At 42.2% G+C, this 72,089-nt stretch overlaps 1 protein-coding gene and 2 non-coding genes across 3 annotated transcripts; 2 read left to right on the top strand and 1 right to left on the bottom strand.

Annotated features, from left to right (window-relative positions):
• The first annotated feature begins 18,765 nt into the window (after positions 1 to 18,765).
• LOC146607096 (uncharacterized) lies at positions 18,766 to 21,102 on the top strand. The gene has a single exon (XM_085349160.1). It carries the CDS (start codon positions 18,766 to 18,768, stop codon positions 21,100 to 21,102), a length of 2,337 nt encoding a protein of 778 aa, XP_085205286.1.
• A 2,072-nt stretch (positions 21,103 to 23,174) lies between these two features.
• On the bottom strand, positions 23,175 to 23,293 carry LOC146607097 (5S ribosomal RNA). Its single transcript, XR_014905359.1, has one exon. It is a non-coding gene; the product is annotated as a 5S ribosomal RNA (ribosomal RNA).
• Positions 23,294 to 23,647: 354 nt separating this feature from the next.
• LOC146607098 (5S ribosomal RNA) lies at positions 23,648 to 23,766 on the top strand. Its single transcript, XR_014905366.1, has one exon. It is a non-coding gene; the product is annotated as a 5S ribosomal RNA (ribosomal RNA).
• The last annotated feature ends 48,323 nt before the right edge of the window (positions 23,767 to 72,089 follow it).

The raw sequence follows: 72,089 nt of genomic DNA on the forward strand, positions 1-72,089 counted from the left end.
ACTTTGTTGTACTGATTTTCACAGGTTGATCGTGGCCACCTCAAAAGCGGTGAATATCACCATCAGTCCCTCGTGATGCTTCAGTGCAAAAATTGTGACTTTAAACTGAACGGCGCACCCTGGTGGCAACGCGGTTCATCATGAAAGATGAAGTGGCTTTTGAGGGGCTTGGAAAGTTTATAGAGGCTTGAAATTTGGCACACACCTCCAAATGGATGAAGGCATTGTTGTTATGTAACCATTTTCCTTGAATAGCGCAAAATGGCTCCACAGCGCCCCCTACAATATTTCAAAACATCAGCCCCTGCTCTGTGTTTCATCTATGAGTCTGACACTTGGTAAGCTTGTGTAAGATATCAAGATGTACAAAAAAGTCTCTTGGAGCAATATCCCAAATCCAACAGGAAGTCAGCCATTTTAAAATTAATGTGCAATTTTGGCAACATTTTCCCCTCTTTTCAGGCACCGTGCTTTGACGTACTCCTGCAAGGGATTTCATCAGATTGATGCAATCTCCTGTGTGTGGAATCTAAAGACCTTTGTGATGTTAAATTGCGAAGGTTTTTACATTCAGGGAAACGGGGTGGTTATGGCGGCACTTAGAGTTTGAATCACTCGCCAAAAAGCAGTAATCTGCTGTCACTCAAAAACACAATGTCCAATCTCTCCCAAAGCTCATAGGCGTGATGAGACTCGAGCTCGGAAATGTTTGTTATGCCATTTGTCAGTAATGGTTAGAGCACCACCTAGTGGGACAACTATAATCATGATTGAATGAGATGAATTGTTAGCTGGTGGTTAAATGCATGAATTCCATCAATGTGACATCAGATCGGAGGTGCTGGTTTTAGGTGTTGGGCGTGGTTCGACGCGCCGGGGGTGCGAGGGCCCTCATAACGCTGCTTGCAGCTTTAATTATTATTATTATTATTATTATTATTATTCACCCCAAACAAGGGCCTTTTTGAGGGCCTAAACATGCTCAAAAACTCATGAAATTTTGCAGACATGCCAGGTCTGGTGAAAAATTTTGTATTTTAATGGTTTTACATATGAGCACTGGGAAATGGCTCTACAGCGCCACCTATGCCTTGTTAAATGCAGCCCTACGACCACATCGTTTCAGCTACATGTATGAAATTTGGCACACATGTGTATCATGCCAAGACGAACAAAAAAGTCTGTGGGCCCATTGACGCAAACCCAACAGGAAGTCCGCCATTTGGAAGTGAAGGTGACATTTTGGCTCTAATTTTGCCATTTCCATGCCTCGAACTTTTGCGAACTCCTCCTTGGGATTTGGTTGTATAAGCTTCATCTTTGGTCAGTGTCAACTACACACCTGGGCCATGTTAAATTGCGGAGCTTTTGAGTTTTCACAATACTATGAGGCCGTGGCGCCATGGCGAATTTTGATGACTCGCCATGAAAATCTTATTGCCTCTCATTTTGTCATACATTTTCTGACTTTGACCAAAGTGAACACATATGATAAGGCTCCACCCCTGAACATATTTCAACTGCCATATTTGACACCAGGGACAGCGCCACCTAGTGGGAACAGGAAATGTCATGTTTTACACTTTGGGGTACAGTATAGTGATGGGTGACACCTGCAGCCTCAAATTTCTCCAGGAAAGCCTTAAGGAGTTGGTCTTGGGTTACAGTGAAAACTGTGACTTTTCGCAAAAGGGTGTGACCCCAGCAGCATGGCGAACTTTGATGTCACGCCATGAAGAAACAAATTAGTATAACTCAATGAAATCCAGTCTGTTCAGTACCAGACTTTACAGGCATGATGTCAGACCCGCCCTGAACAGATTGATGTGCCCATTGTCGGGAATACGTACAGCGCCACCTAGTGGCAACAGGAAATGTCATGGCTTTAATTTTGTTGTACTGATTTTCACAGGTTCATCGTGGCCACCTCAAAAGCGGTGAATATCAACATCAGTCCCTCGTGATGCTTCAGTGCAAAAATTGTGACTTTAAACTGAACGGCGCACCCTGGTGGCAACGCTGTTCAACATGAAAGATGAAGTGGCTTTTGAGGGGCTTGCAAGTTTATAGAGGCTTGAAATTTGGCCCACACCTCCAAATGGATGAAGGCTTTGTTGTCATGTGATCATTTTCATTGAATAGCGCGAAATTGCTCCACAGCGCCCCCTACAAAATTTCAAAACAACAGCCCCTGCTCTGTGTTTCATCTATGAGTCTGAAACCTGGTAAGCTTATGGAAAATATCAAGATGTACAAAAAAGTCTCTTGGAGCAATATCCCAAATCCAACAGGAAGTCAGCCATTTTAAAATTAATGTGCAATTTTGGCGACATTTTCCCCTCTTTTCAGGCTTCATACTTTGACGAACTCCTCCAAGGGATTTCATCATATTGAAGCATTCTTCAGTGTGTGGAATCTAAAGACCTTTGTGATGTTAAATTGCGAAGCTTTTTACGTTCAAGGAAACGGGGTGGTCATGGCGGCACGTGGAGTTTCAATCACTGGCCAAAAAGCAGTAATATGCTGTCACTCAAAGACACAAAGTCCAATCTCTCCCAAAGGTCGCAGGCGTGATGAGACTCGAGCTCGGAAATGTTTGTTATGCCCTTTGTCTATAATGGTTAGAGCGCCACCTAGTGGGACGACTATACTCATGGTTGAACCAAATGAAATGTTAGCTGGTGGTTAAATGCATGAATTCCATCAATGTGACATCAGATCGGACGTGCTGGTTTTAGGTGTTGGGCGTGGCTCGACGCGCCGGGGGTGCTCGGGCCCTCATAACGCTGCTTGCAGCTTTAATTATTATTAGGGCCCGAGCACTGACAGTGCGAAGGCCCTATTGTAATTGCTCTGTTTATTATTATTATTATTATTATTATTATTATTATTATTATTATTATTATTATTATTATTTCGGCAAATGAATTGGCCGTTTGAGGGCCTAAACATGCTCGAAAACTCATGAAATTTTGCACACGCGTCAGGTCTGGTGAAAATTTACGTATTTTAATGTTCTCAGACATGGCCAGGGAAAATTAGCTCAGTAGCGCCACCTAGAAAAATGAAAAACGCGAGCCCCCGATATGGGTATGACCTACATGTTTGAAAGTCGGTACACCTATATAACGTTCAGAGTCGAACAAAAAAGTCTATTATGGCAATGTCCTAAACCCAACAGGAAGTCCGCCATTTTGGATTGAAGGTGACATTTTGGCTCTGATTTTACCGTTTCCATGCCTCGAACTTTAACGAACTCCTCCTTGGGGTTTGATTTCATAACCTTCATATTTGGTCAGTGCCAACTACACCCTTGTGCCATGTTAAATTGCGGAGCTTTTGAGTTTTCACAATACCATGAGGCCGTGGCGCCACGGCGAATTTCGATGACTCGCCATGAAAATCTTATTGCCTCTCATTTTGTCATACATTTTCTGACCTTGACCAAAGTGAACACATATGATAAGGCTCCACCCCTGAACATATTTCAACTGCCATATTTGACATCAAGGACAGCGCCACCTAGTGGGAACAGGAAATGTCATGTTTTACACTTTGGGGTACAGTATAGTGATGGGTGACATCTGCAGCCTCAAATTTCTCCAGGAAAGCCTTAAGGAGTTGGTCTTGGGGTACAGTGAAAACTGTGGCTTTTCACGAAAGGGTGTGACCTCAGCAGCATGGCGAACTTTGATATCTCGCAATGAAGAAACAAATTAGTATAACTCCATGAAATCCAGTCTGATTAGTACCAGACTTTACAGGCATGATGTCACACCCGACCTGAACAGATTGATGTGCCCATTGTCAGGAATATGAAGAGCGCCACCTAGTGGGAACAGGAAATGTCATGTCTTACACTTTGTTGTACTGATTTTCACAGGTTCATCGTGGCCACCTCAAAAGCGGTGAATATCACCATCAGTCCTTGATGATGCTTTAGTGCAAAAATTGTGACTTTAAACTGAACGGCGCACCCTGGTGGCAACGCTGTTCACCATGAAAAATGAAGTGGCTTTTGAGGGTCTTGGAAAGTTTATAGAGGCTTGAAATTTGGCGCACACCTCCATTGTGCTTAAGGCTTTGTTGTTATGTGATCATTTTCATTGAATAGCGCAAAATGGCTCCACAGCGCCCCCTACAAAATTTCAAAACATCAGCCCCAGCTCTGTGTTTTATGTATGAGTCTGAAACCTGGTAAGCTTATAGGAGATATCAAGATGTACAAAAAAGTCTCTTGGAGCAATATCCCAAATCCAACAGGAAGTCAGCCATTTTAAAATTAATGTGTAATTTTTGTGACATTTTCCCCTCTTTCCAGGCACCGTTCTTTGACGAACTCCTCCAAGGGATTTCATCATATTGAACCAATCTCCAGTGTGTGGAATCTAAAGACCTTTGTGATGTTAAATTGCGAAGGTTTTTACGTTCAGGGAAACGGGGTGGTCATGGCGGCATGTGGAGTTTTAGTCACTCGCCAAAAAGCAGTAATCTGCTGTCACTCAAAATCAAAATGTCCAATATGTCCCAAAGGTCGCAGGCGTGATGAGACTCGAGCTCGGAAATGTTTGTTATGCCATTTGTCAGTAATGGTTAGAGCGCCACCTAGTGGGATGACTATAATGATGATTGAATGAGATGAAATGTTAGCTGGTGGTTAAATGCATGAATTCCATCAATGTGACATCAGATCAGAGGTGCTGGTTGTAGGTGTTGGGCGTGGCTCGACGCGCCAGGGTGCGAGGGCCCTCATAACGCTGCTTGCAGCTTTAATTATTATTATTATTATTATTTCGGCAAATGAATTGGCCGTTTGAGGGCCTAAACATGCTCGAAAACTCATGAAATTTTGCACACGCGTCAGGTCTGGTGAAAATTTACGTATTTTAATGTTCCCAGACATGGCCAGGGAAAATTAGCTCAGTAGCGCCACCTAGAAAAATGAAAAACGCGAGCCCCCGGTATGGGTATGACCTACACGTTTGAAAGTCGGTACACCTATATAACGTTCAGAGTCGAACAAAAAAGTCTATTATGGCAATGTCCTAAACCCAAAAGGAAGTCCGCCATTTTGGATTGAAGGTGACATTTTGGCTCTGATTTTACCGTTTCCATGCCTTGTACTTTAACGAACTCCTCCTTGGGATTTGGTCCTATAAACTTCAAATTTGGACAGTGTCAACTACACCCTTGTGCCATGTTAAATTGCGGAGCTTTTGAGTTTTCACAATACTATGAGGCCGTGGCGCCATGGCGAATTTCGATGACTCGCCATGAAAATCTTATTGCCTCTCATTCTGTCATACATGTTCCGATCTGGACCAAAGAGCACACATATGATAAGGCTCCACCCCTGAACATATTTCAACTGCCATATTTGACCTCAAGGACAGCGCCACCTAGTGGGAACAGGAAATGTCATGTTTTACACTTTGGGGTACAGTATAGTGATGGGTGACATCTGCAGCCTCAAATTTCTCCAGGAAAGCCTTAAGGAGTTGGTCTTGGGTTACAGTGAAAACTGTGACTTTTCGTGAAAGGGTGTGACCCCAGCAGCATGGCGAACTTTGATGTCACGCCATGAAGAAACAAATTAGTATAACTCAATGAAATCCAGTCTGATCAGTACCAGACTTTACAGGCATGATGTCAGACCCGCCCTGAACAGATTGATGTGCCCATTGTCGGAAATACGGACAGCGCCACCTAGTGGCAACAGGAAATGTCATGGCTTTAATTTTGTTGTACTGATTTTCACAGGTTCATCGTGGCCACCTCAAAAGCGGTGAATATCACCATCAGTCCCTCGTGATGCTTCAGTGCAAAAATTGTGACTTTAAACTGAACGGCGCACCCTGGTGGCAACGCTGTTCAACATGAAAGATGAAGTGGCTTTTGAGGGGCTTGGCAAGTTTATAGAGGCTTGAAATTTGGCACACACCTCCAAATGGATGAACGCTTTGTTGGCATGTGATCATTTTCATTGAATAGCGCGAAGTGGCTCCACAGCGCCCCCTACAAAATTTCAAAACCACAGCCCCTGCTCTGTGTTCTATGTATGATTCTGAAACCTGGTAAGCTTATAGGAGATATCAAGATGTACAAAAAAGTCTCTTGGTGCAATATCCCAAATCCAACAGGAAGTCAGCCATTTTAAAATTAATGTGTAATTTTGGCAACATTTTCCCCTCTTTCCAGGCACCGTTCTTTGACGAACTCCTCCAAGGGATTTCATCATATTGAACCAATCTCCAGTGTGTGGAATCTAAAGACCTTTGTGATGTTAAATTGCGAAGCTTTTTACGTTCAGTGAAACGGGGTGGTTATGGTGGCACTTAGAGTTTGAATCACTCGCCAAAAAGCAGTAATCTGCTGTCACTCAAAAACACAATGTCCAATCTCTCCCAAACGTCTAAGGTGTGATGAGACTCGAGCTCGGAAGTGTTTGTTATGCCATTTGTACATAATGGTTAGAGCGCCACCTAGTGGAACGACTAACTAATCATGAATGAATGAGTTGAAATGTTAGCTGGTGGTTAAATGCATGAATTCCATCAATGTGACATCAGATCGGACGTGCTGGTTGTAGGTGTTGGGCGTGGCTCGACGCGCCGGGGGTGCGAGGGCCCTCATAACGCTGCTTGCAGCTTTAATTATTAGGGCCCGAGCACTGAGAGTGCGAAGGCCCTATTGTATCTGCTCCGTTTCTTATTATTATTATTATTATTATTATTCACCCCAAACAAGGGCCTTTTTGAGGGCCTAAACATGCTCAAAAACTCATGAAATTTTGCACACATGCCAGGTCTGGTGAAAAATTTTGTATTTTAATGGTTTTACATATGAGCACTGGGAAATGGCTCTACAGCGCCACCTATGCCTTGTTAAATGCAGCCCTACGACCACATCGTTTGAGCTACACGTATGAAATTTGGCACACATGTGTATCATGCCAAGACGAACAAAAAAGTCTATGGGCCCATTGACGCAAACCCAACAGGAAGTCCGCCATTTGGAAGAGAAGGTGACATTTTGGCTCTAATTTTGCCATTTCCATGCCTCGAACTTTTGCGAACTCCTCCTTGGGGTTTGATTTCATAACCTTCATATTTGGTCAGTGTCAACTACACCCTTGTGCCATGTTAAATTGCGGAGCTTTTGAGTTTTCACAATACGGTGACGCCGTGGCGCCATGGCGAATTTCGATGACTCGCCATGAAAATCTTATTGCCTCTCATTTTGTCATACATTTTCTGACCTTGACCAAAGTGAACACATATGATAAGGCTCCACCCCTGAACATATTTCAACTGCCATATTTGACATCAAGGACAGCGCCACCTAGTGGGAACAGGAAATGTCATGTTTTACACTTTGGGGTACAGTATAGTGATGGGTGACATCTGCAGCCTCAAATTTCTCCAGGAAAGCCTTAAGGAGTTGGTCTTGGGTTACAGTGAAAACTGTGACTTTTCGCAAAAGGGTGTGACCCCAGCAGCATGGCGAACTTTGATGTCACGCCATGAAGAAACAAATTAGTATAACTCAATGAAATCCAGTCTGTTCAGTACCAGACTTTACAGGCATGATGTCAGACCCACCCTGAACAGATTGATGTGCCCATTGTCGGGAATACGTACAGCGCCACCTAGTGGCAACAGGAAATGTCATGGCTTTAATTTTGTTGTACTGATTTTCACAGGTTCATCGTGGCCACCTCAAAAGCGGTGAATATCACCATCTGTCCCTCGTAATGCTTCAGTGCAAAAATTGTGACTTTAAACTGAACGGCGCACCCTGGTGGCAACGCTGTTCAACATGAAAGATGAAGTGGCTTTTGAGGGGCTTGGCAAGTTTATAGAGGCTTGAAATTTGGCACACACCTCCAAATGGATGAAGGCTTTGTTGGCATGTGATCATTTTCCTTGAATAGCGCAAAATGGCTCCACAGCGCCCCCTACAAAATTTCAAAACATCAGCCCCAGCTCTGTGTTTTATGTATGAGTCTGAAACCTGGTAAGCTTATAGGAGATATCAAGATGTACAAAAAAGTCTCTTGGAGCAATATCCAAAATCCAACAGGAAGTCAGCCATTTTAAAATTAATGTGTAATTTTGGCGACATTTTCCCCTCTTTTCAGGCTTCATACTTTGGCGAACTCCTCCAAGGGATTTCATCAGATTGGACCGATCTGAAGTTTGTGGAATCTAAAGACCTTTGTGATGTTAAATTGCGAAGCTTTGTACATTCAGGGAAACGGGGTGGTCATGGCGGCACTTAGAGTTTCAATCACTCGCCAAAAAGCAGTAATCTGCTGTCACTCAAAAACACAATATCCAATCTCTCCCAAACGTCGCAGGTGTGATGAGACTCGAGCTCGGAAATGTTTGTTATGCCATTTGTCAGTAATAGTTAGAGCGCCACCTAGTGGGACGACTATAATCATGATTGAATGAGATGAAATGTTAGCTGGTGGTTAAATGCATGAATTCCATCAATGTGACATCAGATCGGACGTGCTGGTTTTAGTTGTTGGGCGTGGCTCGACACGCCAGGGTGCGAGGGCCCTCATAACGCTGCTTGCAGCTTTAATTAGGGCCCGAGCACTGAGAGTGCGAAGGCCCTATTGTATCTGCTCCGTTTCTTATTATTATTATTATTATTATTATTATTCAGGCGAAACAAGGGCCTTTTTGAGGGCCTAAACATGCTCAAAAACTCATGAAATTTTGCACACATGCCAGGTCTGGTGAAAAATTTTGTATTTTAATGGTTTTACATATGAGCACTGGGAAATGGCTCTAGAGCGCCACCTATGCCTTGTTAAATGCAGCCCTACGACCACATCGTTTGAGCTACATGTATGAAATTTGGCACACATGTGTATCATGCCAAGACGAACAAAAAAGTCTGTGGGCCCATTGACGCAAACCCAACAGGAAGTCCGCCATTTGGAAGAGAAGGTGACATTTTGGCTCTAATTTTGCCATTTCCATGCCTCGAACTTTTGCGAACTCCTCCTTGGGATTTGGTCGTATAAGCTTCATCTTTGGTCAGTGTCAACTACACACCTGGGCCATGTTAAATTGCGGAGCTTTTGAGTTTTCACAATACCATGAGGCCGTGGCGCCATTTTAAAATTCATGTGTAATTTTGGCGACATTTTCCCCTCTTTTCAGGCTTCATACTTTGACGAACTCCTCCAAGGGATTTCATCAGATTGGACCGATCTGAAGTTTGTGGAATCTAAAGACCTTTGTGATGTTAAATTGCGAAGCTTTTTACGTTCAGGGAAACGGGGTGGTCATGGCGGCACTTAGAATTGAATCACTCGCCAAAAAGCAGTAATCTGCTGTCACTCAAAAACACAATATCCAATCTCTCCCAAACGTCGCAGGTGTGATGAGACTCGAGCTCGGAAATGTTTGTTATGCCATTTGTCAGTAATAGTTAGAGCGCCACCTAGTGGGACGACTATAATCATGGTTCAATGAGATGAAATGTTAGCTGGTGGTTAAATGCATGAATTCCATCAATGTGACATCACATTGGACGTGCTGGTTTTAGGTGTTGGGCGTGGCTCGACACGCCAGGGTGCGAGGGCCCTCATAACGCTGCTTTCAGCTTTAATTATTATTATTATTCACCCCAAACAAGGGCCTTTTTGAGGGCCTAAACATGCTCAAAAACTCATGAAATTTTGCACACATGCCAGGTCTGGTGAAAAATTTTGTATTTTAATGGTTTTACTTATGAGCACTGGGAAATGGCTCTAGAGCGCCACCTATGCCTTGTTAAATGCAGCCCTACGACCACATGGTTTGAGCTACATGTATGAAATTTGGCACACATGTGTATCATTCCAAGACGAACAAAAAAGTCTGTGGGCCCATTGACGCAAACCCAACAGGAAGTCCGCCATTTGGAAGAGAAGGTGACATTTTGGCTCTAATTTTGCCATTTCCATGCCTCGAACTTTAACGAACTCCTCCTTGGGATTTGGTCCTATAAACTTCAAATTTGGACAGTGTCAACTACACCCTTGTGCCATGTTAAATTGCGGAGCTTTTGAGTTTTCACAATACCATGAGGCCGTGGCGCCATGGTGAATTTCGATGACTCGCCAGGAAAATCTTATTGCCTCTCATTTTGTCATACATTTTCTGACCTTGACCAAAGAGCACACATATGATAAGGCTCCACCCCTGAACATATTTCAAGTGCCATATTTGACATAAGGGCCAGCGCCACCTAGTGGGAACAGGAAATGTCATGTTTTACACTTTGGGGTACAGTATTGTGATGGGTGACTTCTGCAGCCTCATATTTCTCCAGGAAAGCCTTAAGGAGTTGGTCTTAGGGTACAGTGAAAACTGTGAGTTTTCGCGAAAGGGTGTGACCCCAGCAGCATGGCGAACTTTGATGTCTCGCCATGAAGAAACAAATTAGTATAACTCAATGAAATCCAGTCTGATCAGTACCAGACTTTACAGGCATGATGTCAGACCCGCCCTGAACAGATTGATGTGCCCATTGTCGGGAATACGGACAGCGCCACCTAGTGGCAACAGGAAATGTCATGGCTTTAATTTTGTTGTACTGGTTTTCACAGGTTCATCGTGGCCACCTCAAAAGCGGTGAATATCACCATCAGTCCCTCGTGATGCTTCAGTGCAAAAATTGTGACTTTAAACTGAACGGCGCACCCTGGTGGCAACGCTGTTCACCATGAAAAATGAAGTGGCTTTTGAGGGGCTTGGAAAGTTTATAGAGGCTTGAAATTTGGCGCACACCTCCATTGTGCTTAAGGCTTTGTTGTTATGTGATCATTTTCATTGAATAGCGCAAAATGGCTCCACAGCGCCCCCTACAAAATTTCAAAACATCAGCCCCAGCTCTGTGTTTTATGTATGAGTCTGAAACCTGGTAAGCTTATGGAAGATATTAATATGTACAAAAAAGTCTCTTGGAGCAATATCCCAAATCCAACAGGAAGTCAGCCATTTTAAAGTTAATGTGTAATTTTGGCGACATTTTCCCATCTTTTCAGGCACCGTACTTTGACGAACTCCTCCAAGGGATTTCATCAGATTGGACCGATCTGCAGTGTGTGGAATCTAAAGACCTTTGTGATGTTAAATTGCGAAGCTTTTTACGTCCAGGGAAACGGGGTGGTTATGGCGGCACTTAGAGTTTGAATCACTCGCCAAAAAGCAGTAATCTGCTGTCACTCAAAAACACAATGTCCAATCTCTCCCAAACGTCTCAGGTGTGATGAGACTCGAGCTTGGAAGTGTTTGTTATGCCATTTGTACATAATGGTTAGAGCGCCATCTAGTGGAACGACTAACTAATCATGAATGAATGAGTTGAAATGTTAGCTGGTGGTTAAATGCATGAATTCCATCAATGTGACATCAGATCGGACGTGCTGGTTTTAGGTGTTGGGCGTGGCTCGACGCGCCGGGGGTGCGAGGGCCCTCATAACGCTGCTTGCAGCTTTAATTTAGTTTGTTTTTTGTTTTCTTTTTGGCTCCTGATATTAGTCAACTACTATTTGTCAATGTTGAACTAATAATGAATCTAAGAACAGCTATTTGTCACGGTTGGCCAGCGTCAACCGTGGGGATGTGAGGAAGGAGGAGCCAGGCACGGAGCTCTGAATGCAAGCAGTGCGTTTATTTACAGTGAATGGAAAATAACAATAAATCCGCAGTGCGTTCCCGACTCCCGTGAAATGTCCTCTTCCCACTGCTAGTGTTCCTTGTCTCCGCTCCTCAGTGTCTGAGCACCCCGTGCTCGCTGCCCTCTCGTCTCCACGCTTCTCCTGGGGAGATAACAAACAGGCAGCCGTAAGACACATACAATGCGGCAGACTATCCGTACTGACTGGCCGAGAGACTAACGTGAAGTCACGCAATGATCCAGCGTCAGAGAGAGCGCCGCCGCATTCTTAAGTAGCTCCTCCGACAAGGCTTGATCAGCTGTGTGATGGTCTTCAGGTGTGGCCAACCACCTGGCAGGGCCACACCTAGTGCTGGGCGATATGACCCAAAATTCATATCTCGATATTTTTTAGCTGGATGGCGATATAAGATATATATCTCAATACTTTTTTTAAAGCCATAAAGTAAGAACAAAAAGAGAGTTCTTAGTCACACTGTGTCCCAGATGTCACACAGGCACTTTTATTTACATACAGCATAGATGTACATGAAAAAAACTACTCAAAAATAAATTATGAGCATTTATTAAATAATAATGCTCCATAAATAAAAGAAAACTATGTTGTTTTTGTGCATAACAAAGAGCTCACAATTGTGCAGTCAAAATGTAAACTAAAAGACGCTGATCATAATAATATGACAGATTTCACAGCTGCTCTGTTCCCAACTTCTACTGTGTGACTGACAGCCTGGAGTTTGAAATCCGCTTCGTAACCGTGTCTCTTACAGGTGCCATTTATGGTCCTTATACACACACACAATACGGTAATATTACGTTGAAGTACAGTACGTATCACTCCGCCAGGCTACAGACTAGGGCTGGGCGATATATCGAGTTTTTAAAAAATATCGATATATTTTTATACGAGATATAAGACGTGACCATATCTTTTATATCGATATATACGTTATAACTATAGCTATAAGTTTGCCTCTCTTTCGTCCACTTTTGTCTCTACACAACGTTACTCCGCCTCGCCTCTCCTTCACTGAACACAACCCCCCCTCCTCCCCCATAGCTTCACCTGCAGGCAGCGACAAGATGAAGACAGCAAATCTCCGTTAACGAGTTACTGCGCATCGCTCCGTGCGTGGGGCTGGACGGCGTCAACGTGTTAGCGAGCTAACCACGCTAACGCCATGCACAGCCTAAAATCCTTTCATTTTCTCAAAAGTTGACAGCGCGCCTTATGTATGAATTCTGGTTGTGCTTGATGACCGCAAACCGATTTTATGTGGAACACGGCGCTCAGCAATCTGTCAAAAAATGTTTTAGTACGACTTTGGTAAGCTACGGAGCTGCACCGCTTGATGGATTGTAGGAGCATTACGGCTACCGAGGAGCCTCGCGGAGTGATACGTACTGTGCTTCAACGTAATAAAACCGTATTGTGTGTGTAAAAGGACCATAAAAACCACCTGAAGCGGATTTCAAACTCCAGGCTGTCAGTCACGCAGTAGAAGTTGGGAACAGAGCAGCTTTGAAATCTGTCTATGTTATTATGCTCAGCGTCTTTTAGTTTACATTTTGACTGCACAATTGTGAGCTTTTTGTTATGGACAAAAACAACATAGTTTTCTTTTATTTATGGAGCATTATTATTTAATAAATGCTCATAATTTATTTTTGAGTAGTTTTTTTCATGTACATCTATGCTCTATGTTATAAAAGTGCCTGTGTGACATCTGGGACACAGCTTTGACTAAGAACTCTCTTTTTGTTCTTACTTTATGGCTTTAAAAAAATATCAACATATGAATTTTGGGTCATATCGCCCAGCCCTACTCCGGACTACGGTAGCCGTAATGCTCCGACAATACATCAAGCGGTGCAGCTCCGTAGCTTACCAAAGTCGAACTAAAACATTTTTGGACAGATTGCTGAGCGCCGTGTTCCACATAAAATCGGTTTGCGGTCATCAAACCGATTTTCTCAAACAACTTTTGAGAAAATGAAAGGATTTTAGGCTGTGCATGGCGTTAGCGTGTTTAGCTCATTAGCGTGGTTAGCTCGTTAGCACGTTGACGCCGTCCAGCCCCACGCACGGGGCGATGCGCAGTAACTCGTTAACGGAGATTTGCCATGTCCATCTTGTCGCTGCCTGCAGGTGAAGCGATGGGGAAGGAGGGGGAGTTATAATCAGTGAAGGAGAGGCGAGGCGGAGGAACGTTGCGCAAAGACAAAAGTGGATGAAAGAGAGGCAAACTTGTGGCTCCACAACTATAATTATAACGTAACATAGACTATATCGATATAAAAGATATTGTCACATCTTATATCTCGTATAAAAATATATCGATATTTTTAAAAAACTGATATGTGTGATTGTTTTGTGCATTTTATGTTCAATATAGGTATTTGTTGTGCCTGAAAATGAACAAATAAATGAAATGAATGAAAATGAAATATATCGCCCAGCCCTAGCCACACCCACCAGGCCTGAAAACAGGTGCTCTCAGAAACACCGGCACACACACACACACACACACACCTGCAAGCAGGGAGAACGAGGGACAGCACACCAAAAACACACATGTCCATAACTGCTGGGTCGTTTAGACTCCTGAGCTGTGCACGAGGGGTCGACCACCCACTGGAAGGCCGGGCACTTGTTTTCAACCGTAATATACCTGATGTGCTCAGGTAACCTGTAGCGCCATGAAACCTCTGTCACACCAGGGCGCATAAAAAATGATGCTTTAAGAGACTGATGGGATCGGGCAGCAGGGAAAACATCCACAAAATGCTACTTTCAGTTTTTAAGTAGAGTCATTACATGCTTGTTAAAAGCAAACTCTCATATAGTTTTTAATGTGCTTCTTTCATTACAATGACTAGATAAAGAATGTGGCACTGTCTCTATTTAACACTGGCTACCCCAAAATGTTTCCAAACCTACAACCGTAACTTTCACTGAGAGATTTTTAGATACGGTTATTGAAGCTGTGGGGTTAATTTTTTAAGTAACACGAGACGAGAGGCAGCAGCATACATACAGAGCATCAGTGATAGAAAGCTAGGCTAACATAGGGTAGCTACCTGTTCAAGGAGAAACATGTATAGGCCCATCTCAAGTGCCAGTGAACATCTAAATGATTCAGGGAAGACTTTGGAGAAAGTGCTGTGGGGAGATGAAACCAAATTATGTGGCTTTAACTGACCTTTTGAAATAGGAGTGTGATGCAAAAAATAGCATCCCCGCAGTCAAGCAGAGAGATGGAAACATTATGATGTGAGCTACAGGACGACTTAGTCGGGGTTCCAAGCAGTCAGGAAATGTGACATCGTCAGACTGCAGGCCACGGATTGGCTTGTCAGTCGCGGCACTCAATGAGTCATGAGACGGTGTCTTTCACTAAAATCAAAACTGCAGTTTTTTTAAAACCCTGCAACAAGGCAAATAGCTGCACAACACCGTGGTTTCCAAGTGTGACAAAAAGCCACAGATACATCATCGCTGCGACGTCTTCCTTTGTTGTGGCATTCGTGTTGCTCATAAATGACAACATGGACATCGGGCCGCTTTGCTGTAATGACCCCACGCACATTAGGGCCCTGTTTCAGGAAGCCGGTTTAGTGGAAAAACTGAGTAAGTATACCCTGAGTTAACGAAAACTCTGGGTTTTCGGTTTCACAAAGCGAGTTTAGATTAATTCTGAGCGAGTTACTATGACGACACACTCCGTGAAGCTAACCTGCCCCCTAGCAGGTTTACTTCAACTAACCCTGACTGTCCCCGCCTCTTTGTCGGAAACCTGACTGTAGGAAGTGTCGGACATGGCGTGCTCCTTCCTTGAAGAGCCAGTAGATGTTGAAGCCCAAATTCTCCGCAGAGCTCTCCGCCGGGAGAGAGTGATTAGAGCGCGTTTGGACATTTTATCATTTCCTGATGATTTCCTGTGTGAACGTTACCGTTTTTCAGCACAATCTATAATTTATTTGAATAACATCCTCAGGCCTAATATTGCTCATGTGACACATCGCGGACATCCTCTCAGTTCTGTACATATTATTTGTATTGCACTTCGGTTTTTTGCAAACGGGAGCTTTCTGTATAATATTGGTGACGCTGAGCACGTTTCCAAGGCTACCGTCTGTCGGGCAGTCAGGAATGTTACAGTTGCACTGAAACGTCTCCTGTACTCGTTTGTGGTGTTCCCCGGTCATGGACCCACAAGATTTATCAAAGAGGGATGCCACAAAATTGCAGGTAGCAGGATGAACAAAACTTAATTCATGATGTGGTGATATTTGAACTACTACTTAAATTTTACATTTATTCTCACGGTTCCCAGGCGTGATTGGCTGTACAGATGGCACTCACATTCCAATCATTGCTCCTTCAGTAAATGAAGGAGACTATGTGAACAGGAAGTCTTTCCACAGCATTAATGTACAGGTACATAGTTCCCTGTAGCATGTCAAACTAACAAATTATTTCATTATAGTAATGGATGCTAATTTGTGTTCTCTGCACTGTGAAGATCATATGTGATGCTGCCAACATTATCACAAATGTGGAAGCCAAGTGGCCAGGCTCTGTGAGTGGTGGTGGTGGAGGACCTCCACCTGTTTTTCGGGCCTCCGCTTTTTTTTCTAGTGGCCATAACGGGTCACATTTGAGCATACAGAGTAAGCAAATATGTACTTGTAATGCTCAGATAATTTCAATAAGTGCTCACAGAGGGGAAATTAATGTAGCCTCTAACTGCAATTGATTTACATGGGACAAACAGACCAAGCACTATGGCTCATAATACAATTACACCTTACCTGTTTGGACTATATTTTTATATTTCATTTTTACTTGCTGCCAGGAACGTTTGGGGCCTGTTGGGTTGCACCTGCGCTCACATCACATCACAAAATAAAATGTATGAAATAAAAAATAAAATAATATATAATAAAATAACGTGTTAAATGGGTGGAAATCCCTAGATCAATATTTAAATTAACACTCACGCATTGACTCTGTTGGCTATGTTTTGCCATGCATGCTCCCTTTCTTTTGCAGCTGAGGCTGTGTTACTTTTTTTCCGCGGAATTTGCATGTTATCGGCATATGCTGCCATCGGCCTCAAGCGCTGTAAGATACATTGACCGCGCCTTCTTTCCCTCCGTCTCCATGGTGACTCGCTTAATCTGTGCTCCACTAATCAGGGCTTTATGTATCCTCGTGCGCGCGCTTAATTTGGGGTTAAAGCAACTCCGCGTTGACTGAACTAATTGTTATCAGCCTTTCTGAAACAGAATATTCCGAGTTGGACAGTTCGGGGTTACTCAACCCTGAGTATCGTTTTTCACTCTGAGTTTTCTAAACTGGCTTCCTGAAATAGGGCCCAGCACTGACTGGGAGAGGCTTTGAACAGATGACATACTCAGATCAATTCAACACTTTAGACTTTAAAAATGCACAAGCGTCTTTCAAAAACCCATTTATTTAATCTATCATCATTGATATTATTATGTACAGTTAGAATGTACTGTTCATCTCCCTTAAATAAACAGGCAGCCTTAAAGTGTGAAATAGTCACTTGTCTACTGTCTCAGTGGCTGATAGTGCCCCACAGGCCTCAATGTCAGCTCGAAGCCATTATGTTTCAATTGTTTAATGATAAACAGATTTTGAATGAAAGCCAGGAAACTTCGCTAGCACAAAAAAGTGCCTATTCTTTCTTCCCATATGGTTCAGTCATATTACCGTCATTTCCCCCTAAGCTGTTCCCAAAGACACCAGGTTAATACTTGAAAAGGCTGCAGCGATACACAAAAATATCATCAATATTCTGTTTACTTGGTGACAACGTCGCTTTTAGCCTTCAATCAGAAAGCCTGACGTTGGCTAGTTAAGCATCGGGCTAACGTTTAACGCTTTCACTTGAGGGAAGTAACTCGTATTACTGCTACTGCTGTGTAATCTTGGTTCAATTCACAGCATATTCTACAAGTTACCCTGCAATAACTAACTGTTAGAATAGCGCCACCGTATTGTATCGCACTGAGTGCACTTCAATCCTTTATCCCGCGAGTTTGCTAGCTAGCAAAATAATAATACCAATTTTAAACAAATAACATGTGTAACGTACACACTCGAGAAAATTATTTACTAGTACTTACGCAAACTCCCCCGTTGTGAAAACGTACAAATCCTTCTTGTATTTTTCGTTTTCCAGCAAACACTCATTAAAACGGCCTCCAGGCACATTAGCGCACTCACCCCCGACTGATCAGGGAGGGGGTGGGGGGTCACACACTGAAACAGACTAACGTGCAGAGGTACAGCCCAGGCAGACAAATGTTGCTTTTAGACTTTGCGACTCGTTTTATTTCTCTATCTGATAAGAAAACTATTCAATCAGATAGTTCTTTGTGGTGAATGAAATACGGTTACAGTTTCAAGAAGTTTTAAGCACCAAATCCGAAATCCAAGCACTGCAATATTAAAATCCAATTCAATTTCTTGTTTGCTCCGAAATCTACGACATGACTATATACAGAAAAGCTTGACATGGTATGCAAAAAAAAAATCCCGAAGACAATACAAATACAAATACATGAACAAAAAATGTTTTAACTGTCAGTTATGTCATTTTAAAATTTTCCAAAACTAACATTTTCTTTGATTGACTGATATTGAATTGATTAGGGTCAAGTTTAGTGTGAACAATATTACACAAACAAGCACGTGTGTGCGCATGCGCACATATTAGAATCCCTTCGATCGCTTCTCATATGTGCGCATGCACACATATTAGAATCGCTTCGATCGCTTCTCATATGTGCGCATGCGCACATATTAGAATCGCTTCGATCGCTTGTGACGTGATAACTTTGCTTTGATCCTTTCTGACGTCATAACTTTGCTTTGATCCAAAACCTATAAATAGAAGCGCTCACCTGTTACTTTATGCTTAACGGACGTTGACCTGCAGCAACTAAAACCCTTTTGAGAAGTTTTGAGAGCAATTTATGAGAGAAACCAAAACAAGTTCAGTTTTGTTTCTCACCAATTCACAGCGCAAACAGACACATTACACCATGTCAGCCAACCCATCCTTCGGCTCAGATGAGCTTGGAATATCTAAAGGGACCATTTTGGGAGATCACCACATGGTGGAGGCTTTCCTTGGAGAAGGAAGCTTTGGTGTTGTAACCAGATGTCGCGATACAAAAAACAACAAAACTGTTGCTGTTAAAGTCAACAAGAGCGACCCTGAAATTCTGCTCCAGGCAAAACTGGAAATTTTCATCCTGGAGCAGCTACGACGCTTGGATCCAGACAGGTGCAACATTGTGGAATGGAACGGCTATTTCCTCGATGGAGAGCGCATTTGCTTGAATTTCGAACTCCTCGACCAAAGCCTGTCAGACTACATAGGGGACCGGAATAACCGAGGTCTCCCAATGAGAGAAATCAGGCCAATTTTGCATCAGCTCGTAAATGCTCTATTCCACCTGGGTTCTGTGGGAATAGTGCATGCTGACCTCAAACCTGTCAACATCATGGTTGTGAACCGCAGTGAGTCTCAAGTCAGAGTCAAACTTATAGACTTTGGCATCGCATGTAACACCTCTGCAGTGATTCCTGGTGACTGTGTGGGGACAATTGGTTATTGTGCACCTGAGATTATGCTTGGCACTCCATATGATGAAGCAATTGACATGTGGTCTCTAGGGCTGGTAGCTGTGGAGCTTGCTACAGGGGTGCCTCTCTATCCTGGGGAAGACGATTATGACGTTTTGAAATTCATAATTGAAACCCAGGGTCAGCTACCAGATAATCTCCTAGAGTCTGGCTTGTACACTGACAGCTATTTCATCGAGGATAACCACAAGGAACAGCGCTGGACATTTAAGACCCCAGAACAATTTCAATACGAGACAGATTATCGATCCAAGGAAACTCGATCGATAAAACTTAAGTGTCTCGATGACCTCGAACAACTGCTGAAAGTTAGGCGAGGACCGGAAAATGGCCAAACATTATTTGTAAGGCTAATCAAAGAAATGTTGGCCTTGGATGCAAATCAGCGCATAACACCCTCGGAGGTTCTGAAGCATCCCTTTTTCCACCCTGGCCTCTCAAGGACAACCCCCTGCACTGACATGAATAGTACAGGGGGAGAACTCCTTGTGCTCTCTCAGCAGCCTTCAAGCTGGAAAAGTCATGGATCACAAAAATTCAGCTGCAGTTTCCAAAACTCAGTTGAATTTCCTCAAAAAGGAGACATCAACACCTCAGCCAACCCATCTGCCTCTGAAGATGATCTTCAAATAACGGAAGGGACCATTTTAGGAGATCACCACGTGGTAGAGGCCTTCCTTGGAGAAGGAGGCTTTGGTTTGGTAACCAGATGTCGCGATACAAAAAATAACAAAACTGTTGCTATTAAAGTCAACAAGAGCGACCCTGAAATTCTGCTCCAGGCAAAACTGGAAATTTTCATCCTGGAGCAGCTACGATGCTTGGATCCAGACAGGTGCAACATTGTGGAATGGAACGGCTATTTCCTCGATGGAGAGCGCATTTGCTTGAATTTCGAACTCCTCGACCAAAGCCTGTGGGACTACATTGGGGACCGGAATAACCGAGGTCTCCCAATGAGAGAACTCAGGCCAATTTTGCATCAGCTTGCAAATGCTCTGTTCCACCTGGGTTCTGTGGGAATAGTGCATGCTGACCTCAAACCTGGAAACATCATGGTTGTGAACCACAGTGAGTCTCCCGTCAAAGTCAAACTCATAGACTTTGGCCTCGCATGTCCTGCTTCTGCAGTGATTCCTGGTGACCGTGTGGGGACAATTGGTTATTGTGCACCTGAGCTTATGCTTGGCATTCCATACCACGAAGCAATCGACATGTGGTCTCTGGGGCTGGTAGCTGTGGAGCTTGCTACAGGGGTGCCTCTCTATCCTGGGGAAGACGATTATGATGTTTTAAAATTCATAATTGAAACCCAGGGTCAGCTACCAGATCATCTCCTAGAGTCTGGCCTGTACACTGACTGCTACTTCATCGAGGATAACTACAACAAACAGCGCTGGACATTTAAGACCCAAGAACAATTTCAATACGAGACACATTATCGATCTAAAGAAACTCGATATATAAAACTTAAGTGTCTCGATGACCTCGAACAACTGCTAAAGGTTAGGCGAGGACCAGAAAATGGCCAAACATTATTTGTAAGGCTAATCAAAGAAATGTTGGCCTTGGATGCAAATCAGCGCATAACACCCTTGGAGGTTCTGAAGCATCCCTTTTTCCACCCTGGCCTCTCAAGGAGAACCCCCTGCACTGACATGAATAGTACAGGGGGAGAACTCCTTGTGCTCTCTCAGCAGCAATCATCGTTTGGGTGGCCAGAATTCTAGGGGAGCTAGAAATTCTTGTGGAAAAAAAGCCCAAAACAATAACATCAACAAAAAAAAGCAATGAATGTGGTCTTAAACTTGGGCACAATTTGGCTTGAAATCCATCAACTAATCTCTCAATATTCAAAGCGGAGCAGCAGACAACTTACCATCACATCAGTCCTTCAATCAGACCTACAACAAACGTCTTCCTTCTCTCACCCCAACCGGTCGCAGCAGATGGCCGCCCCGACCTGAGCCTGGTTCTGCCGGAGGTTTCTTCCTGTAAAAAGGGAGTTTTTCCTTCCCACTGTCGCCAAAGTGCTTGCTCATAGGGGGTCATATGATTGTTGGGTTCTCTGTATGTATTATTGTAGGGTCTACCTTACAATAATACATACAGCCTTGAAGTGACTGGTGATGTGATTTGCTGCTGAATCAATTCGGAACTAATTGGAAATCTGGATATTAATTAAATAAACCTGCTTTGAGCATCAATTAATTGTTCTTTGAAATTCTTTATAAATATATAAATATAGTGCCACTCTTCTACTGTTTAAATTGCAACTGTTTAAAACTGACTAATTTATTCATACACTTGAGCATAAACACACGCACAGTAAATGGCCTGTATTTGTACAGCGCTTTACTTAGTGCCCAAGGACCCCAAAGAGCTTTACACTACATTCAGTCATTCACACATTCACACACACATTCACACACTGGTGATGGCAGCTACATTGTAGCCACAGCTGCCCTGGGGCGCACTGACAGAACATTGCAGAACCTTCAGCACCTCGTATGAAAAATATTTGACTGTGTGTATGCTTTTAGCGCTGTTTGGATTTGAGAAAATCTAAAATAAATTGAAATTTGTCTTTAGAAGTTGTTTTATACATTTCAGTGCTATATTATGCATACAATAGGACATCTATTTAGATTTACATCTTCCACAGAAAAAACTGCACATTACTGAAACTTAGTATACTGGACTTTGTTGTTGTCCCACACAGGTTCAATTTCGAGTGGTAGATGGCTCAGTGCTCAGTCAACCAAGATTTTATGATAGTGGGCACAATGAGATAGATAAGCTGCTTGTAAACAGTACTTTTATGCTCTCTTTTTCCATTTGGATAAGAAAGAAAGAACCAGGAAACAAAGGCAAACAAATAATCTCTGCCTTTATCCCAGATTCACATTATAGGAACAGCTGCTCAATGACCACTGTAGTCTTTGCTTACTGCACTTTTATCTACATCTATGCAAAGTGATCCACTACACCTACTTTTACAGTTAAATCGTTTTATGAGCACTCATGCCATTTTAATCTGAGTTTCTACTCAAATACAATCAGTAAAGAAAAACACAGTCTGTGACGTTTGTTTTGAAGGAAAAGGTATTCCCTGCAAATGTTTATCTGTGTGAGACTATTCAGAAAACAGTAATTTTCAGCTACTGTATAGCTCTGTGTAAATAATCATTCTGTACATTCGATAATCTTTAATCCTACAACTGTTTACAACTTGCATAGTTCCCATTTCTGTATAGCTGTATATCCCAGATTCTGTAAAGTTATTTATTTCATATTCTGTATACTTTTTCATATTTATATCCTGTTCATATCCTGTACATAGCTTGTACTCACTACAGCCTGTACATACTTATAGTTATAGAATATTCACAACATACTTCATACCGTGTACATTATAACATACCATAATAGACCCATTTCTGTAATATACTCACATATCTATATTATTGCTAATATATATTGTAATATATCTATATCACTAAAGAACTTCTGGATGGATGCAAACTGCATTTCGTTGCCCTGTACCTGTGCATGTGCAATGACAATAAAGTTGAATTCTATTCTATTCTATTCTATTTTGTTTTATAGGTGAGACACTTGGCCTCTTTTTTCCTTGTTCTACGTTTGTCTTTTGTCCGATTACTCTGGAACACAAGATGGAAAACTGATATTCTCATGTTAAAAATATAGAAAAAGGATTTTATCACCCATAAATGTTAACTTCTCATGCCTCTTAGCACAAGCAGAAGCGCCCTCTGCAGTTTGTGTGTGGAAGTGCAAAAGCTTACAGCACCTGGTATTCCCAGGCGGTCTCCCATCCAAGTACTGACCAGGCCCGACCCTGCTTAGCTTCCGAGATCAGACGAGATCGGGCGTGTTCAGGGTGGTATGGCCGTAAGCGAAAGCAAAGCTGTGAAAAAGACCTTTTATTGGTGGCAAATGTCTCACAGTTTGATCTATATTATTGTGCTAAACTTCATATGTTACAGCGACAACATGCAAACCTTCGTTATTAACTGCAGCTTCAAATTGAGCTGCAAATGCTTTTCCCGCAGTAACATCACGATAAGAAGACATGTTCGTTGATTACAGCACAGTGTTAAAGTGACAGAGAGCACACGGTGTGTTGGGTCGATTTGGAAGTCCAACATTTTTGTCGTTTGGACATTTTAACTTAAATATAGAAAACAAAAACGTAAGCGTGTATGTGTCATTACAGCATGTATAAAAACGCCGTTTCTGAGCTGACCTTTCGCTTGCGGCCATACCACCCTGAACGCCCCCGATCTCGTCTGATCTCGGAAGCTAAGCAGGGTCGGGCCTGGTCAGTACTTGGATGGGAGACCGCCTGGGAATACCAGGTGCCGTAAGCTTTTGCACTTCCACACACAAACTGCAGAGGGCGCTACTGTTTAGTAAGAAACTTCATGACCTCTCTTCTAATTTTTTGCTTGTGTACCGTTAAAAAATTAAAACAACAATCATCTCTGCAGCTTATTGGAGACACCTTTGTGATTCTGTTGTAGAGCAGAGCAGAGGCAGACATTTGATACACCCGGGGCTTAGCCCTAAAGGGTAGTATGCATCTGGGACTTGGGGGGTGGGGTGGGGTGGGGTGGGGGGGGGGAAGAAATGACTGAAAGATTAATTGGCTCTGTTTTGAGTTCATATTCATATAGGGAAAAATATATCACATGTGCAGGACACCTTAAAGTAGTTTTTTAATTAAGCAGCAAGGCAGAACAAAGTCGGGGCTGTATCAAGACACAGGGACTAAACCCCAATTCAACCAGACCCAGAACTGATCCGGAATTAAAACAGGACTACAACAGTTCAGAAGCAGGACTACTTAGGATTTAACCAAGACAGAACCAGAATCAGAGCTAGATGATAGTAGCACTAAAAATCATCATAGACCTGCACTACACTTATTTTTTAATTCTACCAAAGTCCACTATTTAGATTGAGAAAAGTTTAGATAATTATTCAGCCTTGTTGTGCAAACAAGCCTGCAAAACGTAATAAATATAGAATTTGAAAAATAACAAACCTAAAAAGAAACACTAGGTACGAGATACATGAGGACCTATGATACGCTGATACTTTTGGTAAACAACCATTTGACTAACATGTGTGTCTCACCTGCTCTTGTTCATCTCTGTTCTGTCCTCTCTCTCTCCCTCTTTGTGCTGACAATCAAACCAAACACCAACATCATCAAATATACAGTTGAAACCAGATATTTACAAACTCTTCAGATAAAAACAAAAACACTTTTTTAATTGTAACATCAAATCAGACTAAATGTTTATTTTTTATGTTGATAAATATAAAAAACATATTTGTTAACTTTAAGAGTAAAGAGAGAAACTGTCTGTATTTCTTAATTGTAAATGGCACCAAATTGTATTCAAACTGAGCCACACTTATGGAGCTCCACAGTTCTTTTCCAGGTGTTTTGGTTGACATCTCTTGATTTTCCCATGTCAAAGAAACAGGCTCTGTGTTTTGCCTTATATGCATCCACAGGTGTGCCACCAACCTATCAGAAGCTTCTTCAGCTCAGAATGGAATCGTCTGGAGTTTTCTTATTAATTAACAATAAACTTAGTGTATATGTGCTCCTAAATTTGGTGAAAGTGATAAAAAAAGAGACAGCTCTCTCTCTTTAACTAATTCAAAAGATATTTCAATATTTATTTATGCAAAACAAAACAAGTTTACTCTAAATTGATGTTGTACAGTAAAAAAATGTTCTTGTGTTTTCCATAAAGTGTATGTAAATATCTGGTTTCAACTGTGAATATACTGCTGTGTATTGAAATTCCTTTTGTTTTGCATAGAAATATACTGAACAACATACAAAGCATAATATATAAAATAACATCTACCAGAGTTTTTCTTTGAAAGAAGCTCCTTATGTCCAGTCTTGTATATCAGTGCATAACTGAAACCGATTTATTTAGCCGTGGAGGGAAACAACTGAAAATATGAAATAAACACACATGTAAGCTGAGACTCTCTAAAGAAACAGCATTGTTGTTGTTCGGCTTTTCATTTCACCTTTTGTTGATTCACTTGAAGAGCAAGTAACGTAATATGGGTCAAGTGATCAGTTTGATATCAATCTTTTGTGATGCACCGTCATATTTACATTATTTGTACAGTACGAATGATTTCCTTTGGAACCTGGTCAAACTTCAGTTCTCTGTCTGCCTCGCTGCGCTTCTCCAACAGCGCACTCGCAGGCAGCAGCTGCCCCGCCCCCTCGCTCAGTGCCTGAGCTGGGATCATACCAATATTAAGGGGAAAAGTTCACAGCAAATGTCTTTAGTGGCAGGAAGGATCGATTCTTCACCAATAGTGAATGACTTTTTAGCCTTAGCAATACGGTTAGCCACCAAGTATGATGCTCTCAGTGCACTTGTATTTGTTGTTGTGGAGGCCCTCAGTAATGGCTTCTGTCCCTGTTGTTCCTGCTTTTTTCTTTTAAACTAGTCCAAAGGCTTGTTTTTTAATGTCGGGTGCTTGGTCTCCAAGTGACGAAGCAGTTTTGAAGGCTTCATTGCCTCATTGGAGAGCTGGTCTCCACATATATTATGCAGAGCGGGCTTGGTGCATGGGAATCACTTGTTGCAATATATCCACTTGTTGTCTGTTAAATGCAGCTTTCTTTTTCTTAGTAGTTGTCATAGACTCTTCTTCTGTCTCCTCACTGGGCCTTTTTTCCTTTGCAAAGAAACCCTCCAAAGACATCTGTTTTTTACTAATTTTGCTAGTTTGTGGGTTTAATATTAACTAATGTATCTTGACATGCGTCAAGAGTCAGTCATAGACTGAAGTAACTGAGAGAATTCAGTCTTTTTCCAAATAAAACACTGTTCAGAGTCGGATAATAAATAAAACGGACATAATGTAAGTTATTTATTTTTTCTGTGCGGTACGAGCTTCAACTCTCTTGACCCGGTACCAAACGACTCAAGGCCTGGTACCGGTCCGTGGCCCGGGGGTTGGGGACCGCTGCTATAGACTACAGTGTACGCTCTACACCTACTTACTGGTTTTTGTTGCACCAGTCTGCATCTCCCAATTACTTTGTGTGTTTCGCTTACAGCTCCGCACCACCCAGGCGGCAAAAAATGTGCATGTTCTTTGTGATCTCGTAACCAATGCCCTCTGCCGTCAAAGTCGAGAATTAGTTAATGGGCATCATGTGACTAGTGGAAGCCAGATCCTTTTATTTAGCAAAATTGGGGTTATTAGTTAAATGTTATTGTTGAGGGGCACAGACAGCACATGTACACAGATTAAAAAATAGTAATGCCTCAAGAACAGGGCTCTTGGGACGTCCAAGAGGAAAGGGGCAAATGCTCAAGCCCCCTCCGTTATGGCAACGACGTTTAGACGTTTAGAAAAGTCTTAGAAATGAATCGCATGCCAAAATGAAAACAAAAAAATTGGATGACATTAAAAACAAAAGAAACAAGAGACAGGGCGCTGAATAAGAACTTGTCAGCTTGTGAGTCTTGTAACTGGTGATGCTCCAAATGTTAAAAAATAAATATATAAAAACCAACAAACACCAAAAAGTGACTTTTATTATATGCTTATTCTGTGATCAGATAAAAAATATTTTATTAGAAGCAAGCTGGATCTAAGAGATTATTTCTACACAGCATCCTACAGTCAGTACAATTAATATGTCGGTATTGGTGGGATGAATATAAAATTCCCTCATCAGAAGGAAATAATAGTTTTATGTTATTTCATGTAACGTGTGAAGAAATACAGGTTGATCACATGTTAAAAAATGTATATACGTATTGCTAAGACAGACTCAAATAAAAACTTATAATGAAGAAGACGTTTCCAGCGACGTTTAGTTAGAGCTGATGATAAATGTTGCTCTTTTGTTATCTCAGAAATGTATATTTGTGGGTACAGAAGTAGATCGCATGGGGATTTTTCCTATAGTTGCATTATTGGATTCAAAGGTCATTTCATCACCACAATAGTGCACAGGTAACTTTCCTTCACATTTGACCACAACTATTCTGTTAGTGAGAAGTGTGCCTTTATACTGACACTTGGGTTTCGTGGCTCCATTGTTCTTTAGGTCACATCTAACAATGCGAAACTTTGCTACACTCTTTGTCGTGCCATTCGTCTGATCATATCTTCCTTGACCGTTACAAATGGCTTTGACCTGTTTGTAATCACTGAGGATGAATGTGTTAACATCCTTACATTTGTTTCGATCAGCATATATTTTCTTTTTTTTTCATTTCTGTATCACATTTTTTCACGCTCATCTTGGCATCTACATGCTGTCGTCTAAACTTTTCATAATTTGTTTCATTCAGTCGCTTCTCAATTCGGTTGGGTTGAAGATTGGCTGGTTTTGAGAGTCCAGTAACAAAGGGCAGCACAAGCAGCAAACAGGTAAACATGATCCTCATTGTTTCCTGGAGAGAGAAAAACAGGAACATTTTCCAGATCAAGAATTTAATGCAACAAAAGCGTCATCACTGTAGTGGCAGAAGTAAGTATTTGATCCCCTGCTGAATTTGTAAATTTGTTCCCTTATGAAGAAATGAACAGTCTCTATTTTTTGTGGATGTTTTATTTTACTGGAGAGAGACATGAACACCAACAGAAAAAAAACACAATACATGATTTCTTTTCACTGATTTGCATATAATTGAGTGAAGTAAGTTTTTGATCCTCGACAACCCAACAAGCGTTCTGTGGCATGAACTGAGCCCACTTTGTTTGGAGGAAGAGAAATGCTGAGTGTAACCCACAGAACATCATCCCCACTGTCAAGCACAGAAGTGGAAACATTATACTGTGGGGCTGTTTTTCTGCCAAGGATACAAGACGACTTCACCACACTGAGGCGGCCAGTAGATGGAGCCATGTACTGCAAAATCTTGGACAAGAACCACTTTCTCTCAGGCAGAAGACTGAAGATGTGTCATCGATGGGTCTTCCAGCATGACAATGGCCTAAAACATACCACTGATGCAACAAAGGTGTGGCTAAAGAAGAAGCACAAGGACATGGAGTGGAGCTAAGGCAGTCTCCAAACCTCAGTCCTGAAGAAAATCTGTGGAGGGAGCTGAAGCTTAAAGTTACCAAACAGCAGCAAAGAAATCTAAAGAATTTAGAGAGTTTGTGGAAGGAGGAGTGGAAAAAAATCCCTCCTGAGATGTGAGCAAACCCAGTGACCAACTACAAGAAACATATTACCGCAGTGCTAGGCAATAAAGGTTTCTCCACCAAGTACTAAGTTGTGTTTGAGATCAAATACTTACTTCACTCAGTGACATATAAATCAATTCATTTATTTTAGCAAATACATTTTTTATTCAATTTTGGTTGATATTCTGTCTCATTACATCAAAATGAAAATACTTAAAAAAAAAAATTAGAGACTGATTATTTAATATAAGTGAACAAACTTACAAACTCAGCAGAGGATCAAATGATTATTTCCCCCCAGATAATAGCTTCTTTTTATGACCAGCTTTTCTCTTTTTTGTCTTTTTGAAAAGTTGCTGGCCAACAAAGTTTTATTCATTTATTCAAAATAAAAAATAAAAATAATAATAATTAAAAAAAGTTTTATTCATAGATGTTTTTTGCATTAGATAAATTTGCAAACTGAACTCCACGCTTCCAGAACCTCTCAGTTTGTTCTTGTTTCTTTATTGACTTATATAGAAACCCACATAAGTTTGTTTAACTTATGTAACAAATGAATAAAGCAACTAAATTTAAGTAAAAGGATAATTTTAGTATTTCTGATCCATTCTTTACAGAATTTTTTCAAATCATTTTCAAACATTCAGATTTGTCTTTTATTTTCTTGTTAAACCTCGTAAACGGTGAACTAAAAACCCTGGAATATGGTTTGAAACGTTGATATTTTAGTCTGAAAAGGAGCATGTTTCGCTTTCTGGAAGCGTTTATGTTGAAACTGGAGCACTAATCAGTACTTCTCCACACCTGTGGTGCACGCGCTGCGCAGACCCCGTCGGGTATGCGCTGCAGAGCATGCGCGCCAGAGGAGGGGGCTGACTTACTTGAGCAGGAAGCGCGGACTGAGAGACAAGTCGAAAAGAAAAGACGGAAGATCGCTGATGAGGAAAAGCAGAAAGAAATAATTTAACTGAGCTTGAAATGAAACAAGAGCTAGCGAATCTCTGCTGGACAGGTAATTACCGCTGTTTGGTTTAATATTCTATTTTAAACAGTGTAACTATGAACTAAGACGAATACGGATCATATATTTTCATACAGTTATGTTCCAGGTTGATGTTTGCGTGTCTTCACTGTAAAGACCGCAGGTTATTGGAGAGTGCCTGAAAGGAATATATGCGCCAAGGATCATTTAAAAAATAATAATTAAAGTAAATGAAACTAACTAAAAACATGTGTCATTACTTTCTTATTCCTTTTAATGATGACTTTTAAAATCATTAAATGATAAAATAAAATAAAAATAAAAAATCAATATCAATATAACAGCTTCCAAAAATTCAATATCAAAACCAGTCTAATTTTTACTTTAGTAAATATTTTGAAACTTTTCAGAGAGCCACGGAGGACATGTTGAACAATAATATTGTGTAATTTTTAAAAGTATTACTTGATTTTTTTAAAACAGGAAATTGTAATCATTTACATACATTTGGTAGCATGTAGACATTATGAAGGGGCTGCTTTACCTAATAATTTTTTACATTCACAAGATTAAACTTGACTTTTTTCACGAAGACACAAATAAAATTGTGGAGTTTGCTGGTAAGACCTTATAATCTTAGAAATATTTGAATATGCCTGCATAGCAGCTCATTTGTGGTGATCGTGGCTCAAGAGTTGGGAGTTCGCCTTGTAATCTGAAAGTTGGCGGTTCGAGCCCCGGCTCGGACAGTCTCGGTTGTTGTGTCCTTGGGCAAGACACTTCACCTACTGGTGTTGGCTAGAAGGGTCGATGGCGCGATATGGCAGCCTCGCTTCTGTCAGTCTGCCCCAAGGCAGCTGTGGCTACAACTGTAGCTGCCTCCACCAGTGTGTGAATGACTGGGTGTATAAAGCGCTTTGGGGTCCCTAGGGGGGACTAGTAAAAGCGCTATACAAATACAGGCCATTTACCATGTGACAGAAGTTTTTATGTAAAGTAGTGGAAATTAACAACAAGTCATTTAAATAAATTTGATGATTTTTTTAACTCTCAGTTGATGAGTTCATGAGTAGGGCAGGGTATCGTCACTGATTTCTAGAATCGATTCGCTTCCAATTCACAAGGTACCGAATCAGTTCGATCCACGATTCGATTCGATTTGAATCTGGGAAATTTGGACAGTCAGAAATATTATAATTCAGATCAGTACAGTACATTTTATTGTATCTATAAAAAGGAAGCTGACACACACAAGACGTTATCAGAGGTGTGAGCGTCACAGCAGATGCCTTTGTGTCAAAGTAGCTGAAGATAAAACACAGAAAAACATGAAGGTGGTTTTACTGTTCTGGGATTTTATAAAAATATTCTGCAGTACATCAAAAATGAAAGAAAACCATTAATCAACATATGAACGTTACCTCTGACATTACCGCGGTTTTATTAGAGACACGGCTAAGCGTTTTGCATTTTGCATAATTTTAAAAAGTTTACATTTGTTTAGTATTGAACGGCAGAAATTGGGTTTTCTTTTCGGAAGTAAGTAAAACAGCAGCTGACAGCCTGTAAACAACGGTAGACTTCTGTGTAACAAGCAAGACAACAGACAGACAGAGAGAGAGAGCTGTGCATCGTGGTGGAAGCAAAACAGCAAAAGTCAGAGTGAATTCATGACGATGTTTATGTGAAGCGTAGTTTGCTGCTTCGTTTGCTGCTGGTTCAGTCAATGTTGTTTGGAGAGAGATAAAACTAACAGCTTTATGATCAGCGCAAAAAGGGCGTGAACACAAAGCGCGGACCCGCCGACAAATCAGAATCAGCGAGCTGTCGGCTTTCAGCCCCGACTGTGAGAAAGGCGACATCTAACTGATTCTGATCCGCGCTGTGTGTTTACATCTTTGTGCAGAATCCGTGTTCCTGCTCTCATTTACTGTCTTAGCTGTTTGGTGGTTGTTGAAAGTTTGTGATCTTTCACCAGAGATTCTGGCATTTTGGGCAAAATAAATTTATATTAAAAAAAATCAATTCAGGATTTTAATGGATTGATTTCACGTTATCCAAGCCAGAATCGATTTTAATCGATAAATCGATTATAAAAACCCACCCCTATTCATGAGGTGTATCTAAAGACAACTTCTCTACTTGCATCCACACATTGAACCTTACAGAGGGAAACGGTCATTGCACTCAGTCATGACAACATTCTTGCTAAATATAATTATTTATATTATAAAGATATGAAACTTTTAAGCAAACTTTTCCAAATGAGGACACTTACCGTACTTTTTGCTTTACTGATCAGTGGTTGGTAGATTAACCTGCAGGAGTTCAGGCACGAGTCAGTCGTCTGGAACAGCGGATGGTGAAGATGTCTTCAGTAAATGAAATGCTCTAAAGGGGGAATTAAAATTGAACATTATTTGAACATAAATAAAAAAAGATAGGCCTCTGCCTGTGCATGCACATTTCTTATGCACGATATTCATGGTCACAGAACCCAGATGATGCATGTTTTAAAGCCTATATCTGGTTAGTGAATGTGAGTATAAGTGTGGCAGGAGATCGAGTTATTCAAAATAAACATGCTGTCTATAAAAGATTTTAAATATACAAATAAAAAGTTCTTACCAAACGAGGAGTCAAGATGAGCAGAGACCAGGTCTAGTGCAGCTCAGCTGTTATTAAATTCTACCTGAGCAGGTTGGAGCTCATTTGTGTCACAGACAAGTAAAACTTTGGGGGCTTCAGCTTTTAAACATTTCAGCAGCCCCACCTTAAATGAACTAGCCTCAGTGTCTACATCACCAGCCCACCAGTTAGCACTGCTCTGTTTGTGGTTCAGAACATGCTGCAAACATGATGTGAGGACCAGTGACCACAGCTGCAGATGCAGGTTGTCTTTCATAGCTCGCGTTACAACAATTGCAGCTATTTTTTTTTTCAATTCAATAAACCACATGTTTTAAAAATAAGTAAATTAAAAAAATATTGACATTTGTGAAAAAAGTGCAGAAACGGCCTTTTGGCTTAGTTTTTGTTAAGTAAATAATGGCACGGTGTAATATATCACGTGTTGTTATTCCCCTGATGTTGTATACACCTAATTTTAAAGTGGGCACTAAGACTCTATTGTAGAGTCTGACAGCAGCTGGAAAGATATCTGAAATTTCTCCTCGCACACTGTTGTTGCAGCAGCGTGTCACTGTAGGAGCTGCTCAGTGCTGCTAGGATGACCTGCATGTGGTGGGAGGTGGGTTTTTGTTTTATTTTTAATATCCTGTCCTATCTGCCAGCTTTTGCAATCAGAATTGTGACCTGAATGCATTGTGGTGCAGAACACATTTTGCTTTTGCAAGATCAGCTACTTAGAATCTCTATAGGCTCCTCTTGTTCATGTGACTATGTTATCTGTTTATTTATTCATTTCTATTTCAGTTATTACACTGGTATAGTATGACTATGTCACCTGCAGCCTCCATCAGTACCAGTTACCTGAGACCACACATCTCAGCGACGTGTGCGTGCCCATCCCAGCAGGGGAAAGAGGGAAGCCCCAGCTGTCCCAGCAGAACACACCATAAAAGATGATTGATGTCACCCCAGAGTCATAGACGGTCTTCAGAAACTCCAAAACAATTGAATCTAGGCTTCTAGGTGTCCATCAGGTGTGATGTCAGAGCCACCAGCCTGCAGCTGTTGTTCATTTACATCTGCCTAATTGATCATTTATCCTCAGCACACTTTTCAGTTCCCTTGCCTGAAACTGGACAACATGTAAAGTCTAAATTCAAACAAAGGTTGGGGAAACCTGCACTGAGCTGAGACAGAAGAAGTCTGAAGTCGAACTCGGATGAGTGACAGAGCGTTCCTGCTACTGAAAACTCTACGTCCAGATGAACAAAATGAACTTTTCGGGACAGGTCCCCAGATGTTTTCTCTTCTCAGAATCCTCTTCACAGATCGTATCTCTTTTATCTGACACACAGTCATGTGGAAAAGAGTGTTTTCATAGGAATCTATAGAGTATTCTGAAAAACTAAGCACTGTACATGAGTGAGTAGCTTGCAGAGCCACCTTTTAGCAGCAGTAGTGTCACCAAATTGTTTCTGTATGACTCTTAGTCTGTCACACGGTTGTGCAGGACTTTTGGCTGACGTTTCTTTACATTGTTTCGTCAGTTCATTGAGGTTTGTGGTATTGTTTATGTAAAGCCCTCTTAAGTTCCCAGCACTGTTTTTCAGGTTGAGGTGTGGACTGTGACCTGGTCATTGCAACACCTTGATTCTGTTGTAGCTCTGCTAATTTGCTTGGGATCTTTGTCCTGCTGCATTACCAAAACTCAGTTTTGACTGTAGACTACTTGGTATACAAGGGAATTCATGGAAAACTCAATGACTGCAAGGGCCCAGGTTCTGTAGCTGCAAGACAAGCTCAAATCATCACCCCTTCACCACCATGCTAACAGCTGGTATGCGGTGTTTGTGCTGTTATGCTTTGCAAATTTGCTACTAAACTTGCAGCCATGCTGTCATGCTGTTTTTAGAGAGCAGAGACTGTCTCCTTGCAACCCTTCCAAACAAGCCACACTTATTCAAACTTTTTCTAATTGTCATGGCCTTTAACATTTAACTTGCTAACTGAGGCCTGTAGAGTCTGAGATGTAGCTTGTGGATTTTTGAGCTTTTTCTGAGAACTGCACAGTTTGACCCTGGGGTGAATTTTCTGGGTCATCCGTTCCTGGGAACATTATGACATTGTGTTAACAAACACCTGAATACTCCAGACCAGCAAACTGACAAAATGTTTGCTTTTATAGAGCTGCTCACATATGCTGATGAGCAATTATTCAAATGCAGTGGATTAGCAGCATCTGGCTGTTAATCACCTTCTAATTTGCATTGAAGCAATAAAGGTGCTTTCTGAATAATATGAGCTGTCTGGTGTGGTATTCATATTTAAAGTGAATAATCAGAATCAGATTACTTTAATAATCCCTAAGGAAATTATGTGGATTACAGTTGCTCCAAGTGTGTGTGTCTGTCTGTCTGTCTGTCTGTCTGTCTGTCTGTCTGTCTACGAATCACACATATCAAGAGGTGAGGGGAAATGTGTGTGACTGACATTTACAGTTATTCTCAGTCGCTTTGGTGCGTTTCTCAGAACACCATTAACATTTGCACAGCAGTTAGTGCATTTCCCAAAACAATTAGTGCAAACTGCAAAACCTAGTGGATAGCCTGCAAAAGCACGTCACATGCACAGAATTGATTATCCATACCTCAAAAGCAAGTATCCATGTCAATGAAACTGTCAGTGCCATCAGAATGAAAAGTCTTGACACCATCTTTATGAACAAGATAGTCAAATGGCATTGTCATGTTTCCACTATGACAGTTTATAATTTCAGTGTTTCCCATTGCAAAAACAATTGGTGACACCTGAAAATGCTGACGACAGCACTATGGCCTACCTGTACAGCCATCTGAAATGTGCAGTAAAGTCACTGTAGATGTTATGGGAGTCTTGGGAGTAACTGAGACACTGAATACGTACGTTTCACATTTCCATTGTGTAGAAGTGTTTGTAATCCTACAGAATTGTGCAAAAGAAAAATATGCTACAGTCACTTGTTCACTGTAGAATACATGTAAACATAAAATCACCCATTTGGTAGAGCTGTGCACTAATGTGAACAATAAACAGCACATGTAACAGTACAGTAAATCATTCTGGCACATCCAGACGTTCCTGTCTGTCTGGCCACATATTTTCATCTACATCACAACAGATGTTATCCCTCGCAATGCAGCGAGGAAAGTATCTCCTGGAGTGGCGAATCCATCCTCTGCAGGACCCTGCTGTGATGTCGTCACATGCTGCATCCATGGCTGCTAGCAGGGCCATTTGCTCATGTGGATTTCATTTTTCTTGAGTACTCTGTCAATTGTTGAAATTGGAACAGATTCAATATTGCCAAATACCGTGTAATTCTCTATGACAGCGCTTTGTATGTCTCTCAGCTTTATTGCATTGTTTGCAATGACCATTGCACAAATGGCTTCTTCTTGCTGTGGGGTAAAAAGGGGCCCTCTTCCGCCTCCGCGAGGTTGTCTTACAATCCTATGTGGTGCAGAGTGAACTTTTTGTGAAATTGCAAATACAGTACAGTAACATGTGATGTGTCTGAGATGGCACAGTACAGTACAGTGTATTACTGTTTGCATACCTGTTTTCCCTACAGAATGTTTGAATGATTGAACTGACAGTAGTTCTTCCAATATTGGGTTGCACCCTTCGACCAGCCTCCTCCATGGTGAGGCCGTGATTGACAACATGGTCCACAATTGTAGCCCTTATTTCATTAGGAATCCGCCTATATCTGCCTCTTCTCCCTCTTCCCCTTCCCCTTCCTCCCCGCATCCTCACCCCTCTTCCACGTTGCTGACCTTCCATTTTGTGTCACAGAAGTGTAGAAATGGTACACACTAGCTCCTGCGCAGTTTATATATGCTTGCCAATTGGGGATTCACAGGATTCATCCATTATTGACAGTGAACAAGTTGTTTGTCATTGGTTACAACTAAACTTTCACACGCCTCCTCATGAGTGACAGCTGTAATTCACCCGAGATCAATTGTTCAATTTCGGAGACATTTCCAGGAACAATGATACAGAAAGGTATAGGATTTGCTTGACAGATGGCCAATATTTGGCATGTGATAACTAGTTCAACAATTTTGTGTGTGATGACTCAAGCAATGGATGTATGACTATTAGTTTTATTGGGAACGACTATTCAGCATCCATAGGTATGATTACTTTTGACTGACATGACATAAGCAAATGGAAATGTCAGAAAGCAGCAGGGAAATGATAAAGTTACAGATATCAGGGGGAGAAAATAAAACAACAGCTGTGGCTCATCAATAAGGCTCTGCAAAATAGAAAACAGGAGGGAGACTGATATTTACTGTGAGTAAATATCAGTCTCCCTCCTGTTTTGAAACCTAAAGTTAGGAAATAATAATGATGCTCTCTGACATCCACAAAATGTCAGACACATGACACAGAGCTAAACCTCTGCCGGAAAATACACAGCAGAAAATTTAGTTAATTTTTTAACTGTACACAAACACTGGGACTGAAAACAGGTTTTGATCTTTGGTTTCATTCTATAATGGAAACAAGAGAGAAAAGTGTGAAACTGTTCATGCCTGTCTGAGAAAAGTGTATAAAGTGTGTAGTGACGGGTTTTACAGCCTTAAAAAATCTAAAATAATTGTAAAAAATAAAGCTGGCTACTTCGCAGATTTCACCTCTCGCTGGTTGTTTTTAGAACGTAACACCTGCGATAAACGAGGGGACTCTATATAAAAATACTGAGAAATTTCAGTCCTTTCTCTCTTTAGCTCTGAGGCGCGATGGAAAAATATCGACAAGTTGATGAACATCATCTACATATATATTCGGTAAATGCCCAAGACACCTTGAGAAATGTAAATCACCGCTTGATTCGTCCATTTGGTTTTGATTCGTCCATTTGGTTGACTGTTTTTGGGAAATCCGACCTTAAACAAGACGCGAATATCACACCGGAAACGAGGCGCCCCACAGGAGTTTCCCCACCGGAAGTAGCATATGCTAAGGTGCGCATAGTCTATTGTAACTGACTGTAAAAAGTCAGCACAATGAAAATAAACTCCACCTAAACTTGGTTTATATCTGACCCAGATAGACTGCAGGTCATAAGTTCTTACCTGAAGTTCAGTTCACCTGACACTCGGATCGGCGGCCGCCTCGGGTCTGTCCTCCTGCCTCCCCTTTCCCTTGTTCCCTCATCCACCTGCTGGCCTCCACCACTTGCTAATGTTACTGAATCTGTGGAAGCTCCGCCATAGCCACCACCAAACAATTGAGTTATTTTTACACATCTGCCAGCATCTGGCCAATCCACCACCTTTCATTGTTCAAAAAAACATCGGCCCATAAAAACGAAAAATCACCATCGGCCCACCGAGTGCAGCTATGGCTGCTTAATAGTAATTTATTTTTGTAGAGGGCCAGCAAAACAACAGTTTTCGAGGGCATTGCCATATTGGAATGCCGACTTCTCTGACGAGGCTAACCAGATCGCCGTTTACTCCAGCGACACATCGTTCTCAGGTCCGTGTTTTGATTTCCGAGGTAAGTCGAACGCAACACGCAAAGTAACGAATAAAGACCCTATCCAAATTCCAGTAACGATTAAGGCGTTCCTGATTTTGGCATAATAATGAGTTACCGTGCTCGTTACCTCAATAAAGATGGCGCCTGTGTGTTTGGCATGCCGTCTATCGCTCTCTTCTATTTGTTTTATTTTATTGTTTTTAGTCAATTTTGTGCAACATGTCAGCCCTGCATTGTTTTATGATTGCCAGACATTATTGGAAATAGGCTTATCTACCCAAGCTTTAGCTCGGTTTGGAAATGACAACCAAGGCTTTCTGCCTCCCGATTTGGAAGTAACACCACCTCACTGGCGCTCCTTACCATTGCCACTGGATGTGTGGAAGCGACGCAGGAGACGAGGTAACCGTGGAGGTCGCCTTGTCAAACTGAGACTCAGGATCTCTTGTTTTCCTCATGAGCTTCGCTCAATTTGTTGATCCTGCCCGCGACTCTTGGTGCCGTTGTGTGCTTTGGACCCGGTGGACTCCTGCTTGGTTCCTGTTGTGGGATCTCTCGAGAAGGGTTCTGCAAAACCCTCTCCTCTCCGACATCTGCGTTGGCGTGGAGTGGACCAAACAAACCTCCGACCTGTGGATCTGGTTGTTGCTGCCTCGGAAGCTCCCGAGCCAATTCCTCTCAGGTTGGGATTAATTAACGCCAGATCGGTGGCAAATAAGACATTCATTTTGAAGGAATTTTTCACTTCCCATGCACTGGATTTTCTTTGCTTGACTGAAACTTGGATTCCACCCGGTGTGTTAAGTGCCTTTTCTGAATTACTGCCGGCTGGCTGTGCCTTTTTTAGTGTTCCGAGAGTTTCTGGTCGCAGAGGAGGGCTAGCTGTTGTTTTTAAGGCACATCTTGACTTTAAGCAGCTATCCCCATCAACACGCCACACCAGTTTTGAACTCTGTTTGTGTGAACTGGGCCACTCATCTTCGCTGTTGTGTGCGATTGTTTATCGGCCCCCAAAATATAACAAGGAGTTTTTATCCGAGTTCTCAGAGTTTCTTGCTGACTGTGCATCACGGTATGACCAGATCCTTTACTTGGTGATTTTAATATACACGTCTGCTGCCCGGGGAAGCCCCTGGCTAAGGACTTTCTGGACTTAGTGAACTCTTTTAACTTTATTCAGTCTGTTAAAGGTGCCACTCAAGAACGTGGTCACACACTGGACTTGGTTTTATCACATGGTTTATCTGTCCAAAACGTACTTGTCGAGGATGCGGTGTTCTCTGACCATATGCCTATTTTATGTGATATTGTTCTTTTTAATCCTGTTCTTAAGCGTGCTGTACCTGCTCGATGTTATCGTGCTTTTGGCTCAGATACTGCCGAGCGGTTTTCCATATTGTTTGACCAATTTATTTCTTATCCTCCTGAGTTGTCCATCTCAGATGGATTAGTTTCTTGTTTGGATTCTGCTTGTAAATCTGTCCTCGACGCTGTCGCTCCTTTTATATTCAGACAATGCAAGCCAAAGGCTAGTCCTTGGCTAACTGATTTTACCAGAGCCAGAATGTAGAAGATGTGAAAGACAGTGGAAAAAAGATAGGCTGTGCGTCTCTATGGAAGCTCTTAAGACTAGCTGGAAAGTCTATCAGAGAGCAGTAAAGGCTGCCAAGCACTCCTATTTTTCTCAACTTATTGCTGCCAGCTCGCATAACCCTCGTGTTCTATATAACACTATAAATTCTGTACTTAATCCGGAAGGCTATATTCTTTTGCACTCTTCTGCGGTTATGTGCAATAAGTTTCTTAATTATTTTGTGGAAAAGGTTGCTAGTTTGAGACCTCCGACTCTACCTATTGCTGACCCAACCATGCATGGTTCTTGCTCAAGTCTGTTCTCTGCTTTTCTACCAATTGTTTTATCTGATTTAGAGAAACTTGTGTTGAATGCTAAACCGTGTGGCTCTCCAAATGACGTTGTTCCTCCCCGTTTTCTTAAAAAGGTATTTCCTATCATCGGACCACATATTCTGAACATTATTAATACTAGTCTTTTGTCTGGTCAAGTACCTAGGGAATTTAAGCATGCAGTCATACATCCTTTACTTAAGAAACCAGGCTTAGACAGTTCAGTCATATCAAATTTTAGACCCATCTCTAAGCTTCCCTTTCTTAGTAAGATTCTGGAAAGGATTGTTTATACTCAGTTGATGGACTACTTGAATGACTCTAAATTGTCAGAAATCTTTCAGTCCGGCTTTAAGCCATTCCACAGTACGGAGACCGCCCTCGTAAAAGTTATGAATGACATCCTGATAGCGACAGACCGTGGTAAATATGCAGTGCTGGTCTTGTTGGACATGACAGCTGCATTTGACACTGTGGATCACGATTTGCTGATCTCCCGCTTACAGCACTGTGTGGGAATTACTGGTTCGGCACTTTTGTGGTTAAAGTCCTATCTTTTAAATGGGACATTTTGTGTTAAGTTGGGGTCGGCTTCATCCTCTGTGGCCCCTCTGCTTTGGGGTGTTCCACAGGAATCTATTCTTGGGCCGTTATTGTTTTCATTGTACCTCTTGCCTCTTGGCGCGATTTTCCGAAAGCATAAAGTGCCATTCCATCTATACGCAGATGACTGCCAGCTCTACTTACCTTTTAGTCATTCTGATAGTCTCCCAACTGGACCTCTGCTTGACTGCCTTACTGATGTCAAAGCATGGATGGCAAAAAACTTTTTAAATTTTAATGATCGGAAGACAGAAGCAATTTTATTTGGCCCAAATCGTTCTTCTCATACTCTGGATGTTGATCTTGCAGCTTTGACTTCCCAACTAAAGAGTTCGATCACAAATCTCGGAGTTAAAATTGATTCTGCACTCACCTTTGATGACCATGTAAACGGGGTGGTAAAATCAGCATTTTATCACCTCAGACGTTTATCAAAGGTTAAGCCCTTTCTTTCCAAGCGTGACTTGGAAAGCGTTATTCATGCCCTTATTACCTCACGTTTAGATTATTGTAATTCTCTTTTAACAGGGGTTGGGCAGGGCACTTTGTCACGCTTGCAATTAGTGCAAAAATGCTGCGGCACGATTTTTAATTGGTAGAAGAAAATTTGATCACATCACTCCGATTTTGGCCTCTTTACACTGGCTTCCAATTGAATTCAGGATCCGTTTTAAAGTCCTTTTATTGGCTTTTAAATCTCTAAATGGTCTGGCACCTGTTTATTTGTCTGATTTGTTGAAGCCCCACGTCCCCACTCGTTCCCTTCGGTCAGCTGAGCAGTTGCTGCTTTCGGTCCTGAAGTCACGGCTGAAACTTAGAGGAGACCGAGCGTTCTCTGTTGCCGCGCCGATGCTTTGGAATAACCTTCCTCTCCATATTAGACAGGCTGCATCAGTGCCAGTTTTTAAGTCTTTATTAAAAACCTATTTTTATTCCCTGGCTTTTAACTCTGTGGGTAACTGACATTTTTATTTTATTTTATTTTATTTTATTTTTTTTTTAATTTTTAATTTTTTATTGTTTTTTAACTTTATTGCTATGTCTGGTTTTATTACTATGTGCATATTAGTATTGTACAACACTTTGGTCTACCAGGTGTGTTTTTAAAGTGCTACGGTATATAAATAAATAAATGATGATGATGATGATAATAACGTAGTTACTGTAACGCGTTACTTAATAACGCGTTAGTCCCTACACTGCTAATAACAAAGAACTGTAATGACAGGCATAATAGAGATGAACAATGGACTTAAACATAGAAATAAACTCAAACTCAAAACGCTGGGTCAAAAGACTCAGGATCGTGACATGAACAGAATCAAAGTTTTCATTACACGGATGATTGAGCAGCATTTGATCAAATGAACAATAACTGCTCTTATTTGAATAAAGGAAAAAATGAGTACAACATAATATCTGAACAGAGAGATGTAACATGCACCAAATTCAAATTCACTGAGCCAGCAGCAAAACAGCTTGTAACATGTTGTTTTGTGTGATTCAGGTGGACTGAAAGAGTCTAATACAGGTAAACTATTAATAATATCAGAATATGAAAGACTGCCGTCCACTTTGGCTAACTAAATAAGATCCAGAGGAGGCAGAGCATTAACAAGAACACTGTCAGTGTCTGTGTGTCATAGTTCTGAGTCTTTGTCCCAGTGTTTTGCGTTGGTGGATTTTTCAATGTTGCTAATGCTATTGTTTTATTCTTATAGTAACTGATGTTTCCTAGTTTAGTTTTCTTGCTTGATTGTTTGCCTTGATAGCCAAACTTAACAAAACAAAAAGGTGGGGGGAGGAGGACTGGGTGGTTGAGCCAAACCAAAAAAATAATAAAACAAAAAGAGGTCAATAGCTTCCCTGTGCCTACATAAAATGAAATGTAAAACAAAAAGGCCTATCTAGCTACTCGACCAAAAGGTCAGTAAAAAACATGCAAACGTGGCGTCAACCGCATAACCTAGTGCAGGGGTCGGCAACCCTGAGCACGCGAAAGGTTAACTGATGGCACGACCATAGTTGGACTGGCCATCCTGGTATGCTGGTGGTGATTTTTCGTTTTTATGGGGGGATGATTTTTGTTCGTTTTTTTAAAATAACAGTATAAACAATGAAAGGTGGTGGATTGGCCAGATGATGGCTGATGTGTAAAAATAAATCAGTTGTTTAGTGGTGGCTATGGCGGAGCTTCCACAGAGGCCAGCAGGTGGATGATGATGGAAAGGGGAGGCAGGAGGAGGAGGCAGGAGGAGGAGAGACCGAAGGCGGCCGCCGGTCCGAGTGTCAGGTGAACTGAACTTCAGGTAAGAAGTTATGACCTGCAGTCTATCTGGGTCAGATATAAACCAGGTTTAGGTGGAGTTTATTTTCGTTATGCTGACTTTTTACTGTCAGTTACAATAACTCGTACTGCGTGCTAGCTAGCATGACGGAGTTTCTATATAGCTGGGTGAGTGCTATGATGTTACTGATAGTGAACTTTAGTTTATTCATAAGGTTAGTTAGTAGAGTTGCCAACCGTCCCGTAAAAAACTGAATCGTCCCGCATTCAGAGAAAATATTACGCATTTCGTATTGAGCTGAAAAGGAAAACAGTTTGTCCCGTACTTCAGCTAGAATGAAAAAAAGACACAAAGCTGGAGTTATTCTGTCTTTACGCTGCAGCCGTCTCTTCTTCTCTCATTCTCTCCCCCTGCCTCTCCTGTTGCTTCTTCAATCATGAAACTGATCAATGATCAGCTGATCGGCTTTTCTCTCGTTTGTTTATCGCCCACTTTGCTCCAGAAAGAGGAAACCAGCGGAGGTCGCACTAATCAACAGCAGCACGTTTAAGCTTGATCAGCTGTTGTTAGAATTTATTTAATATTAATTTCTAGTATCAGCTGATGTTTGCTGGAGCCACAGCCGTAAAGCTGCTGGTCATGATATCAGGTTGGATATGTGGTGAGAGGGAATCTGAATGTAAGTTTTATTTGTACAATGAAGGAAGTTGCCAGGAGAATAATCTCCTCCTTAATGTCAGCAAGACTAAGGAGCCGATCGTGGACTTCACTACAAAGCAGGAATTACAAGCCCCTCATCATTAGTGGCACACCAGTGGAGAGAGTGGACAGTTTCCGATACCTGGGTGTCCACATCAATCAGGACCTGTCATGGTCCTGTCACATCAACACCGTGGTTAAGAAAGCCCACCAGCGTCTCTTCTTCCTCAGAAGACTCAGAGACTTCCATCTGCCACTGAAGGTGCTCAAGAACTTTTACTCCTGCACCATCGAGAGCATCCTGACGGCAAACATCTGCACCTGGTTTGGGAACAGCACCAAGCAGGACAGACGAGATCTGCAAAGAGTGGTGCGCTCAGCCGAACGCATCATTCGATCAGAGCTTCCTGACCTGCTGACCAAAGCCAGGAAGATTATGATGGGCCTCTCCCATCCCAATAATGGACGCTTCTCACTGTTGAGGTCTGGGAAGCACTTCTCTTGAGGCCAAAACAGAGAGAATGAGGAGGAGCTTCTTCCCTCAGGCTATTCGGGCCCTGAACCAGGTGTAGGACTGGACTCTCACACACATCACATCACCACATGCACTCTGGTTTTTCTTCTTGCACACTTCCTAAAATTTATAATTTCTTTTGACTAATAATCTCTTACATAAACTGTTATTTGTACATTTTTACTGTTATTTGCACAATTTTACTGTAAATTTTGTAGTAACCTGTAAATTTGTATATCTTACTGTAAACTACTGTCATTTAATGGTCGGGCACTGCACAGCTACAAGCATTTCACCTCATGTCATACTGTGTATGGTTGTGTGTGTGACAAATAAAATTTGAATTTGAAGTTCACCTAAACCAGGCTTTCTCAGGCAGCTAACACAAAGATATGGAGCGCCAGGACTGCCAAAATGAAATAAATAAATATATCATTAAATAATTAATTAAATGTGTCAATAATTAATTAAATGTGTCAATAATTAATTAATTACATGTGTCATAACTATTTATTTAATTAATTAATCCCAATTTTAATTAATTATTGCCACATTTAATTAATTATTTAATGGTGTATTTAATTAATTCATTATGGCAGTCCTGGCGCTCCATACACTTAAAACACGCTGTGAATAAAATATTCAGTGAAGCACAACTCATAACCTGCTCCTGATATTTTTAGTTTTTATTGTCTCAGCTGCAGGGTTTAAGGGTTAATTAATTATCAATTAATGACAGTGGGTGTGAATACAGATTATTGAACTGTAAAACAGGAGAAATAATAAGCAAAGACATTCGCCTCGTCAGCCATGCCACAATTTATTGGACAGGAAAAAGCAAACCTTCATGAATTCATCCACTAACTTCTGAATTCTATAACTATAGCCTTGTTTGTTTGTTATGTCTTTTGTTACAAATAAATGCATTTATAAACAAATATGCATAAACACTTAATAAACACATGAACTCAACATGAAATTACATGGGGTAAAGTTCATAATATTCATTTATGCATTTTTATGTTTTTTATATGTTCTTTTATGTAGCTATGGACGCATTATTGAGTCTTGCAAGAATGCCAACCTTACAAGCAGCGACAGTTTTTTTTTTATTTAATAAAAGATGAGCAATAATTGTGAGAACAAGAGAAGATGTAGCCAATTAGAAACAACTGTCAAAATGTACAACATGCAAGCTAAGAAAGCAAAGTGGAACGATGTTGCCATAATTTTAGTGATCGTTGTATCTTTTCAACATTCATTTCAAAATCAGTTCTCTCATATTTCCTCTTTATTATTTCCATCACTGTTTAAGAAACGTAACAAAGTCTTATAAAGCATCTAAACCAGCATCATGAAGTGATGTTTAAAGATCGCAGCAAGCTTACAGCATCTCTCAACTCAACAGAAAAATTCAAAGTGTACAGGCTCAAGGACATTTCTGATATTATCACATGCAATTACAATACGCTTTCTCATCTGTCTCTGTTTGTATTTACAATGTGTATCAGTTGTTTGTCCCAGCAGTCTACAATACAGAATGCGCATGTTCCTGGGGCTTCTATAAAGATTTATATTAGCATCGATACGATTCTTTGGAGCACAAACTGTTCTAACTTGATTAAAGTTACTAATGATGAAGGTATTCTCGCGCTTACAGTTACCATTATTATCTCTGATGTTCCTGTTTGCTATCAGATCATCACATCCCCCTCGTGGGATTGCGCGGATTATATGCTGGTTTTGGAATTTCCAAACACGTCCGTCAGTCATGCAGAGCACAATGACAGAGAGCGCCACCAGCAGGAAAATGGAAGTCTTCATTGTATTTCTATAGCAAAGAAAGTAAACAGAGTGAATATATAAATCAGTATTATTTCATTTAATTTATTAACTTGTTTATTTTTGTTTCCTAAATGTTAATCGTGCTTAACTATTAAAGAAAAAATACAATAGATATTTAAAACTACAAATTAGATTATGCTAATGCTCCAAACAATAACTAGCAAAGATGTCTCACCTTGTCTTCTTTTTTCAGTTAGCCAAAGTGTGATTGGATGCCTTGAACACCCACAGTTGTTGGCAGGAGTTGGTTGAATGAGGAAGATCTTCAGTGTAGGAAACTCTCTGAAAAGTCAGATTGTTTGCAGTGAGTTCATATGGCCTGTAAATGGCCTGTATTTGTATAGCGCTTTACTAGTGCCTAAGGACCCCAAAGTGCTTTACATATCCAGTCATCCACCCATTCACACACACATTGGTGATGGCAAGCTACATTGTAGCCACAGCTGCCCTGTGGCGCACTGACAGAGTCGAGGCTGTCGGACACTGGCGCCACCGGGCCCTCTCACCACCACCAGTAGGCAACGGGTGAAGTGGCTCGAACCGGCAACCTTCCGATTACAAGGCAAACTCCCGACTCTTGAGCCACAATCACCCCAGAGGAAAGGTCAGCACCTGCATATCTGACCAGTTTGAATGAATTTATATCTAAACAGAAATCAGTTAAAGCATGCACTATGCAAGTAAATATGTAAAATATTCATATAATTAAAGATCACAAAATAAAGATCAAGTCATGTAATGCTGTCCATAACTGGTTGATTACGATGTCTTTGGTATATACGGATATATTGATATCCTTATAACTGTAGTTCTTTTAGATTTTGTATGTCATCTTCAAAAATTTCACAAAAGGTTATTTTTCCACATTGTTTGTCTTTAGATTTTATTTGAAGATTCTCCTGCTTTGAAACTCGAGTGGAAAACTAAAAACAGAAACATGTTTTGGATTAAGAGTTTAGTGCAGCTAAAGCTATAGTATTAGAGTGGATATCAAATATGTCCAAAAGGTTAAAGTGGCATTTAGCAAGTAGGGAAAGTGTAAGTGAAAGTGGTGCAAAGAAGAAGTCACAATAATTTGTTTTGTAATTTAATCCATTCGTTCATTTTATTCTGCTTATCCGTGGCCGGGTCACGGGGGCAGCAGCCCAAGCAGAGAAGGCCAGACCTCCTTCTCCAAAGCTTGTATCTGCATCTCGTTTTTTTCGGTTACTATCCAAAGCTGGTGACCAAAGGTGAGGGTAAGGACGTAGATCGACTGGTGAAGTGAGAGATTCGCGTTTAAGCTCAGCTGTCTCTTCAGCATGGACTGGTAAAGAGTCTGCAGCCGCAGCACCAAACTCACTTTGTGTAGCTGTTTGGGAGATAATCTGGAATTAAATTTTTCCTTCCTCACAGTTTCAAATTTTTTAACTGAGCTTCACTTTTCACTTCACAATAATAATAACCAAGTAATTTCTTATTTTATCTTACACCGTTTTACGGGGCAATCGTGGCTCAAGAGTTGGGCGTTCGCCTTGTAATTGGAAGGTTGCCGGTTCAAGCCCTGGCTCGGACAGTCTCAGTCATTGTGTCCTTGGGCAAGACACTTTACCCGTTGCCTACTGGTGGTGGTCAGAGGGCCAGTGTCCGGCAGCCTCACCTCTGTCAGTGTGTGTGTGGATGACTGGATATGTAAAGCGCTTTGGGGTCCTTAGGGACTAGTAAAGCATTATACAAATACAGGCCATTTACCATTTTACCAAAAGGTTGTTAGAGATTCAGATTTGTCACTGTTGACTTTCCGTGCATAAAACCTTATAAACACTGAGCTCTAAATGGTTTGAAACTCTAAATCTCGAGTCTAAAAGGGAGCATGTTTATTTTGAAAGCCTTGCAGATGAAATTTGTGGGCGATTCTTTCAGTGCTGATGTTATAACAGCTACTTTTCACACTTACTGTGTGCGCTGTCCTTACTGCTGTGAAATTATGTGTCACATGTTGTAAAAATTAAGCTAAGATGAATGCAGCTCATATATTTTGACACTGTGATGTTTGTGTGTCCTCAATGCAAAGACTGCAGGTTGCTGGAGAGTTAATAAAAGTGACACTACCTTGATGTTGTTTGGCCTCACTGTTTAATAATCTTAGAATTATTTAATACTTCTTAAAATAATAGCCATGTGAACATACTTGCCAACCTTGAGACCTCAGAATTAGGGAGACATTCAAAAGGGCTGTTGGGGAGGGGTGGTATACATACATACATATATATATATACATACATATATATATATATATATGTTGTATATATATATACAAAAAACTTGAATCTTACAATGTTTATTTATCGGATAAAATAAGTTAAATGTCACCGTTATTATTGTCCAGCCGGAAACAGGCCAGGGGTGTCCAAATTCAGAGTCTGCGTCCACCTGAGGACCCGGCCTTCGTGGTCTAAGTGGGCTGGGTCCTCCAAAAGCCGGGCAGACCGGAAATGAGCAACTGTGAAATTGGACGGTCTAGCCTTCAGAATTACATCACGAGCTCTCTCGGTGGAGTGAAACTCAGGTGTCTGCTCCTTGCTATCTAAAATATAACCGGACGCTGGCGTAAATTTTCGACCATCTCACACTTCTGTTTAATCAGTTTTCTGTTTGACGTTTATTCAGCTGTGTGAAAACCCCGGAGGAATCCTCCCGAGGGATTAATAAAGTTTTATTTAATCTAATCTAATCTAATAACTTTAATCTCAGCCAAACCGATTTACTCACGAACAAATAAAACCCAATAACAAAAACATGTTTCAGTTATTTAAGTGACTTATATATCATGTTTAACCTGAGTAGCGAAAGACCGCGGGGGTTTGAAAACGATGTTCCAGGAGTTTGCTGTTCTCCCCGGCTCAGATATTTGAAGTTTACACAGCTATATTGTCGCCTGAAAATATGTTAAAAGTTTATTTTGTGACCCAGAAAGAGTAATAAGAGTAAAATTAAAACTAAGTAGCTGCAGTAGTAGTATCCATTGTTGGAAACTGGAATTGGCTGGGCCAATCTGGGATATGGTTTTTCAATTTTGTTGTCCGGGTGGAAAATCGGGAGAAATTGGGGAGAATGGTGGCTCCGGGAGACTTTTGGTAGCGGCACTGAAATTCGGAATTCTCCCGGAAAAATCGGGAGGGTTGGCATGTATGCATGTGAATCAACATTGCAGTTATTGTTGACAGCAGGCCTAAAATTTTATGATATTGGATCATGAAACTGTCCTCAGATATTAAATGTAAATGATTTGTTGCTGCCACAGGATTAGTCTTTCCTGCTTTGGTTTTGATGGAGCTGATGGTCTGTAGGAACAATGATATTCTCCTCAGAGAGGTGCAGTATAAAACAGGACTTTCCTGCATTAAAAGACATCCAGCGTAGTGTTCTTACTCTACCTAAATGGATCTGTTACATTAGTAATATATGGGAGTTGTATTTAAGTCCTTTCCACATGAGGACACTTACCTTATTTTGTGCTTTACTGATGAGTGGTTGGTTAATCTGCAGTGGTTGAGGTATGTGTCGGTCGTCTGGAAGAGAAGGTGAGAAGACGTCTTTAATGAATGTAATGCTCTGAAGGTGTCAGTGATTACTGTGAATTCATAGTAAAACTGGATTTCAATGAAAAGTTTATTTAAATTTGAGCATAAATCCATAAATTTGGTGTGTATAAATATACATAATATAAATAAAACATTCTTACCAATTGAGGAGTGAAGACTCGATGAGCAGAGATCACGTCTGGTGCAGCTCAGACACGCAGTTCTGTCACAGAAGCAGAAGAACTGACACTTGGCTCTGGAGGCTTCAGTTTTTATACATTTTAAGTAGCTCCAAAAATAATCAAGACCTACGTCACTAGTGCACCAATTGTAACACACTTCTCTTTTTGTGGTTCAGAAAAACATTGCAAATGTGAGGAGAAATGACCACAATAGCATGCAGATGTGCTTTGTTATTCACAGCTGAGTCCTGCAAGCAGTTCCTGTGGCCAAACTATTGACAATGTCTTTAAATTATTTTTCTTTACATAAATAAACTGAGTGCACCTAAGAATTGCAGACAATTGCTTTTCAGATTTACATTTCAAATAAGGATCCAAATGCAGACACAACAGAGAAAAGGGAAGAAAAAGGTATTTAATTAAAACAAAAGTCAAGGCTCAACACAGGCAGGAGAAAAACTAAATATTCCAAAATTAAATAAGGACATGAAAAACACACAATGGACTGGAGATACAACTTCATATGGCATAAATTTCTTATTGAAAACTAATTTTAAAAGACTCCTAAAATGTAAAATAAAGACACTAAAATCATCAAATAAGAACCTCCAGCAGGTTAAGTCTCAAACACAACTGAAGATGAACACACCAGACCCCCAGGGGCTCTTACTGTTACAGTCCACCCTTTTTGTTCAGTTCAGGAAATCCTGTATTATCCAGTTCTGTATTTCATAGCATTACCAGGCCACTTTCCCTGTAAGAATCCATTATCTCTCTTTACTCCCAGCCAGTTGTCTGTCAGAGGAGCACAGGTGCCATCTCTTACACTTTGTAAGTGATAGTTGGACACAAAAGAAACCTTTGATAATAACCAAACATAATATCTGTGTACTAATAAGCAAACACAATGATCTTTCTTTTACTTTTTACACATGAACACAAACCTGACGAAACAAAGCAAAGATGAAAACCAGCCCAAAGTGACTTTAAAGCGATTGCCACAGTGATTCTACCATAGAAACCTGTACAGGTAGAAACAGAAGCTGCAGTCTGACTGCCCATAACTGTCTTTCCTTAGGGATTATTAAACTATTCTGATTCTGACTGATTGTTACCTGTTGAGGGTCAGGGTCTGGCTGGTTGGTCGGAGTCAGCATGCACTCAGCTGTATCATCACTCTTCTTTGTTAGCTCTTTACGTTAGCATGTTGTCTGTGCTGTTGGTTTGATTTTGTTTTGTCTGTCTGCCTGACATGCAGATTACCGAAGATCATTTCTTAAGCAACAATTAACAACATCATTGTAACAGTAACGTAATTAGCAAATTTAATACAGGATTGAGTTAGATTACTGCATTATTAAAAAATGTAATGAGATTACAGTAACAGTTTGTAACACATTCCTTGTGCTCAGAACATCTTTAACATGAGTTTTCAGGGGACAAAGACACAAACAAAACAAACATATGACACACAAATAGTCAGGTCTGTTTTTTACAGATGCAGAGCAACACTAACATCTGCATTCACTTCTACTCAGTGAGCAATACACATATTATTAAAGTTATATGAAATTATGAACTTCTTTACCTTTTGTGACACTAATTCTGTCAGAAAACAGTGGAACAGTTAGATCAACAATTTAATTCTGAAATCCTAATCTTTGAAAAGCAACACTGTTAAATCATTGAAAAGATTTAATTGTGCATGTCAATACAAATGTGACCTAGGGGTTTGACTGTCTGGTTATAGCTACATGGGTTTCTTTTAGCTTGCAGGTCTTTCACAGAAGAACAAAAAACACCCCTGAAGGCTCAAGATTTCTGATGGTCAGTGCAACCTCACACACTAAGTTCGTCTTACCATCAGATTTCAAACAATTGAAACACAGTAAGTTATTGTTTTGTATGTGTCATGATGATAGATTCATTTACGGGTATCACAATGCTCATATCTGAAAGTAAACTGTGATATATATGTTGCACACTTGGACAAATGACACTTCCAGGCGTGCATGAGTTCAGAATCGTTCTCTTTACTTGCTCATTTGCAACTGCAAATACAAAACACAAGCATTTCAGTTCAGCGTAGCTGCACTCTGCAGGCTATCTGTGCAGTAGAACACACAGGACCCCAAAGCTGCCCGATTCAGTGCCTGCGTGAGCGCCACCCGTGGGAATCATCATTGATCAGAATATCCTAGCTGGATTGCCAGTTATCACAGTATGTGTCAGAAATAGTAATAAAGAACTGAACGCATAACATAACAATGATAAGAATGCATGAAATTATGGAGAGGGGGGGTGGGGGGGGGAGGGGCAATATCTATTACAATACTTCCATTACATGAGTCCCACACTCTCCCCTCCAAAAATGAATGTCATCCTGACATTAGAGATTTCCCAGAATACACGTCTTCAACAGAAGGTTACAGCAGTAGCTTCACTGGGAGTCAGCCTCTAAAGATACTTTCTGTCCGGTAACAGTCTTTGGCATGACATACATCTCCCCCTTCATGTCATGTACCAGCAACAGACACTACTGGCCAGGCAATGTCTGTAAAGTCTCTCCGCCTCTCAGCCGTGCTCTGTATCAGACTGAAGGTGTAGACCTATCACTCTACCATGTAACCTTTTACACAGACACACATTTACTGCTGTATATCTCACATACAAGCCAGTATCTCTCTTTGTGTAGCTAGTCTGGTTCTGGTACTCCCTGTTTAACTCATGTGTACTATTAAACTAATACATGCAGTTGTTGCTCTGTCAAATTTGCTCTTTTTAACATTTGCTACTGTGAACACTTCCCTTTCTGTTTAAACTGTCACCACAGTAAACTCAACATGTGACAATGAACTTAGTTTTTTTTTTTTCTTAGCTGTGGACATCATTTGTGTCTGTTTATGACTGATGGCTGACCTAAGGTGTCATATGTGAGTGTCTTGGGTGGATTTCTGCATCGAAAAGGATACTTTCTTATGGGAACTGGCTGTGAGTTGGCCTCTCCCTTGTCTTCCTCATCAGATGACGACACCTGTTCTTGATTTCTTCTGTTCTCCTCCCCAGACAGCTCACTTCGCCCTGCCTCCTCCTCTGCACTTGACTCCAGTCCACCTTTTCCACCCTCGTCTAGGCACTCGCTGCTGACACCACCACTTGACAGTTCTCCGTTAGCTTCTTCTGGCTGGAACTCCTCTGCCTCTGCCCGCAGCTGACTCCTGATCTGGGTGGGTGATTCCGCAGCTTGTGTGGTGATAATTCCCCAGTCACCCTCATCCTCTGAACCGCTGTCGTGGTCACTCTCCTGCTGCTTTTCTTGGGTCTTTCCTTTTCTTTGTTGTTTGGCATCCTCCTTCCCATTCTTGTTTTTCTCCAGCTTCTCCTCCTGAACGGGGAGAAAGTCACAGGGCAGTAGGAGGTTCCTGTACAGAACTCTCACTTTCCCTGGTCCTCTCTCTGGCTGTACGGCATAGACAGGGCTATCTTTGTGCTTTCTTTCTAACACAACATGTACTCGCTCCTCCCAGTAAGACCGTAGCTTTCCGGGCCCACCCCGGTCTCTGAAGTTCTGTACTAGCACTCGACATCCCGGTTGCAGTTCCACTCCATGAGCCTTTCAATCGTACTGCCTTTTCGCTCTGTTCCTCTCTTTCTGAGCTGTTTCTGATGCCAATCTGTATGCCTCTTGCATCCTACTTCTCCACTTACGGACATAATCACCGTGAGAAGTACTCTGGTCACCTGGAACCAGGCCAAACATGATGTCCACTGGTAGGCGGGGGTTTCTGCCATAGAGAAGATAATATGGGGCATATCCTGTTGCTTCACTGCGTGTGCAGTTATACGCATGCACAACTTTGCTCAAGGAGTTTTTCCAGTCTGCCTTGGCTTCCTCTGCCAGGCTCCTCAACATGGAAAGGAGTGTCCGATTAAATCTCTCCGCCTGACCGTTCCCCGCTGCATGGTAAGGTGTTGTGCGTGACCCCTGGATTCCACAGTACCTTTCCAGGGTGGCAAACAGCTGGTTCTCGAACCCCCTTCCCTGATCATGGAGTAACTGGGCAGGGAATCCATATTTGAGCACAAAATCTCCAAAGATCTTTTCTGCTGCTGTTCTTGCTGACTTGTTGGTGCATGCATATGCCTGTGCAAACCGGGTGAAATGATCCATCACGACTAGAATGTACTCATATCCTCCTTTACAACTCTCCAGATGCAGGAAGTCTATTGAGACCATCTCAAAAGGGTATGTGGTGACAATGTTGACCAGCGGTGCTCTGGTTGGTTTGCCTGGACATTTCCGTTTCAAGCAACTGCACACCTTAGTCACATAATGTTCCACATGTCTTTGCATATGTGGCTAATAGAATCGATCACGGACCAAGGCGAGTGTCCGCTCCACTCCGAGATGTCCCATTTCCTCATGGAGCTCCTTGTACACCAGCTGATGGAATTTTGTGGGTAACACTAGCTGAGCTCGAGCAGCTGATTTCCTGTACAGGATGTCGTCTTTGTCGAGATACAGCTTACTCTTTTCCCGGCTTAGAACTGAAGTGTCTTCACCCCTGTCTCTTCCTCTCCAAGGAGGCCATTGTCCTGTCATAACACATTCTCGCACCCTGCCAATGACTGGATCATCCTCCTGTGCTTTCTTTAGTGTCTCTTTGGAGATCTGTGTCACTGGGGCCATTACTCGTTCATGCTCTACATCAGCACATGCTGTGGTTATGGTAACCGGACACATCCATGGCTCATGTTCATGGAATTTCAACTGAAGTGCCTGTGTCGCAGGTGTGATTATCTCTGGTTTCATTTCCTGCGAGCATGTGCGCATGTAGTCCTCCATGTCTAGTGGCATCCGTGATAAACCATCAGCATCGCCATTAGCCCTTCCCGGCCGATACTTGATTGAGAAGTTAAAATCGGCTAGCTCAGCAACCCACCGGTGTGTTGTAGCATTTAGCTTCGCTGTAGTCAGGACGTAGGTCAACGGATTGTTATCTGTATACACTGTGAAAGAAGGTGCGTAGTACAGATACTCCCGAAACCTCTCACAGATTGCCCACTTCATTGCTAGAAACTCTAGCTTTCCAGAGTGGAGGTGGTAGTTGGTTTCTGGAGCTGTTAGAGTTCTCGACCCATACCCAATGACAACCAGTTGGCCCTGCTGTCTCTGGTACAGGACTGCACCAAGCCCTTCTTGAGAGGCATCGCAGTGCAGCACAAATGGCCTTTCGAAGTCAGGGTATGCTAGGAGTGTTGGACTCAGCAGGTGTTCTATAAGTTGGCATAGCACTGCCTGGTGTTGTTCCGTCCATGTGATTGGCTGGCTTGAGTGGAGTTGGTCTGATTTTTTCCACTGTCCTTTGTGCCTTATTACCGTTGATCTTCTGTCAGTAATCACTTGAATCTTTCTGGTCGATAGCAGCTGGTATAGTGGCTTGGCAGTGCGTGAGAAGTTTGGAATGTAGGGGCGGTAGTATGACAGGAAACCTAGCATTTTCCTTAGGTCTCCCACAGTCTGAGGTTTGCGGTTTTTTAGTGCTTGCACTGGTGCCAATTCAGCAGGGTCCATGCAGTAGCCATCTTTGGATACAATCTTTCCCAAGAATTTCACCTTGTCCTTGAACACTTCACACTTTTTGGGGGTTAGCTTCACCCCGTGCTCTTGATAGCGGCGCAGGACCTCCCTCAGATCACGCAGGTGGTCCTCAAATGATCTGCTGTGGACCAAATTGTCATCCAGATATGGCTGAGATATTTCATCCCTCAAGCCTGCAAGGCACTCTTCCATACTGCGCTCGAACTCTGCTGGAGCCGAGGACAAACCAAAGGGAATCCTTACCCACTCATATAAGCCCCAAGATGTGATAAAGGCTGTGAGGGGTCTGCTACTCTCCTCCAGGAAACCCTGGTGGTACGCCTTGCCCTGGTCCAACACTGAGAACCATGCACTCCCAGTCAGGCTGTTTAACATGTTTTGAACACGAGGGATGGGGTGACCGTCAGGAATGGATTTCCGGTTTAACTCACGGTAATCCACGCAGAGACGCAGACTTCCATCCTTCTTGCGCACGCAGACGATGGGTGATGAGTAGGGGGATCGGGATTTCTGAATCCATCCTCTATTCAACAGGTCCTCCAAATACTCCTTCACCTCCTTGTGCAGTGGCTTGGGGACTGAGATGTATGTGCATCTTACTGGGGTTGTGCCATTTAATCTGATCTTTAACTTCAGGGAGGGGATGCATCCCACATCGCTCTCATCTTTTGAAAATGCAGCACACTCTTCACACAGGACTTTTCTCACCTGCTCCTGCTGATCTGGGGTCAGGTGATCAACTGACACAGGTGGGTCCCATAAATCTTGGCTGCAACTGCCCACCTCTTCATACTCCCCTTTGTGCTGTTCTGGGGCGCTGACGGTGCTCCCTGTGTTTTCACTAGCACACGTCAACTTGCCCATGTTTTCAGCACTTACTGGTCTTACGTCTACTGGGTAAATAGCCTTCACTTGCTATAGTTGTCCCAACACTACATGAGGGAGGAGGGTGATGTCCTGGCTGCCACCATTCATGACTGGAATAACCACCCTGGACCGGGTTCCCCTCTGCAGGCCAATGACAGTTTCATTCAGGTTAACCCCCTCTGGTAGTTTTGAAATGTCCTCTGGTTTGAAAAGAACCTCCTGTGTCAGGGGGAGGGGACCTGTCCTCACACTGCACTTAACCTCCCTGCTTTGTCCAGCTGGAATCACTATCTTTTGTCTCCCGACTTTCACCACACCCTCCTCGTCATTTTTGTAGCAGTGCTGCACGATGTTAATTAGCACTTCCGCTTTCTTACAATCAATTGAGAAGGCTTCCTTTACCACAGCAGGTGTAACGTCTGGATGCTGCTCCATTCCATCCTTTACAAAATGTTCAATCACATTATAGCCAATGATAGGTGGCTCTGCTACTCCTGGTTCTTTTGAAACAAGCACAGGGACAACTAACTCTGGCTGTGGATCTCTAGTTGACCCCAGTCTAAATTTTAGCTCAACCCAACCTGCGAAGGGTATGGGTGTTTGGTTCGCTGCTTTGCCCACCAGAGCCTCATCCTCACCTAGGAGTTCACTTGTGCTTCTCAGTTGGATATGTGGAAAGCAGGACTTCCTCCAGTTCTCATTAATGATAGTCACCTGTGAACCTGTATCCCACAATGCTTGTGTTTCTACACCTTCAAAGAAACAATCCACCATACACTTCTTCCCGATCAGGGCTCTCAGCTTAGCCTGACAGCGTAGTGAGAGATGACTGGCATCCGTGGCACCCACAGTCTCTTTAGCTTTGCCACTCTGCTCTAATTCTGCCTCCAGCTGTCTTATTCGATTCCAAAGCAGTTCATGCAACTTGTCGTCTGCTTCAGCATGGATGGGAATTAATGATTTGGGAGGGGCAATGGTCTGGATTCCCACTTGAGTGCCCTCCGATCTTTCTGTTGCCCCCTTCGCCCTCTACAGCCTCTGGAGGCTGGCCACAGTTGAAGCAGTGTTCACACCCATCATTGGTTCCCTGCTCCTGGCATGCCTTACATCCCCTCCTCCCACTGGTTCTTAGTGGGCGAGTGGGGCCATGAGGGGTGGTGATGCTCCTCCTTAATTCAGCCATCTCCTCTCTCAGCAGCCTGACCGCTTCATGCAGCTCTGACTCTCGGGAAGCAGCTACAACAGGTGTTCTGCGGTTCTTGGGTTTCACCACTTCAGCTGATTGCTCTTGAGTCCTAGTTTCGCCTACACCCAGACCCAATTGACTGGTTGGCCTTTCCGTCTGGAGTTCATTTACTTTTACAGATTTGCTGCCTGTAGTTTTCTTTTGCTTCAATTGCCTTTCTGATTCAACACTAGCTGCTTCATTCATCTTATCAATGAGGGTTTCATCTGATAAGGACTGATAAGGAATGGGAAGGAGAGCTACAGGCAGAAGATGGAGAACCAGCTTCAACAAAACAACGTTGGTGAAGTCTGGAGAGGCCTCAGAACCATCTCGGGCCACAAACAGCAGAACTCTCTGCCTGGGAGGGATGTGAGATGGGCAAATGAACTGAATCATTTCTTCAACAGATTTGACTCAGCCATGAGGCAGTCTGCAACATCGGCTGCAAACTCACCCACCCCCACTGCTGCTGTTCCACCTCAGACACTTCACACCTCCTCTATTCACCCTGCTCACTCCCCCCCACCCCCAACAACAGCATCCAATACACACTCAACACAAGGCTCCAGCCTGTCTCTCTCAACCACCCAGGTTAGGAGGGAACTGAGGAGGATTAATGGCAAGAAGGCAGCGGGTCCAGATGGCATCAGCTCGAGGGTCGTCAGGTCCTGCGCGGACCAACTGTGTGGGGTGATGGAGCACCTCTTCAACCTGAGCCTGAGGTTGGGAAGAGTCCCACAGCTCTGGAAAACCTCCTGTGTTGTACCAGTGCCAAAGACTTCACGCCCCAAGGACCTCAACAGCTACAGGCCGGTGGCTCTGACATCCCACCTGATGAAGACCCTGGAGCGGTTGGTCCTGGCTCAGCTTCGGCGCCTAATAAGCTCATCACTGGACCCACTTCAGTTTGCCTACCAGCCCGGCATTGGAGCGGATGATGCCGTCATTCACCTCCTACATCGTTCCCTTGCTCACCTGGAGACCGCTGGAAGCACTGTGAGAATCATGTTCTTTGATTTCTCCAGTGCCTTCAACACCATTCTTCCCTCGGTTCTAAAGGACAAGCTGGTGAACTCTGGAGTGGACCATCACCTCACTACCTGGATCCTGGACTACCTCACCGACCGACCACAGTATGTGAGGACTCAGGGCTGTGTGTCGGACAGGGTCGTCTGCAGTACGGGGGCCCCACAGGGAACGGTTCTGGCTCCGTTCCTCTTCACCATCTACACTGCAGACTTCTCCCACAATTCCACCCAGTGCTTCCTGCAGAAGTTCTCTGATGACTCTGCAATAGTCGGCCTCATCACTGATGGGGACGACAAGGAGTACAGAGGTCTGACCCAAGACTTTGTGGACTGGTGCCAGCTGAACTACCTCCAGATCAACGCCAGTAAAACCAAGGAACTGGTGGTAGACTTCCGCAGGCACAAGCATTCTCCACTGCAACCACTGAACATCCAAGGTATGGACATTGAGGCTGTGGACAGCTACAGGTACCTTGGTGTTCATCTGAACAATAGACTGGACTGGACTCATAACTCAGACGCCCTCTACAGGAAAGGGCAGAGCAGGCTGTACCTGCTGCGGAGACTCAGGTCATTTGGAGTGGAGGGCCCACTCCTGAAGAAATTCTATGACTCTGTTGTGGCTTCTGCTATCTTTTATGGCGTGGTCTGCTGGGGCGGCAGCATCTCTGCTGGGGACAGGAAGAGACTGAACAGGGTGATCCGAAGGGCCAGCTCTGTTCTAGGATGCCCTCTGGACCCAGTGGAGGTGGTGAGTGACAGGAGAACGGCGGCTAAGCTGTCATCCCTGATGGACAACATCTCCCACCCCATGCAGCAGACTGTGACAGCACTGAGCAGCTCCTTCAGTGGGAGACTGCGGCACCCACGGTGTGGGACGGAGAGATTTCGCAGGTCTTTCCTCCCCACTGCTGTCAGACTCCATAATAAAGACTTTAACTGATCAAGCACACACATCCATACATATGCAATAATACTAAGTGCAATAATCCTTTCTGTCATCGTTGTATTTTTACTCAGTTGTATATAGTATTTGTATTTGTATTCTATTTTTCTTATTGTATATTTATTTTATTTTATTCTACTGTATATAGTATTTTATTTTATTCTATTCTGTACAGTTGTGTACTGTATTTATTCTTATTGTATTCTAATTTTTGCCTCATAACTTTTGCACTGTCCACTTCCTGCTGTGACAAAACAAATTTCCCACGTGTGGGACTAATAAAGGTTATCTTATCTTATCTTATCTTATCTGTCACCCGAGGGTCATCCAGATAGGGCTTGAGCTGAAACTTGATAGGGTCACTCAGTAGCCCAGTACTAACCGACCTCAAGAATTTCTTCTGGATGAGCTCAGGGCTGTATTGTTCATCGGACCCCGTGTCTTCCGATGCGAGCAGCAGCCTCTCTTTTAACTCAATTGCTCTGAAGAGGAAGTTTTGGGGAGACTCACGGCTGTCTTGTGTGACGTTCACTAGCCTGTGATACAAATCTGTGGTGCTATCTTCTTTAAAATGCCCCTTTAATATGGCCTTCAATTGGGGGAGGGTGAGGTCACGTTTTATCTCAAGCATGTCTCTAAGACTCAAACCTGGGCTGACAGACTTCACCACAGCCTCTATAACCTCCGCTTCACTGTGTCCTTTGTTCAGACCTCTGTCAATCTGATGCATCAGGTTGGTGTATGAGAGTCTGTCCTTTTGGCCCTTCTCCCCAATTTGACCACAGATCTTGAATTCCCTCCTTATCGTCACTTCCGAAAGGCGGTTAGCTGCAACAGGAAACACATTTTGTGGGGTGGTTGGCTGACTTGGTGGTGTCCTCTCCACCCTTTCACTCAGCCTCCTAATTTCTTCCTGCAGTGCTTCGCTGTTTCTCTGGAGCTGTGCGTATCTCTCTGCTAAATCAACTTCTTCCCTTGTTTCCTGAGTTCCCTGTGGCGAGCTCGTTGTATTTGATCCACTTTCTGTGTTTCTGGAGCTCCCTATCGCTGGGTCGACACTTTCTAACATTTTCTTTAGATAGCAGAGTGCAACATCCTGCTCTTCATCATTAATAACCTTGTCCATAGATTCTGTAATTAATTTTATTAACACTCGTCTTGTTGTGACATTTCCACTAGGGATTTTAGCTTCAGCACATACCCCTTTGAGTTGGTCGAGTTGTAGGTTCCAGAGTGTCTGGGACACAGTCTCTGCCAGCTCCTCGAGGTCCATCGTGGTTGCTGTAGCCACGCCCCTTCCTTATTTTCATCACGCTGGACACGGCATTAATAATCCCAGCGGTGCCTCCAATATTTGTTGCACACTTGGACAAATGACACTTCCAGGCGTGCATGAGTTCAGAATCGTTCTCTTTACTTGGTCATTTGCAACTGCAAATACAAAACACAAGCACTTCAGTTCAGCGTAGCTGCACTCTGCAGGCTATCTGTGCAGTAGAACACACAGGACCCCTTTTACACATAACTACTGAACACGTGTTAACAAAGTACTCATTTACTCAGTATTTTCCTACCAATGTTCATATTACAATATTCTGCACACTCGTATGCTCCTCCAACTAGTATTGTTGCGCATGGAGACTACCCTCTCGATCCCCTTATTAATCATTTGCGATGTGACATCCCGTTTAACACCAGTTCAGGTACATCATGTAAATCACAAACTCCGACATTAGCGTTGTGTTCCATTAATGACAGTACCTTACTCTAATACATTTCTCATACGTCAACATCATTCTGTTTATCAACACATAACTTGTGCTCACCTGCAAATACAAAACACAAGCACTTCAGTTCAGCGTAGCTGCACTCTGCAGGCTATCTGTGCAGTAGAACACACAGGACCCCAAAGCTGCCCGATTCAGTGCCTGCGTGAGCGCCACCCGTGGGAATCATCATTGATCAGAATATCCTAGCTGGATTGCCAGTTATCACAGTATGTGTCAGAAATAGTAATAAAGAACTGAACGCATAACATAACAATGATAAGAATGCATGAAATTATGGAGAGGGGGGGGGCAATATCTATTACAATACTTCCATCTGTGCCATCCCATTACATGAGTCCCACATATATCCTCAACTAAGGTTACTACTAAATGAAGGATCTGTCACGGAGCAGTCGTAGTGTGCTGTGGAGCAGGCAGGATGGAGGACCCACACACAGGACTCGTAACCAAGAGGTTAACTTAAAGTGCAGTTTATTTACTGGGATGACTCATCAGAGAAATAAACATTACTGAAACACAACCAAAATCATGAACATGAAACTAGACTGGACACTGGAACCTAAACATAGAGAACCCATGGGTTCTCTATGTTTAGGTTGTTTGTTTGTTTAGGAACAGGACTAAGAGCATGAACAACTGCCAAACACAGCACCAGGAGGACATGAACATCAACAACCCAACACAGAGCAGGGAAAACACAGGGCTTAAATACACACTGGGATAACGAGGGCATGAGACACAGAAGGGGAGCACAGCTGGGAGTAATCTGACATGACGAGAGCAAGGGAAGCAAAACTCAATACACTGACATAAGACAACGACTTTCAAAGTAAAACAGGAAACAAAACAGACGCCGACATAATTTAGGGATACAGCAACCATAGAACACAGAACAGAAATAAAAAAGACTAGAAAAGATAAGTGATGACAAAAATTCAATAATGATACAAAACTGAAAACACTGGGTCACCAACCCAGGACCGTGACAGGATCGCCCCAAAATGACTAAATATATAAAGGCACTTTCCAGAAGAAGAAGTTAAAAAGATTTTATTTATTGTACAACCAATATCTGCACAGGAATTACAAATTCTGCAGACATATTACCTTCTTACTGAACCTGAATAACTCTCACGCAGACGTGTCTACTGCTTATCTTTGTTCAAACATGATGTTTTATCTTCTCTTCAAATCACATTAGGCATCTTTAGGGCATCAGTTTGACCACTGAAGAACAAACATGCTTTATCTTACATGAAAAAGTCTGTATTATGCCTGTGTCATTGTACCACAAAGACAATGATTGCAACACTGTGCTTGCAAAATAGAAGAAATAAGACGACCAGCAAATACATAAAAGATGGTAAAAGTGATCCCTGTTTAGTTTCTTGTCTGCTATCAGTGTTGGGGAGTAACAGAATACATGTACCAGAGTTACATATTTAAAATACAAAATATGAGTAACTGTATTCCGTTACAGTTACAGTTTAAAAACTGTAACGGACTGTGAGCTCAGGAGTCGCTGACAGTCCCCTCTGAGGCCTTCCCAAAATTGCAGCCTAAATTCATGCTCAAGCCATCTGCCATTATCTACAAGAAATGCTGTCAAACCTAAAATGAGGATGTGGTCTCTGTCAGAATTAATAATTTAAGATTGTCATTTGTGCTAAGATATATACAACCATTTCTTCTATGTGTCCTAATATGGTTGTCATTGTGCAGAAAGAGCTCGATCAGCTTTAGTTCCATTACTTGCGTGTGTGCTGATTAAAATAAAAATGTACCTTTGTGCAGACAGGAAGCAGCCTCGACGCAATCATTTCCCATTGTAGCTTTAGAAACCAGACTGTTCTGTTCTATTAAAGTGCAAGACTTCACACCTTTAAATGTTCAATAATGTACAAATAAACAATTACAGTCAGTGAGTTAGGTCTGATACATGTAGTCAATCTAATGAATCAATATTAAATATAAAAAGTACAGAACTGAAAATAAAATGAACATGTAATGGTAAATGAACTGGTTCTCATATAAAACTTTTCTACTCTCTACAACTTGCCTCATTCACCCAAGTACTTTTCTCTATGCTTTTCTCTGTAAGCGCTTCGAGCCTGTACTTTTTTGCTTTAACTTGAGTAATGAAGTTGAATCAGTACTTTAACTTTCACTGGAGTATTTTTTAACAGTAGTATTTGTTCTTCTACTTAAGTACAGAATGTCTGATCTTTTACCAACTCTGGCTGTCTCTCAGTCTCGGAACACCCACTTGTTGTCCAGCGGTGTCCTGGGAATATGGGAACTAGACAGACTGGGGAAACAATGGGAGGAGACACAAAGATGGAAACAGTTAAGGGACACGAGACATGGAGGGAGAGAGCGAGAGAGAAGGAACAAGAGACAGAGGGACAAACAGAGAGAGCAAGAGACATGAAGGTGGAAGAGAGGGAAGAGAAAGAGGCAAGACGGACTGGGGAACATACATGAATGCACACGACAGACAGAGGGGACATGGAATGAAACACAAGGAGGGGAATATGTAAAAAGAAAAATTAGACATGACAAACACAGAGAGGCAGCGAGGTACACAGATGATGAAGACACAAAGAGAACCTAATAGACAGTGTTGGGAAGGTTACTTTTAAAATGTATTCCACTACAGATTACAGAATACATGCCCCAAAATGTATTTTGTAACATATTCCAAATACGTTACTCAATGAGAGTAACGTATTCTGAATACTTTGGATTACTTAATATGTTATCATGCTTTTTACAACTACATGAATGTACTATTGCTGTGTGACTTATTACTATTACTGAAGGTTACTCTCCATACCAATACCAACTAGATTTTTAAATCTTAATAAAAATTGAGTAACAGTAGGTGGACATTAGGTAAGGCTGCACTTTTTGCAGCGATCTCGTATAGAAAACTATTCCGCGCGTATATATAAAACAGGTCCGCGGCTCCAAACAGTAGTAAAGGGACCTCTGACTAATACGTCGGTTTCTGTGTCGGGCTCGTAGCTGAAAACTAGCTTTGCTTTGTTGTCTGGGTCAAGTTTGCTAGCGAGAGACAGAGAGAGGCGTTGAAAAGCTGAGGCTACATTCTTTAGGGCTATGCCTGTAACACTTTGCCTATTGCCTTCATATTAAATCATTTTTTGAATAATAATTGTTAGGTTTATATTGTTGATTGTCATTTATGCTTAGAAATATGCACTCATATATGCTTAGAATCTTATAATCGATTGCATATTGATAGTATGTCTGATCCTTAGCAGTCTGCAAAGACCCTGTGTGCCTCCCAGAGCACTCTGGCATACACACACATCTTAAGGTCATGAGAGAGGTCGTGCCTTCTCTTACTGATTTGTGGTATAGGAGGACACCTACTCTGTATCTGTTTAAGTATAAGAGCCCTTTGTTTAGAAGGACCGCTGGACGCCTGGCACCAGCTTTAAGGAGTCTTCACAGGATCACATCTTGACCACACACACACACACACACACACACACACACACACACACACGACACACAAACAAGGTACTCTTTGTTTACATGTATACACCTACGTAAGACGTCATATGTTAATGATTCTTATGCATAGTCATATAACCGCAATAAAGAGCAGTGTTACGAGGGAGCAGACGAGAGTGGCTGGGGTTCGAGCGTCAGGAACAGCGCTCGTCACAGTTCTCTCCCTCGTGCACGAGATCAAACAAAGAGCTCTGGTTGGTGTTCAATGCTTTCTGCTGTTGTAGTATAATTGTCTCGTTACAGCGGTGGGTCTGTGCTAGACAGACCCATCAATAATTTTAAAAAAGTTTTCTATGGGCAGAAATCTGTGCCATCAGAAACTGAATTTGAATAAGTTCAATTTGAATTTGAATTGCTCAGATTGAATCTGAATTGTAACTTGAATAAATGCTTTTGAAAACTGAATTTGAATTAGTCTAATTTGAAATTGAATTTTAAGGCTCCAGGTCCAGACGGCTTTCCTGCAGAATTCTACAAAGAATTCTGGTCGATTCTAGCACCAGTTTTCTACAGAACGTTGTTGGAAATCAAAGAAAAGGGCAGACTTCCATCAAATATGAATTCTGCAAACATTAATCTCCTGCTAAAACCAGGCAAAGACCCTGTATATCCCTCAAGCTATCGTCCAATATCCCTTATAAATGTAGACCTTAAAATAATCTGCAAAGCTCTCTCAAAGAGACTGGAGAAAATAACCCCCCTGTTAATTCATCCTGACCAAACTGGTTTCATAAAAGGTAGGCACTCATCAACAAATACACGTAGATTACTTAATTTGATAGACTACTCATACAGTAAAAACCTAGAAACTACAATATTCTCTTTAGATGCAGAAAAAGCATTTGACAGAGTTAACTGGAAATTTCTATTTGCAACTTTACACAAATTTGGTTTTGGATCCTCTTTCATAAACTGGTTAAAAATATTATATAACTCCCCAACAGCTTGTGTCAGAACAAATGACCAGACATCCTCCAGCTTCTGTCTCTTGAGGGGCACCAGGCAGGGATGCCCACTCTCCCCTTCACTGTTTGCAATTTTTATTGAACCACTAGCAGCAGCAATTAGACAAAATTCAGTAATTAAAGGGCATAAAATGCAAGAACGTGGAACATAAAATCAGCCTTTATGCGGATGATGTGTTACTCTTTCTCCAAAATTCACAAACCAATTTCTCTGGGGTGATTGAACTCCATAATTCCTCTTCTACACCACTGCAATCGGGAAATATAAAATATTTAGGTATTAATGTTTCTCCCAAGCTTGCAGATCTAACTAAATTAAACCATATCCCACTTTTAAAGAAGGTAGAAGATGATCTGGCTAGGTGGAAATGTCTACCCATATCACTCATGGGAAGGGTTGCCGCTATAAAAATGATGGTCTTACCAAAAATAAATTATTTATTCTCAATGATCCCAACTAAACCGCCACAAGATTGGTTCAGATCTCTAGATTCATGTATGTCCAAATTCCTTTGGAAAAATAAACCCCCACGTATAAGCTTAAAAACACTACAAGAGACCAAGGATAAAGGAGGACTAGAACTGCCTAACTTTCAGCACTACTTCTTAGCCAACAGGCTTCAGTTTATCTCAGGATGGCTAAAACACACCCTCTTAGATGAACCTTGGCTAGATGTAGAACAAGCACTCTGCAATAATCTAGAGATCTCAGACCTACCATTTATCAGCTCAAACATCCAACGACATGAATGCTTTAAAAGTATCAACATCAGCTTTTCTCTAACAGCATGGTGGGAGTTTCTAAAATTGACGGCGTCTTCATTAATCCCATGCAAACGTACACCTAACTAGAACAACCCTGACATATTACAAAACAATAATATGATAAACTTTTCAGATTGGAGTGGTAAAGGAATCAAATATTTAGAACATATACTAGAAGGAACAGAATTTATTTCATTTGACGGACTAGTTACACAATATGGGATCAACAAGAAAAGATTTTTAGAATATCAACAAATTAAATTCATAGTAAAAAAGAAATTTAAACCGGGTCAAGTTGAACTACAAACACCACCAAGTGTGGTTCAATTTCTTACTCTTAAAACCCCCAAATTACTATCCAAAATATACAGAATGCTTTCTAAAACAGATGAATCAATATCACTTCCTATTGCAAAATGGGAAGCGGATTTATCAGTTAACTTAGACCAAAACTTCTGGTCTCAGATTTGCTTAAAAACCTTTCATCTAATTAGAAATCCCAGTCTTCAATTAATTCAATACAAAATATTACATAGAGTGCACTATACAGTCATCGGATGTTCAAGATGGGCTTTACGTCTACCAACAACTGCTCACACTGCCAAACCAATTCACCGGCAATTATATCCACGCTCTTTGGTTCTGTCCACCAGTTCAGAAGTTTTGGCGCGAGATATGTGAAGACTTATCAAAGTGTCTGAAATGTAACATTCCAACTTCCCCCTTAGTGTGTTTGTTGGGCAGCTTAGATAATGTCACTTCAGAAAAGAATATAGCCCATATGGTTTTCACTGCCCTATGCATAGCCAAGAAAACAGTCCTCATGAACTGGAAAAATAAAAATAATCTTAATTCTAACCAATATAGAAATTATCTATTAGATTACATTAGTCTTGATACAGCCTCTGCCACCACATCAGATCAGTTGCTCTGGGCTCCTTTGATCAGCTCCATCACCTAGTGGGGGTGGGGGGGTCATAGTTTGGTCCCGCCTTCACTGTTGTGATTGGTGTGGGGGTAGGGACAGGCTTAGGGCATCGGGGGTTTCCCCGGAGGCATCTTCCTTGGGGGGCTCAACCCGGGGTAGCGGTCATGTCCGGTTAGGGGCTCTGTTGGCTCTCAGGTGACTGTTTCCTTGTGGCTGCGTGCAGCGGGGCTAGGGGAGGGTCTGTGCTGACGGACGTGGGTTACTGACCTAGTAGCCTGGCTGCCCCTGGGTGGGTCCGGGATGGGCGTGAGGTTCTGGGGGCGCTCCGTCTCTGGGCTGGGGCCCTGGCCGGGCCTCGGGGGCTTGGGTCCTGGTTGGTGTGTTGCCGGGGTTGTGGGCGGGTGGGTGCATGGGGGCCCAGCCCTGGCGCAGGGTACCGCCGGTGCGTCGAGCCACCTGGGGGGCTCTTCAACTGGTGGGGGAGATTGTCACATCTTGCAGGAGCTTTCCTCTCTTCAGGAACTCTCTCTGCAGGAAGGGGAGATACAGGAGAGGTGGAGGAAGATCTCAGCCTGGGCGTCTATGTAGTCTGGAAGATGAGTGGATGGTGGGGTGGGTGCAGTTTTCTCTGTGGTGGGGTTGGGTGGACTGTCCCGGGCTCTGTGGGGCCGGGAGGCGCTGCTGCACTGGGCGCCGGTCTGGATGGGCCTGGGCCCTCTTTCCCTGGCGGGTCGCGGAGTATGGGGTGCTGTTGCCAACTCCTCAGTAAGGAAAATTGCTATTGGTTGTCCTAAAAGTCACTAGAAGTCGCTAAATGACGGCATCGCCTAATTTGCATAATTGGTCATGCTAATGTAATTGTAACCTACGTTGTTGAAGAGAGAAATAACAACATGGAACAAGACATAAAGTGAGTAAAGCACGTCTTAAATGCATTTAGAATTTATTTAGAACTACAAATTAAATTTCTTTTAGCAATTATTGTTTTTTAATGTCACAATTCCAACCCTGCTCCTTTACCCGGGCTTGGACCGGCAAAAGTGACCCGAAATAGGCACTCTGGTGGAGTTACTTTGTGTGTGTGTGTGTGTGTGTAAGTAGTTTTAAAACGTGTGTGTGTGTGTGTGTGTGTGTGTGTGTAAGTAGTTTTAAACCTTGTGATCCACGAAACAGCATCACTGTAAAACAAGAATTGACTGCGTTACAGTCAGTGCGGGAGCGGCGGCTTTGCTCGTGCGCGATTCATTTGCAGTTTGGATGCATGGGTGTGAACCGATAGCAGCTGGGGAGGACTATCCTCCGCCTGTGAGCGCTTTGGCACGAGCGAGGTGCCCACGGCAGCATCCGCTGCTTGCTGAGAGTAAGAGCAATACGTGCTTTCACGCCAAAAAGTCATCATAAATAAGTCGCCAATAACACCAGAAAAAGTTGCCAGATTTGTCGCTAGTCGCTTTTTAGAAAAAAAGTCGCCCTAGGGGTCTGAAAACTCGCTAAATATAGCAACAAAGTCGCTAAGTTGGCAACACTGCTGGACATAGCGTAAAAGAGTTAGTAGTTTATTTTCTTACTACCTGTACTTTATTGAAGATTACTTGTATTTGCTTAATTGTTTACTAAATGTTTGAGGTGTGAAATTAACCGCAATGGTGCAAAATATGGGTGTGTGTGGTTGGAGGATGTGTTCTTGCGTGCGCACACGAGGGGGGAGGGGGAGCGCGAACATTTTTCTTGTAAAACAAAGGGGGGCCCAGCAAAAAAAGTTTGGGAACCACTGCAGTAAGGACATCTCCTGGTTTCATCTTCATGTTTCCCTCTCACCAGATAAACAAACCATATCATGACCAGCAGCTTTTACAGCTGTGGCTCCAGCAAACATCAGCTGATACTAGAAATTAATATTAAATAAATCTAACAACAGCTGATCAAGCTTAAACATGCTGCTGCTGTTTAACGCGACATCCGCTGGTTTCCTCTTTCTGGCGCAAAGTGGGCGATAAATAAACGAGAGAAAAGCCGATCAGCTGATCATTGATCAGTTTCATGATTGAGCAGCAGGAGAGGAAGGGAGAGAGAGAGGCAGTCGCTCCATATATCGGTTGTAAAGCTTAACGTGGGAATGCTTTACAAACATTAAGAGATGAACTTAGGGTTGCCAACCGTCCCTTAAAAAACCGAATCGTCCCGTGTCCCGTGTCGAGTATGAGAATTCAGATTACCGCTCATCTCATTGGTCGAGGAAAGGTCGCTTGCGGAGAAAATACCGGAAGACAACGGATGACCACAACAAGAAGCATGGCCAACAGGGAAACAAACGCCGACACTGCGGTGCAAGTCTCGGACGACAGTACACCTAAAGCTGGGCAAACACTGTGCAATTTTTTCAGTCACGTTATTCAGCTCCTGCTCAAACTGCACGATTGACTCGCAGGGGTTAGAAGTTGGTAGGTCACGATGCAGGTCTCACACTATACGACCCGATGCTCTGATGCGACCTGAGTGCTCACACTGTGCCTCCATAAAAGGAAGGTTATAACAGAAATTCTGTCGCTCACTCTCCCTCTCTGTCTTTCACTCACACAGACACACACCACCACCATCAGCTTTGCTAAATTGCTAATGAAAATCATTGATCAGGCAGCTGTGATTGAGCAGCAATGTTAATCCAACTATTTTCACAGTTGTTGTGGTCGTGATAATTTTGTGATGCCACATCGAAAAGGCTCGGATGAGCTTTCCAAAGTTCTACAAGTTGTGCCTCCATCGCTTGTGTCCAGATCACACGCTGCACAGCCGTGCTGCTCCGTCTTTTTCACCGACGTTTACGTGTTTGCGCGTGAGCAGTGTGAGCGGCTGCGGCGACACCCTCACGAGCGATTGATGACCGGGAGCTGCTCGAGGTGTTAATCGCTTCTCGTTACCCCACGTATACTAAACGATGCACGATGAAGGCCAAAATCGGGCCGATCACCAATTCGGTCGCACGACTCAAAATTCGGCTCAAAATGGGCCAAAAATGGCACAGTGTAAGCCCAGCATTAGAGCAGCAATGTTTGTTCCCCTCAGAGAAAGAAAAAAAAAGGCTGCAAAAGTACAGGGAGGAATGGGAAAAGGGAAACACCTGGCTGGGAAAGTGCACGATAACACCTATAAAGCGCACTGCACTGTGTGCCGGCACACTTTTTCCATAGGCATGCTCCTAGTGGTGGGCACATGAAGAACATGAGGGGCGTGAAAGCTCGGGGAACCCTTAACCAATTTTTTGTCCACCAGGCCACGGCAGAAGCAGATATGGTATGTAAACACTGGTGTGTTTGTTTTTAAACCCTCTGGTTAAGGTTAATATGGGCATGTGCAGTGAATATCAGCGCTATGTGGCCAGAAGTGTGATAATATAATTTATTTTGTGTAATAAACAACTGCAAGGATAGATGATTACAACAAATAGATGACTAATACATAAAAGTAATACATAGATGAATAATGATGATGAGTTAAGATGCGTAATCATGGGAACAAGCGGGTTTACAAACAGGAGCAGCTGATTAGCATTAGAAAAGCTGAAATAATACCTCAACTGAAGCCAATTGTACTAAATGCACTATATGTGCACTGTTACAAGAATATTTTTCGTTCTATTATTTTCTATTAATTTATATAATTTTAAGTTAAGCAGGACAGAGTTCTTTTAAAGAAAGACTTACTTATATTCTCAAAAGTTAAGCATGACAGGCTTCTGTTTAAGAAAGAGACCTGTTTTACTGTGTTAATGTTGTCATTTTGAGTTAAAAATAAATGGCTAAATGATCATTTGTTTCCCATATGGTCATATCACAAAGAATATGCATCTGCTTAAATCAAATTCAAGTCAAATGGTTAAAAAATAATTTCACACACAAAAAAAAGAGCTACCACACTGGGAAGGGTGAAGACAACTGGGTTGCCCGGCCCTGGCCACGAGGTGTCCCTTATTTATTTTTCAGGGAGTTGGCAACCCTAGATGAACTTACACACTTGCTTTACTTCTCTCTGGGATGACTTCCTCGGAGATGAAATGCTGGTTTGGTAGTGAGGCTACAAATGCACACAGCCGCTCTATCACGTGACACGTACTGCTGCCACGTGCTACGGTTATGGTCTGAGTTACGCCATGTCGCAAGTTCTGTGAGGTGCTTTTTTGATATTTAAGGGAGCGGATTACATTTTTTATTTCTCTCCGATATCCGATCCAGTAATTTACGTCAGTATTGGACCGATACCGATACGCAATATCAGATCGGTCCATCTCTAGTAATAACCTCTCCATCTCTGGAGAAAACCCTTTCACGTGGTACTAAGAAGGCAGGGGTTTAAGGGTATCCCACAGAAAGCCTGTAAAGATTTGGATAGATGCACCTCTGCTTAGATTATATAGATTAGGTGTTGTTGTACCCCAGTTGCTTGGCACACACACAAAAAGAGGTGAAAAAGGTGAATCTCCAACATGAGCAGAAGAATTTTGCAGGGATCCAATAGCACATACAGTGGTCCCTCACTGTTTCGCTGATTTTTTCTTTTTTGTTGCATTTTTTATTTATTTTTTTAAGTGCATTGTATTCTGCGTCCTGACTGGCTGTAGACAATTAGACCATTGTCAATCAATCTCGTGTTGTGTCTCCTGTACAGTACAGAATGCGTTCAGCTGGTCAAATTTACATAAAGCTTCGATCGCTAGCAGTGTGACTCTGACGTGCTGTACTGTATGTTTGTAAGTTTTCTCCCCAACAAACACAACAATGTCGACAAAACATCGTCACCGGCGGGTGCCTTTGGTTTCCTTCTATAACACTGGACTTATTTTTCTACAAGACTTTGAGAGTGTTCAAACAAGAGAGAAAAGTGTGAAAATGTTCATGCCTGCCTGGGAAAAGTGTATAAAGTGTGTAGTGAGGGGTTTTACAGCCTTAAAACATCTATAATAATTGTAAAAAATAAAGTTGGCTACTTCATGGATTTCATCTATCAGTGACTCCTGCGATAAACCAGGGACCACTGTATATGGTCATTAATCACACCAGCACTCAAACCACTTTCTGAAACAGCAAGA

The sequence above is a fragment of the Diplotaxodon limnothrissa genome, unplaced genomic scaffold (genome assembly GCF_057381915.1).
Source record: "Diplotaxodon limnothrissa isolate DT_005_m unplaced genomic scaffold, D_limnothrissa_male_GT1.1 unmapped_scaffold_1, whole genome shotgun sequence".
NCBI lineage: Eukaryota > Metazoa > Chordata > Actinopteri > Cichliformes > Cichlidae > Diplotaxodon > Diplotaxodon limnothrissa.

Excerpts from the sequence above, each read along its gene's own strand:
- LOC146607096 (XM_085349160.1), top strand. The coding sequence starts at position 18,766 with ATGTCAGCCAACCCATCCTTCGGCTCAGATGAGCTTGGAATATCTAAA.